The sequence below is a fragment of the Hakea prostrata genome, chromosome 11 (assembly GCF_041222555.1).
Source record: "Hakea prostrata isolate BN-2017 chromosome 11, UWA_Hpros_2, whole genome shotgun sequence".
In the NCBI taxonomy this organism is placed as follows: domain Eukaryota; kingdom Viridiplantae; phylum Streptophyta; class Magnoliopsida; order Proteales; family Proteaceae; genus Hakea; species Hakea prostrata.
This window is the reverse complement of record NC_142610.1, coordinates 22,260,004-22,323,912: the sequence shown is the minus strand read 5'-3', so window position 1 is coordinate 22,323,912 and position 63,909 is coordinate 22,260,004. Positions and strand designations below refer to the sequence as shown.

Here is a 63,909-nt window from a genome sequence, read left to right as displayed (position 1 = left end):
CAGATATTGCAACTGAAGACAATGAAGAAGGTCAGGTCACTACTGAAGGTTATGATGTGGTTCCCCAAGGTGAAATTTCAGATGCCCGAAAAGGAACTGAGCTTGAGAGTGAAGATGGAATGATGGTTGATGATGCAATGGGAGACCAAGAAGATCCAGAGCATGAAAACTATGATCAGAGGGATGAAGAATATGATTATGAGCCAACAGATGGTGGGGATGATGAAAATGTGGATGAAGAAGAATACTTGGATGATGAAGATGGGGATGATTTTGCAAAGAAGATTGGGGTGATGTTCTCTTGAGAGAAGGAGAGGCAGGAAAGGGTTTCGGGTGGGAAAGAGGTGAGGGGACTTTATTTTTAGTGTTTTAAGAGACTTTAGGATCTGAGTTTCAATTCGAAAAGAATAGAATGGCTCTTGGATGTGAGCCAATTTAGTATGCTGTTGTGGTTTTCTGCATAACAGTGTGGGAACCTTCTTGTATTAGTCATAGCTTCCTGCTTTGTATTTAACTTAAAACTAATTCAAATTTCTTTCTTATGAGTACTGGTGGCTCATGCAATTCCACCAAATAATTATTGTGTTTGTGTCCATTGATCATTTTGTTATTTACCTGATCTGTCAAACCACGTACACCAGATAGAGCTCTTAAAACAATTCCAGAACCAATCTTGTCGACAAAAGTTTTCCACAGCCCTTGTCAAGATTTACCAAAATACTCTATTAGACTGATTGTTGGAAGCTGTATCTAGGGGTGTAAATGAGATAATTGAAATCCGCACCTAAAATTGCATCCGCATTTGTTTAGCAGTATTTGAATTCATAATAATATGAATAGGATGCGGATATAGTATGCATTTTTTTACTGATTATTATATCTCTGATTAAATTATCCAATTAACTTATTTATTTAATTTTATTTATTTTTTTTACTTTTATAATTTTTTCACTTGCAATATGTGACTATTTTTTTCTTTTTCAATTTTCTATTAAGATAACTACTAAAGTAACTAATTCTTAAATTGAAAACTTTTATTTAATATATATTCATTTATAAGAATTTATTTAAGAAAATAAGTATTCGATTATCATTCGAATCTAACTGAGTCCGTCTAAAAATTGATAGAATATTATCTGAATCCATCCGAATATAATATTACCTCTATCCAATCCAATTGGATTGCAAATATAATATTGGCCCCCTCTACCTCATCGTTGTTGTCTCCAGCATCCCTCAAATGATGGGATTTGCTTAGGGCGATTGGTTTAAGCCCAACGTGAATTCGGTCAAGATTTGAGTTGTGTGCCTAATCTCTCTATAACTCATCATTTATTGTCAAACAATTAAACCATCTAAGGTTCAATTCGAACCAAGCATTTGATGTTTGGATTTGCTGTCCTGTAACGGCCAAGTTTGAAGTTCAATTTGGGACCAAAGGATGCGGAGAAAGAAAGTTGACTGGTTGACTAGTTGGCACAGTTTCCAATTCAAGTAAAATAAAGCAGTTGGATTCAGCTATTTTAGTGCGTACCATTGGACATATAGGCTAAAAATGGCAAGCAATAGTTTTTCTTGTTAGTTAGTCATTGTTTCTCTAGCTGATGTTACAATTATTTATAGTCATATATAGGGAAAAATTTTTCTAAAAAATAAAAAATAAAACAAAGAAGAAATTTTGAGTTTTTAGGATTTTTAAAATAAGAGATTATGTTTTGATATTAAAAAAACAATAATGCCCATTGTTTTCTTCCAAAAAGCATTTTTTTTTGGGTGACAAAATGGACAGTGATGTTCCACAGAATGAAAAAAATAAATATAATAAACAGACCATAATACATATGCATGTTTTGGGTTGTTTGTATTCTAAAAATGCAAAAGAAAACACAAGAAAGAAGAAATAGATACATTACCTTAGAACCCCTAGTAAATATTAATTTAATATTTATTAAAAAGTATATATTTCAAAACCAAAGAAGCTAGGCTATGAATTCTTTCTGTATGTCAAACCGAAGAAGCCTCATGTGATGCGATTTCCTCTTCTACACTTTTTGTTACATCAAAAATGAACTACACGGGCTTCAGCCCTGAGTCGGTGCTCTGGTCGAGCTTATAATTAGACCAATCGCTTGAGACAGATATGCTGGATTGTATGATGACTAGACAGGTGAGGCAAACTACAAAAATCCTCATAAATGGTAGACACTCAACTAGGCAAATCGGACCGGATCGATCACCCAATCCGAATCCGAATAGCAATCCGCCGAATCCGATCCGGCAAATTTAGGCATCCCCGCTTTCGTCGAACGCCGTCGTTTGTGTTTCGTTTCTTTTTATGTTCTTTTTGATTACGTATCAATCCGGTTATCACTATTTTAAAAAAAAATGTTAAATACTTTACTCCCGGATATTATCCGATCCGATGCATTATCCCCCCGGTTTTTGTGGTCGGTAAGCCGGATCGGGGATCACGATGAATGCAAATTCGGTTGATCCGTTTATTCTCACTCAACTACCCTTTCCATTTGACCCACCAATCAATGCTCAAATAAAAGTAGGGGTGTCAACAATGTGGTTTGGGGCAGTTTTGGTTTTAAGCTGAAAAACACCAAGCCCAAAAAAAATAGTCCATTTGCAAAATAATGGTTTTAGTTAGGTTTCAGTTTGGGTTGGCTAACAGTTTGTGCTAATGGTTTGGTTTATGGTTGGGGCGGTTTTGAGACTATTACCAACCCGTTATCAAACCATTATAGTCCATTTGTAAAATATTGTTATTTACTCTCAATAAAAGATTTTAAGCAAAAAATAGAGAGCATTTGAAGCAAAAGATATTTGTATGGCACTGAGTGTAAGTTAAACTTCAATATATTAGAGAATTGAAGCTCAAAATTGAACATATGGATGTTTCATAAATATGGATACTATTGAATATAAAATTGCATCTCTAAAACTATATCTTACTAAAAATCTAAGATCTCTAAATAAAATAAAAAAGAACTTATGGATTTAGTAGAACTAGTTCACTAAAAGTCTAAAACCTCTCCAAAGCTATATTTTAGTAGAACTAACGGGTAGCACACAAGCTGGCTCAAACCAGCTCAAATCGTTCGAGCTTTGCCCCTCTCAGCCAAAACACAACCCATTAAGATTTATTTTGGGCTATAACGAGCCAGTTCAGTCCAGTTTTAATGGCTTGGGTTGCAAATTGACACCCGAAATAAAACCCCCAATATCAGGATGGTGTTCTTATCTAACTGAACTTGTGGTTTTAGAGGTGACTCACAGATCCCAATGGTTAGCTTCCTTTGATGGTTTGCTATTTTGAATAGGGTTTCACTCAGTCTCACTCAAGGTTTAGCTTGGCTTACTGAAGGATTCAAATTGAGTCGTAAGACTTCCTCACTAACTTCATTCACTCAATGTTGCTCACTTAATTTGATCCACTTAGATGCTATATTCTATCTTCTAGTGGCAGCGTCGAAAAGATCACCCATCTCGAATTGACTGGCCTCGAGCCTAGACAGGGCTAGAAAAGGTTGGTTTTTAGAATTGCATGGACCTACTAGCGTGAAGACTATACTTTTCTCACGCCCCTCTCACATATTTAAAAGGAAACTCACTTTTGATTTACTTTATTAGTGCTCAAAGTGAATCTCTCTCCTAAATGTGTAGTGATAGTTTATAAGATCAATCCTCTATCTATGTAGATAAAAAATCAAATTTTGGTACAAGGACAAAAAAGCATTTTAATCCCTTTGAACCATACATTTTCGATTTCATAAACTATTCATTTCTTATTTACCAAAAAAACAACCTATTCATTTCTTACACCTATGATTTATTAGCATCGCTTCTCCCTCCAATCCATGAGAGGAGTGAAAAAGTTCAAGGACAACAAAAAAAGGTAAACAAATTTTTAAAAATAAAGGAAAAGAAAAGGCAACCACGTAAACTAATCAAATTGATCCTGGCCTCTGATTCCACCCATCCAAGCACTCCATCAAGGGTCCCACTAGCCTCCCATCACAAATTGCTGCATGGACGGCTTCGATCTGCTCTCCAGGGGATACCTTCCTAGTTCCGCTTAACAGTTCAGTCCCAAGCACTGACCTTATGAATTTATAAACCGGGTAAGACCGGCATTCCATTATCCGGTTCGGAATTGGTGCAGTTCCATTTTCGTATTTCGCACGTGCGATCTTGAGTTGTGGGCCCAACTGCTCCTTCAGCTCGCTCTCGAAAAGCTTTATCCGACCAAACACGCTCGCCTTAGGTGACACGTCAACTTCTGCCACATCATCTGAGCCCTCCAGCGAGTGTTCAACCAATACGCTCCGGAGTTTTTGCATGAGCGGGTAATCGGGTCTGCATGGATCATCTGCGTAAGAAAAGACCGGTTCGCTCTCCACCACCTGGAGCAGATCCTTCTCTGCGAACCTGCCCGGGAGCGGTTCACCTTTTGGTCCAGTACTCAACGTCTTCTTCGCTACCTGCACGGCATTGATTCATTTACTACCAAACCAAACTGACAAATGACAACGCTAGCAGGTCCAAAGCGGGTTCCGGTTTATGGTCCGACCAATTCTGTATCGGTTCCTCAAATCATGGTCCAGAATGTCAACCAGAACCAACCTGTAGGGATAAGGACGACGACCCAACGGAATCTGGTTGTCATTCAGCAGTTAATGGAAATGGGTATGAACTGCTATGTGGGCCCATTAATTATTGGGCTTTATAAACTGTAATAAAAGCCCATATTGCCGTCTTGAGCATGTTCATTACTAATTTAATCTAATTTTCGTGGGAGGACAGAAATTTACGTCCTCCCAATCCAATTTAGTCGACGTACCTGTCCGACAACTGCCTTAACGGTGTGAGTTAGATTCTCCTCCAGATGGCGTAAATCAATGGCTTGGCACAACGCGGCAAAATATGTTGCAGTCATGAGCTTAAGAATGTGAAGTGACTCGGCCGATTTGCGAGCTGAGATCAAACCCAGCGAGTTGACATCTTGATTGTGTTGCTCGGCACTCTGTACATGGGTTGTAACTGGGTTGGCAAGATATTGCAACTCAGAAGTATAAGAAGCCATGGCTATCTCTGCACCCTTAAAGCCATAGTCGAGGCTTGGGTTTGGTCCACCGCTCAGATTTGAAGGCAATCCTCCATTGTAGTAATCATTGACGAGTTCAGAGAATTGTGCGAACATCAGTTTTCCTATTGCTGCCACTGCGATTCTGAGGTTGTCCATGGAGACACCAATCGGGGTTCCTTGGAAGTTGCCGCCGTGGAGAGCTTTGTCGCGAGCAACATCGATTACTGGGTTGTCATTCACTGAGTTAATCTCGCGTTGGATCATGTGGGTTGACACTCTTATCACTTCTATCTGCAATCATAAATGAGAGAGGTTCTGTCAGGAAAACCATTACAGGTAATGGGCACGGGCAGACATCGTTAGAGTCTTAGAGATAAAGTTGAATTGAATGAAAGTAAATCACATACCTGAGGTCCCAACCACTGTGGAGATGTACGAAGAGCGTAGCGGTCTTGTTTCGGTTTCTGTAACGGGTTGAACTCATGAAGCTTCGTGGATTGTTTAATCAACTCACTACCTGCAAGTACGTATTCCATCACCGCCGCCGCTTCCATCTGTCCCGGGTGGTGCTTCAACCGATGGGTCAACGGATCCGTAAATTCCGGTTTCCCCTTCATTACTTCACAGAACATAGCCGACGTGATCTCTGCTGCAACAACCAGCACATTCGCATCGAAACATGCGATCGACCCGAGTGCCGCTCCGACTGAAGTCCCATTCACTATGGCAAGCCCTTCTTTGGGTTGCAATTCATACGGTTTATCCACCCCGACCCGAGATAGCGCCTCCGACCCTGATATCAATTCACCTGTAGGCGTACGCACGCGAGAGTTGGGTCGACCGGTGATTAAACCGGCAATGTAAGATAGTGGAACCAGATCACCAGAGGCTGTGATGGTGCCACGTAAGGGAAGAAGCGGTGTAAGACCAGAGTTGACAAGGTCTGTGATGGTGCTGAGTATGTCCCATCTGATGCCGGAGAAGCCTTGCAGAAGAGTGTTGGTTCGCACGAGCATGGCAGCACGTGCGATTTCACCAGGAAGTTCGTTTCCGTCACCGGCAATAACACCAGCATTCAAGAACCGGATCAGTTCTCTCTGCAGGTCGACCCCTTGGTTAGTACGGCGATGAGAAGTCGCACCGAACCCCGTCGTAACACCGTACGTGTCGGTTCCTTTACAAGACTGAGCCATAACCCAGTCGGAACTCTCATCGACACGTGACCTGGCGGAATCGGAGTCGAGTCGGACAGTCAGCTCCGATTGACGACGAGCCACGGCGACGACGTCCGCCACTTGGAGGTTCTGACCTTTGAGAACCACCGAGTCAGCATTCGCGAATCGGTGAACCATTTGCTTCACTTCTTCGTAATGTGAGCCTTGGAGTTTCTTGGCTGCCTTCCCCCAGTTCAAGGGATCTTCATCGTAGGTGCCGCAAGCAAGTTTGACGTGGCCGTTACCACCATTCTGGATAGGTAGTTCTGCACCTGCAACCATTTTGGCACGTACGGTAAGATATGAAAGTGAAGGTCGTGGGGGAAGAAGGAGAAGAGATGCCCGGAAGAGTGGGCGAGGCTTCTCTAATAGACGTGGTTGAGGGAGAGTGAGGGAGAGAGAGGATCTGAAGGGTTTAATATAGAGAGAGAGAGAGAGAGAGAGAGAGAGAAGCGAGAAACGAAGAACGGAAGGAGAGAAAGGATGACGTGGTTGAATCAGGGTGGTTGGTTCCACCTTCCCTCGTGATCTGGTCGTTGTTAGGAGTTCATAACAGAGAAGGAAGAAAAGGAGGTGACTGAGGTTTGGTTTGGTTTGTTTTGGTTTGGAAAAGAGGGGGGGAGTAGAGGAGGAGATTAGAGAATGAAAGATAGGTAAGGTGGTGAGTTAGGGTGTTCCCACGTGAGAGAGTGGTGGTTGTGGAAGCCATTGGTGTGGATTTCAACCGCCCTTCTATTCAATCATCCACTTGTTTCACCTACTCCGCTCTGGCACGTGCCAATCCATATTAATCGCTCGCTTCATCTTCTGGTTTCGGTCTTTGTTTCACCCGACGGCTGGCAATGTGATGTAAAGGACCGTTTGGAAGGTTGGATTTCTATCTAATTCACATGTGTCTTTAAACCTAACAATAAAAGACTTGTTGTCAATGTGGCTATCGTTTTGTTTAGAGTTTGTCTACGACGAGAGTGAATGTTATCCATAGGATTGTAATGGTAGGAACTAGGAAGACGACATTTCTTATTTAACAAATCCGGCGTGAGCTTCAGACCAATGGTGGGTGAATAGATTCCCTAAACACCTCTACCATCAGATTGTGGAGCACTTTAGGGTTTCATTTCTAACTTATTTTTGTTAGAACTTAGATGTAAGTCCCATTTCAACATGTAATAGAACGATGTGAGGGGAGTACATATCTCTACGCTGATGGATGGAGAATTTATACTTTAGATTGTGTCCCCTGCATCTCATATGGTCATATATGTACCTAGATGATAGAACCTAACGGAATGGATTATATGAAAAACCAACGTACTTTGTTCTCCTCTTCCATCTTCAGTGGCTTGATAACAGTAACGACCAAAAATACTGCAATGACGTCATCCCGAACCACACGTTCCACTGGTTCATCCAGATTTTGTGAAATTCCCTTACATCCTTCTTCCTCTCATGACCAATCTTGAGCCTTGATCAACACCACATATCACTACCAAGGTAATCACTACCGATACGCTACTATGAATTCCTTCCTTTTTGTCCAAAATCATCGATTTTGCTTGTGAGTCTAACCAGAACCGCAAATTCCTCATTGAGACCGACAATATTGTCCTCCGATTCACATCATTTGTAGCTCTACAATTTGTTACAATTAATCATTAGGATTGTGATATGTGACAATAGATCGGTTATCCAACTATTATAATTAAAACTCATATTAGAAACAGAAAGGGAAAAGAAAAAAAAAAAAAAAAACTCTACTACTACTGATATTCTCCTACAATTTCTCCTTTGTTTTCTCTGCTCTTTCCTCCTGTCATGAGAGAAAATTTTCACCATTACTGTCTCTTATACTATTGTCCCCAAAATCGTTGGCCTTCTAGGCAATGATGCAGACATTGAGACTTTAGAACTGGCTATTATGGTTTAGCACCTGATTCTCATGGATTACTTATTAGATATATCTTAAAAGACAATCATGATTTCCCGTCTTCCATTCTTCTTACATGGAGACACATATATAACCATATAAATGAGATATAACAAAACTACGAGGGTAGTATAGGTTCTGGACTAAAATATAACTACTCTCACTAGTGCATGTATATATTTACATCCAAGGGGACATTATTTACGTGCATACTACTGTGGTTAGATGCATGTATGCCTCATGTCAAGCCCATTTTTTACCAATTTTTTTTTTGAGATATAACAAGTATACTAAATGTCCAGACCTTCTAGAGTTGATTAGAGTTATTCTTTAGTTGCGACATCAAAAAATCGTCTGTATTTAGGCAAAGCATCTGTACATGTGTTCAACCGTTGGATGTCCTCTCTGTGATACTCGGGTTGGTTGCCAAGTATCATGAGCAGGGCAACCAATAGCTGGATGCACAAATGGATGCCCAGTCCGGACGTAGAGATCTGCATTAAGAACTGCTCTTAACAAAACCCCTTAGACCCGGTAATAGTACCTTAAAAAAAGGTCTATGTATAATTCCACAAGAATCTGCTTTTCAGAATTAACACGTTGATTCATCCTAGTAAAAGTATTCTACATGAATTAATACTTGATTATCTCTTCCCCCGCCCCTTTCCATTTATCCTTGAATTTTTATTTATTTATTTTATTTTATTTTTATGTCTGATGTTCATCCAGGCTAACTTGCACATACCTTGATTACATCTTCAAAGGGAGGTTTGTCGTTCGCAATGGTCGAACCCATGACCTCTCCACTGAGAAATACGGTTACCACTCTACCAACCCTACATTATTCAAAATAACACAAAAAACATGAAAATAATAGAATTAACAGAAGTGTAAGACAAGACTCTATATAGTTCCCCTGAAGACTAGGTTCCACTTTACAGATAAAGAAGAAATACAAATTAAATCTATAATTGATTTTACAATACTCTTGAGTAGGTGAAAATGTATCTATAGAAAAACAGGTGAAACAAGAAATCAACCAAAATACCCATACCTCAGAAACAATTTGGTGAGTGAAAATTGTCTATCCAATAACATTAATTTTGTTGAAAATATAACCTAACTCGTGTGCCAATGTAAGGGTCATTAAAGAACATCCGCATAAATCTAAGGATTTTCCGAAGGTTTTGTGTATCCATCACTCTTGATCAAAGGAAAAACATTTTAATTTAAAGCATAGCTCCTACATCACTGCATAAACTGGAGATGTCACGTATAAAAAGCGTCTCATACCATCCAAGAATTGCTCATTCTGTAATTATCCGTACCTTTTAGAAATGTTACAATGATCAACAATCCGATGGTATAGATCATGGATTCAATGATCATGTGGTATATGTAATTGTTCCCCTCCCCTAATATAAATCTATCCATGATTATCAAAAAAAATATAATAAAACTACCCATTAAAAGAAAATCCATTAAATTCCATTTTTATAGAAAATTTTTATACCCATTGGATGGGAATAACCAATCCTCGTGTGCCTCAATGCGAAAGAATGGGATTTCGCTTCCAAAATTACCCTTGTCCATCTCAGCAAACTGCGAACAAAACGCAATAATTCTGTCATTTCACAGGAACCCTCTCGAACTTCTGTTTTACGGACACTACTGCGACAAACCAGTGCGCTTAAATACCTCAATTGGTAACGAACTCAAAACTAACTGAAAATCCCACTTCTTCGTCTCCATCTGAATCTGCAACTCTCAAACTTCTCTAACCCTATCCAAGAACCTCAACAATGGAGAGCTCTCTACTTCGAGTGTCTCTTTCTCATGGCGGAATAGCTAATTCCCTTCCCTTCGTCCCTGCATTCCCTTCGTTTGCACCTTTCCAACAATGTTCTCCTTCGAACCTCAGCTTATCCATCCTGAAGCCACCTTCTTCTCGATCTAACGTTCGCGATCTTTCAATAAGGGTTTCATCGACTGCCAATCGTGTAAACGAGGAAATTCCTCTGATCCGGAAGATCAAGATTGCTGCTAAGACCGTTATCTTGATCAGCACAGTGACCGCTATCGCATTTTTGAGATTCCCTGGATTGCCTGGTACAGAAGAGACTCCGGTGACATTGACGGAGGAGAAGCAGGTTTCTGAAGAGGATGAATCCAACCTATTCCATTCTGATTCGATTGATCCCTCTACCTTTGCAAGAACGAAACCAATGGCCGTTCTGACATTCCGGAGATTCCCTGTATCGCTTGTCAGAGAAACTCCGGCGACATTGAAGAAGGAGAAGCAGACCAATGAACCTCATTCTGATTTTATTGATCGCTTGAAATCTTTCTTTGCAAGAAATCTCAACAGCAGTGGACCAAACACAGATGCTTTCAAGATGTTGGAACTATTGTCTGAGGCTGATCCGTCGGAAAATTTGCCACGCAAGTTCTTCATGGCGACTTTGCTGACTGACCTGAGAGAGCATGATAAAGCTCGAATGGCTTATGAAGAGATTTTGAGGATATTCCCTCTTAATTTTGAAACCTTGTTACAGAATTCTTTACTGTTGGATCAATGCGGTGGAGCAGAAACTGTGCTGAAACGACTCCGAGAAGGATTAACAGGTGCTGCAAACGAGCTGCAGAGTATAGAAGCGCGAGAATTCAGGTTAGTCACCGCTCAGATTCAGTTTCTTGAAAAGAATGTTGATGCGGCTTTGAAGAGTTACCAAGAACTGGCAAAGGAAGATCCAAAAGATTTCGGGCCTTACTTCTGCCTAGGTGTGATCTGCAATTTTCTTGGTAGACACAACGAGGCAAAAGAATATTATGTGAAGTGTCGTGAGCTTTTGCAGCTGCAGACTCCATCAGCAAACAGAGCATATGCAGCGAATTAAAATTGGGTTTCTGTTTTGCAGATTGTGATTTCTTGGTATTCTCTCGTCCCTAAAAAATTTGTTGTTTCTTTTAGTTCCAAAATTCTCAAGGAAATGCTGTCAAGTCTTGGGAACTTCATTCATAGTTAGAACTTAAGAGGGAGGAAAAAGAAAGTAAACCACTATAAAAGGCTCTGTGGCACTACTGGTTCTCCAAGTTAAACAATTGAAATCCTACAATATTGTAGGAGTCTAAAGTGGATACGTAATACAAGAACTCCATCTTTTGATCTCCAGCTTCTTTGTGTGGACATTTTTTCTGTCTCAAACTATATTCTTGTGCTTTTCATCTCCATTCTCATCAATGAATAACGGTTCTGGTTCTTTTGATTTGCCATTAACGTCTTTTAGCAGGTTAATCAAATACACATTGAACTCCTCTAAGAACTGAACACCAGAGTTTACATATATATTTCTATCTTGGACTTATGTCAGTTTTCTTCATATGAAGAAATTGCTAATGAATAACTCTAGCAATACACTTCTGAAGTTCTTCTTTCTGTTAAGCCAGAAGTGAATGCTTTGGGGTGGGAATATGGGCACACCTTTGCTTGGTCCAACGCATGTGGAAAACAAGCTTTGAAGTATGAAAATGAATTTCAAAGAGACAAAACTTTCAACTTTTGATGCACACACACACAGATTATGGTTGGGTGGACTATGGTTTTTGGGTAATTTATAGTGGACTTTACGATGGTTCTGAATCCCCCATTTGATTTTTCAACTTAGATGATCAAGTTCTACTCATGTAATAATCATGCTATATGATCATGATAGCATGATTATTGACTTATCACCTTGTGATGGTGGCTTTGGTCTAAGTAATCATATTTTATCCGGTACATATGTTCAGTTTGCTCATCTCTCTCCCTTATTATAAAAGTAGGATACTTCCACAGGGATGGAGTAATTTCGTCTTCAACATTGGATTTTTAAAACTACATTTTTCATTTCTGTTTACCAAAATAATTAGTATTCAAGTCAAATATGCTGTAATAAATTTATTATACAATGTACTAAGAACCTTTTTTATAAGAGACGACACCATACTTTAATTTGCTACACAATATCTGAAGAACTCACATATAATAAAATCAAACTATTGTGAGTTGAAAATTTTCCTCCCGTGTGAATAGAGGATTACATTTTGTCAGAATACACCTTGCGAAAATGTTGCATTCTTACCCATATAACATGAACTAATGCTCTGAGATTTAACTTCAAATGCGTAGTATTATGTTGCCAAACGGTCAAGATTTTGATCTCAACCACCGGCAGCAGGTGTCACGCATAAAATACAAAACATTCAAGTTTTACCCCCTCTTTCTCTTCTCTTTTTTTTTTAAGAACTGTCTCCCTCCTTCTGGCTTTGACAAGAAAATGACTCTGATTCACTTCTAAGTCACACATATCATATGAAATCCAGTCTGTAATTCTAACAATCTAAAATATAAAACAAAAAACGAAAGAAAAAAAAAATCCACCATGCGAAAAAGCGAGATCTTATTCTTGCCTGTTAAGTCATGTACTCCTTGCCCTCATGTATGAAAAATACTTAAAAGTATACAAGCAAAGTTACTAAACAAACTGAAATACTTTGGTCATTTCACAGAAATTCCTTCTCTTTTAGTCTTTTACAAGGCACTTCAAAAGCAAAACAAAATGCTTAGCGCTTAACTGCTTACCAAACCAGAGGCTTCCCCCTCTTCTCCACCTAAACCTGCAACAGTCAAACTTCTCAAACTTTGCCCAACTATTGGCTATGGATATTTCTCTAACCAGAGCTTCTCTTGCCCATGGCGGAAAATCCCATTCTCTTCCTTTCCCTCTGTTTTCAACTTCCCAACAATGCCCTCCTTCGAATCTCAGCTTATCCATCCTAAAACCAATTTCTCTACTCAAGATTAGAAGTTTTGCAATGAGGGCTTCATCAAGTGTCAACCCTGTAACCGAGCAGACTCTTCTAATCCAGAAGATGAAGAACGCTGCTAAAACTGTTATCCTGGCCACCACAGTCGCCGCTTTGACATTCGGGAGATTCTCTGGATTTCCTGCCAGAGCAGATGCTCCGGAGACATTGACGGAGAAGAAAGAGGTGTTTGAAGAGGAAGAAATCGATGAATCTGATTCTGATTATGTTGATGCCTTAAAAGCTATCTTGCAAACGAAGCTCGATGACGGAGAAAACGAGGAAGCTTTAAAGGTATTGAAGCTATTGGCTGAGGCTCAACCCTCGGAGGTGGAATGGAAGTTGTTAATGGCGAGTTTGATGAGTGCGATGGGGGAGAAAGATCAAGCTCGGAAGGTTTATGAAGAGATTTTGACGACAGAACCTTCAAGCTTCGAAGCCTTGTTCGAGAACGCTTTGCTCATGGACAACTGTGGAGAAGGGGAAGCTGCGCTGAAACGATTGGAAGAAGCATCGACCCATGCCGTGGAGGAGCAGAAGAGTGAGCAATCACGCGATGCAAGGTTAATTATGGCTCAGATTCAGTTTCTTCAGATGAATGTTGATGAGGCTCTGAAGATTTGCCAACAATTGGCAATGGAAGACCCAAAAGATTTCAGGCCTTGCTTCTGTCAAGGTTTGATTTTCAGTCTTCTTGATAGAAAAACAGAGGCAAGAGAACAGTTTGTGAAGTACTATGAGCTTTCGCAGAAGCAGTTCGAGGTGGAAGAGTACCTGCGGATCCCATTAACAATCAGGAAGCTCCTTGTGGCAGATTCAGAGACATGAAATTCAGGGTATTCTATTTTCCTGTTAAGACTTTTGAGGGATATTAAATAATTATGTATGATTGAGATTTCCTTGTATATCTCTGAAAAAATTCGCTTAAAAGCTTTTCCCAGTCTTTTTTCCTTTTGGGTTCTCAAACTTTCAATGTAGTTTCTACACCCCAAAAAATAATTTCAATGTAGTTCTGTTCAAATCTCAGTTCGGTTTCTCCATGTAAATCAACAGACTTTGTACTGTAAGCAGGCTTTCATTTTAGACCCCCTTTGTGGTTCTCCTTCTGTTCTTCACTGGTTCCAAGATATAAGAAACGGCAAGTAAAACCAGAATTCTATCTTCCAATCTCCTGTTCCCTTGTATGATTCTTTAGTCTCAACCTGAAACATATGCTTCTGCTCTTGATCTCCATCTTGGTTACTGTAAGATTTTCTCTTAATGACTTAACTAACCATTAAAAGTGCAGACTTAAAATCTTAAACCCAACAACAAATTTTTTCTTTTCTTTTGTGTTTCTGATTTTTGGATAAACAGAGATCCATTAAAGAGTTTGAGAATATGTCTTCAGAGCAATAGACATGGCCGCAACACTATTGCATTCCCCAGGTACTTGGGCAAACTGACACCCAAGAAAATAAGCTGATATGTGGAGTACATCCTAAATAACCAGTTCAAGTGGAATACCAGTAAATCTCATGTGGGTCTCCACCCGGAAATAGAAAAATTTCCCAGATGGGGTGGACAAGTTCCTTAAGTCTAGCACACGTTACAATACTCTGCAACTAGCACTTGATATTTGCATTAAAAATTTTAAGCTGTGGTTGGAACCCTTCTTGGGATCTATGCAGTAGATGAGTTGCAACTTCCCTTCGAAAAAATATTGGACTCACATGCATGCATTGTTCTATTGGTGCATTTGTATTTTTGTTAGATATTCTTCCAGCATTTACTGATAATTTGATTTCTGTGGTTCGCAAAACAACATAAAACGAAAATCACTACAAGATAGACTAATCTGAAAGAGTCACTATCTTCAGATGGTAGCAGAAATAAGGGAAAAGAGTAGCCTCAGAGAAAAGCAAAAAGGGTTAGTCAACCTCATAGATCATACAAGAAACAATAATCTATCAACTCCTGTGGCTGTAGATTTGAGTTCCATGTTTGGCAATTAACTTGATGACATAAATCAAGAGATCAAAACAAGATGGATGAGAAAGGATTATACTGAAGTTAAATTTTACAGATATGAACCCAATTAGTTCAAACAGTAGGTCCTGATAATTCATCAATCAGGTTTCTTCAAGTTCACGCAGTTGTCAACAGCTTGATTAAATAATTCCTGAACCTGCTTCAACTCTTGCTCTGCTATGAACACCACCAAACATAAAAGTTACGTTATTGATCTCCTATTTTGATGAAGAGAAGCATATATGGAACCTAAAGGGTGGTACTGGGTGCAAGTGGATACTCTACTCTACCCTTTGCTACCACAATACATGGAATAGTTCAAAAGAACACATATATTATGAATTTCCTCAAAGAAATAGCTGATTTCTCAACTTGGGTATCAATCAGAACTCATTGAGATGATTTCCTATCACATCTCAGATGGAGGCAAATGCTAATATTGCTAGCAGAGAGTGCACATTAAGTCAGTGATTACTGTCCATCACACTCATGGTCCACATCAATTGAGAATTGAGCATAAAAGAAATTCTTATCAGGGAACATTACAATACATTCGTAGTAGTATAAAAGATGACAGCCAGTTCGAGTTTATTTAAAAATGATCATTTGGGATGAAAATAATTAAGTGAATCCTCCAAGAAGAGATAAAATTCACCTGCTGCCTCCAGTTGCCTTTGGAGCTCCTGTCCCACTGCTTCATTTTCAGCCTAGAAAATAAATTAAATAAAAAAAGAATTAAAACCAGGGACATAGTATCATTGCAAACAGAATAATACCTTGGCGCCTCTATACATACCTCAAGCTCTGCAATCCGTTTCAGCTGTGCTTCTTCATCTCCCTCTGACACTGGAAGTGCATTAACCAATTGATCAAACTGAAACAAAAGAACTAATCATTACCTTAGTAAATTATTGCAAAAATCAGTATCACAATAAAGATGTACAAACCCTGCATAGGGAATTAGAATACATTTTTAGTATTGCTGATGGTGTGTAACCTTCCCTAATAAATAGTCAAAGATTGGTGATTATCCAGATAAATGAGATGGTTCAATAGACTCTGTACCACAATCAAAGAATAGGGCTTGATTACACTATTGCCCTAATGGTAAACACTGCTAAGAGAACTTTAGGGTCAAGAGATAGATGTTTGTCCTCTTGTCAGGAAAATCTTTCATATTTTCAGATGTGGTAAATTTCATTACTGTGAGAAGATTAATGTGACTAGCCAAATTGGAAGTACATGGTAAATATAGCTTTATGACAAAATTTAAAGGATAAGCAACATTATCATTTCAAAAGAGAAATTTCATTTTAAAATTTAAAAATATTCCAGTTGTTCAAAATTCATCTGGATGAATATCAATAAGATTCAATGCAATCAAATACAAATCCAACTTCAGTCTTTCAAGATGATAAAAGGAAACATTTCTAGCAAAATCAGAAGCAAAGAAGCTTAACTAAACCCTGAACGTTAGTATCTAATGAAAGGTCAATTGACATCAGGTGTGAAGGTTCCCTCGTCTAGAAAAATCACAAACTGACATAGTAGAATAGTATCTTAACCTTCAAATCTCTTCTTGCCAGCATCTTTTTCTTCTTGTTCTTCTTCTTCTTCTTTTTTCTTTTCATGTTGGGGGGGGGGGGGGGGTTGGGAAGAAGGTGGAACATCAAGCTGTCCCACAAAATCTGACAGACGATGAATTTGTGATGCATTTTTCAAGCAGCTGGAAGAAAGCACAACGAGTTCATGATTAACATCTCCTTCCCCCCCACCCCATAATTAAAAATAAAAAAATTTAAAAACAACAAAACAAAGGAGAAAAATAATCTCTTTCATAAAGAGCACCCCAGTGCACAAGACTTCCAATTACTGCAGGCTCTGGTAAGGGCAAATGTAAACAGCCTAAACCCTGTTTCATGGAGAGGCTATTTCCATGTTTTGAACCCAGAGCTTGATGATTGCAATAGCACAACAACCATTCCTTTAGTTTCCATTCTGCAATAGATAACTATAATGTCACTAATTTCCAATGTCAACATTTCTCCTTAGCTTCAGATAAATTATTCACCTGCTTAGCGGCCTTAACTAGGGCAGCACTCATGAGCTTGGTTTGCTCTGGAATATTCACAGTGTCGTCTGAGGGATTGGCAGCAGGTGGTTCTGGATAATTTGGTGAAAGACGGACTGGAGGGGCATCTCTTTGCAGTGTCCCAAAGGAATTAAAAGCAAGAGAGGCAATTGTATTGACTTGATCCTGTAGCTGAGATATGATGTCCATCTTGCAATTGGATTTGAAATTCCAAATGAATTATTCTGATCAATTCAAAGATTAAATATCCATCTATAGTTTCATATCTGAAGGAGAAACGAAAAGTGTATACTTTAAGTAGAAGACTAGAAGTGTCTAAAGGAAACTCAACATTGTAGCTCTATGGATATTACACACACAGAGACACACATACACACACAACAAAAAAATAATAAATAAAAGAAGGAAAAGGGAACAAAATTTCCGTCTACCTTTTCTTCTCGACACATCAATTAAAATATTTTCTTGGCAAAAAAGGAAGCAGCTTGGCTGAGTTACCTCAGCCCTCATTATCAGCCATATGGAATATCAGGTAGGGCAACCCAAACCACTGACAGGAGAAGGAGACTATTTGTTAGGACCCAACTTTTACGTTCTAACTCAATTGGATTTTCAGCTCTACAAAAATTTTCACAAGATTTTTGATGGTCTGGAATCATCTGATGATGATTTGTGGCTTTTAGCCAATTTTCTCCACCTGAACACGTGGAAGAGCACTTGGCCCCAAACTGACACACGAGCAGGGATGGGTGGGACTTGCCTACCTGCCACATGCCATAATAATGCCCAAGTTGCCTACAATTTCTCAAAAAATTATTTTCCTTTCTGTTGTATATCTATTTTGAGCTAAAATCTTCAAGGCAATTCCTTATTCAATTAAGAAAGAAGCTTATTACTAAAATGAACTCAACAAAGCTCCCACTCGAAGATCATGGAAGGAGCTGGGTACAACAACAAATACACATACCTATATTAAAAAAATGGAAACATGTTCCTTTTTGTGTCTAGGAGTGTCTGTAGGGAGAAGGGGGATTTTTTTTTTTTTTTTTGGGGGGGGGGGGGGGTGTGTGAAGAGGGGGTGTCTGGAGATGTGGTCATCGACTATCTAGGTGAAAAGGAAAAAGTATAATTTTGAATGAGAACACAATGTATTCAATGGAATAAGGTAAAGCCAACAAAAATTTATAAAAAATTATGTATCCAACGAACAAATATCTTGACTCAGTTTAAGAAGTTAGAAGGGGAGAAAACCCAGCCTTAACATCAAAACGTTGAGTTGCTAAAAGTGAAAACTCATCAATCCCTAAGGACAATTGCATTGATTTGAAGCAAACAAATGATTTGAAAAGCCTATGGCAACCCATGAATAAAAATGCAGCAACAAGAAAACCAACCATGGCATTTAACATATAAGAGTAATAAACTTTCTACAAAGAATGAGTATCCTTGTTATGGATTCTCACAAACTATATCTATAAGGATGTTTGAGAATCTCGCTGAAAGTTAAAATGGATTTGTTATGCAGACACAGAACAGCAAGGAAACAATAGACACTATACAACTGCTCTGACATCCTGAAAACAAAATTCACCAACCATGAAAGCCAACAGCTAGCTTCCACAGACATCGTACTTAACCTTCTTTGTATTTTTCTGGAGTCCACAATATCAGCACCATCACAAAAGATTCTATCACTTTTATCCACACTACTAGTTGCAATACCCTAAAGAAACCACTACAGGGAGCTCTAAATCCAAGAAAAGATGAGCAAGAAATCCCCGAAATCCTTGAAATGCTTCCATTTCATTCTACCTAATACCCAAATTACAATTTGTGTTTTCTTTTAATAGAAATGAGAAAGTGAGACTAAGAATTAGGTGGAAAGAGCTACACTTTATTAGAGACTTATTACTAAGAATTGAGGAAGTTAGACTATATCAAACCATTGTAACTTATCATTCATCAACAGGTGAGAAACACAAAAAAAAAAACCTTGAAGAGTTGCAGAAACATACCTATGCTAAAGATGCTGCGAAAGCTGAAAGCTTCCTCTCCTTCTCCGGCGACAGCTTCAGCCTTTTTCACTCGTCTTTCAGTCTTGATTTCTCGAAGCTTCTTCTGACTTCTCACGTTCGACTGTTTGAGTCTTAATTAACCCTTGTTTTGGACCACGGTTAGACCAGTTCTGGTTTGCAGTATGGGGTAAAGTTAAACCGGTTTATTGTTTTCGGATAAAGCTAAACTGGTTATTGAGAATTGGTTAAAACGGCGGCTTTTGGTCTCTCATTTCGGTTCGATCAATGCAAGAGCCATGATCAATTACGCATCTGAACTTCTAAGTTGCATCAAAGCGAAATCTTTAAGACAAATCCAGCAAACTCACGCTCAAATCTTAATCGCCTCTTTATTTTCTGATACCCATCTTGCCAATCTTACAGTCGAGGCTTATTTCAAATGTGGGGAACCCAGTATTGCATTTAGTGTGTTTGATCAAATTCCTAAAAGGGATGCTTGCTCTTGGTCTCCGGCAATTGCTTTTTGTTCGCAGAACAATAAACCTGAAGAAGCTCTTCATTTTTTTCGTTTGATGAATCAAGAAGGGTGCGATCCCAATCGGTCTTCTCTAATTTCATGTTTGAACGCTTGTGGAAATTTGTCAAAATGGGCTGAAGGCAAACAAATCCATACTCAAGTACTGAAGAAGATGCCTCCATCTGATGTGATTGTTGGAAATGTTCTTATTGATTTTTATTCTAAGTGTGGGAAGTTGAGTGAAGCAGCACAGGCGTTTGATGAAATTCCTATTAAAGATTCGGTATCGTGGAATTCGTTGCTTTCTGGTTACTCACGAAATGGTTGGAGTGGTGAAGCCTGGAAATTATTTTCAATAATGAATGAACAAGGCATGGAGTTCAGTCATCAAACATTTTCAATTGCTGCAAAAGTCTGTGGAGAGTTGGAAGACATAAAGCAAGGAGAGCAATTCCATTGTCTGGTTCTAAAAACTGGGTTTGAATCTCATGTAGTTGTTTCCAGTGCACTATTAGATATGTATGTGAAGCTTGGTTATATCTCATGGGCGCGTAAGGTATTCAATGCAATGGCTGAAACTAATGTTGTCTCATGGACTTCAATTATCAGTGGATATGTTCATATTGATGAAGGAGAGGAATCACTCAGATTATTTAAGCAACAAATCCATGTGGGAGTCCTACCTGATGCACATTCTATCTCAAGCATTCTAGCTGCATGTGCAAACATTCCAGCGCTTGAGTTTGGGAAACTAGTTCATGCTTGTATTGTGAAGTTGGGATATGAATTCCAGATTTTTGCAGGAAATTCTCTGGTGGCAATGTATTCAAGATGTGGGTGCTTGTTTGATGCTCAAAAAACACTCAATTCAATGAGTCTAAAAAATGTCATTACTTGGACATCAATTATAGCTGGATATGCACAACATGGGAAAGCAACTGAGGCATTAGAAATGTTTGATAGAATGAAAGAGGCGGGTGTGGAACCAAATTCAATCACCTTTGTTGCAGTCTTGTCAGCATGTAGCCGAGCAGGCCTTGTTGAAGAGGGTAGATGGCATTTCCAGTCAATGGGAACTGAATATGGGCTCGAAGCTAAGGAAGAGCATTATGCATGCATGGTTGACCTTCTTGCACGAGCTGGCCTTGTACATGAGGCTGAGGAATTTATGAGACAAATGCCTTTTAAGCCTAGTGCTAGCACATTGGGTGCACTTCTGAATGGATGCAAGGCTAACAGAGAATTAGAGTTGGGGCTGAAATGTGCAGAGGAGCTCTTCATATTGGAGCCTAAGTCAGCTTCTAATCATATTGTTTTGGCTAACATGTATGCTGCTAATGGTAGATGGGAGGAGATGAGGCGAATAAGATCACTCATGAAGGAGAAGGGTTTGAGGAAAGAGAGTGGTTATAGTTGGATTGAGATTGGAAAGGATGTGAGTGTTTTTGGAGTGGCTGATAACTTGCACCCAGAAAACCATCTTATTTATTCTATGCTTCATCTTCTATCATTGGAGATGTTTGATGTAAGGGAACTTGACTGTTTACTAATATAAATACATGTTTGGATACGAAAATGTACTTGGAAAAGCCATAGGGTTACAACATACTTGAATTGAGTTTCATGAGCAGCTGATGATTTTTCAGTCTTAGCATTTGTTTTTCTTGACAAGAACTTCATGTAGATATGTGGTTATACCTTGACCAAAGCCATTACCAAACCGGGCAAAGCTCATATTCTATCCCCACAAACAGATTGGAAGCTACTGTTGCCTAGTGCTCTTATGTCACTAATTTACTTTCGACAGAATATTAATTTGATTGAGTTTACCATAATTGTGGCAAAGTTGAAGGCAGTGCTTTGGTAGAGCTGATCAGAACACCTTGACCGTGAAATTTATTATAGGACTTACTAAGACTTTAGGCCTCTAACAAGAGGTTACGTCCCATTGTGCTAGAAGCACACCCACCCATGCATCAAGTGATTTAGCTAGAAAACTATTGTGATTATTATTATTTTGGGTCCTCCTCTCTAATAAGTAAAAAAGGATGTTTTTTTATAGTAATCATAGCTCATAGATAGGCTTCCAACTTTGGATCTTTTTCTTGGTGGAGTCCTCTCGTGTATTCAATGATTAAGATAAATCCAATGAGTATCCTTAGATTTGAACATTATATGTGGTTGAATTCTATAACTCATTCAATACATAATCAACAAGTGATACTGAGACTTATTAGACTCAAATCGAAACTTATCCACTACCAACCTTATTGGCTTATTACATACGGTTAGAGCAAACACCAAGGAACTACAATGAGAAACAAAAACAAACATAGATATTTTATATAGTTCACACTGTGGTGTACTATGTCAACAGACGAATAAGAATAATTTTTATTAGGTAAGAAGAAAATTACAAAATTACAGTGGAGGTGCTTCACTCAATTGCCAAAATAACATTACAAAACTTTTAATTGAAACCCTATGACAAAAATTCAAATCTTACAATGACCATATAAGAGAACATAGGCTACATATTTATAAAATTTAAATCGAGTAATCTGGTTGACTTGTTGGTCAAGTAATTATGTACTTCCGCACCTCATCCAAAATTGAGATCAATTATAGGCTCCAAGCTTTTTGTTTCCATCGTAGATCTCACACATTGGATAATTCAAATCGTTCATTAGTATATATCAATCCGAATTCATCTTCGAAGTCAAAGTACAAGAACTCATAATCAAATATTATCAATTCTCCTTGACCATTGAAACTTGGGGCATAAACATCAGTGGACAAGCTGGCCATCGACCACTTAATGGCCATAAATATATTTCAGTCACCCTAAAACTATTTCACTAAATTGTTTGAAATCCAGTGATACCACATTGAGAAGGTCAACAAAATTTATTAGTGGAAATATTATTTGCCATTATGGGTTCCATGAGAGTTAAGTCTCTGATAAAGGTCTCATGTCAGAGGCTAGACAGAAGTGTTGTGTTACCAATGTAATATTAGGAGAACATAAATCCTAGCACCACAGATTATCATAAAAAGGAGGGGGAAATTCACAGATTAAGTGAGTAATGAGACCACCTACTAATAATGTTAAGAGAATTTTAAAGAAAATTTTCTTCTTCTTTTGAGTGAGAAATTTTAGAGAAGATAGTAGAAAGAAATATTTCTTTTTTTGAAAAAAAATATTGAATGGCCTGACAATTTATTTGATGCCATATACCCCATTTTAACCCCAGTTGGACCACAACCCATAAGGCCATAATGTGACCTAATGACATTATGTTATGTACTATGAATATTCACAGTCATTCTATGGGTCTCAATGTAAATAATAAAGAAAATTTAAATTTCTTAAATACCTAGCTAAGAAATAAAAGTCACAACATCAAACAAAAATGTCCCTGCAATCCTTACTGGTAGTCAATCAAATGGAATCTAAGAAAGTATTTTTAATATATAAAAACTCAAAATGATATTTATGAACCCATTAGGTACTGAATGATTCTATTTCATTGATTGCTAGTAAGGATTGCAAGAATGTAAACCAGTTTAAATACAAAATATTAAGGTTGTAAGAATTAATAGAGAATGAGCATATTCATACAGATAAAAATTAAGTTTCACTCTTATTATGGAGTATGCCGGCAATGGTGTGATCTTCATGCAATACTTTGTCAAATATGTAGTCTTCACTTATGCCTCAAATTCGTGATTTGATCGACCTTGAACTCTAATATCGGATACTTAGAACTCTAAATTTCGTGATGATATATATAAATACAGATTTCCAAATCAATGTAGAATTTTTTTTTTAGCAGAATAACATTTGTTTCCAGTGCCAAATCCTATATGATCCCCTCTCTCTCTGTGTGAGTGTCTGTCCACACATAAAAACCCTAGGAAGCCTGAAAATAACCTCAACCACAAATGGTGACCAATTAAGGATTGTTTAAGGAGAAATCAAGGGAGATTTACTCAATCCCTATCTAAATACTCATCTAATATATGTTGTAAACCTATCTAAAACCAAGTCACATCTCTCCTGTAAGTTCTGAGGAGGAGTAAAACCTTTGACTAGACAGATACTAGGGTTTCTTATTAGCTATAACTCATTATGTTTAGGTAAGTTCAAGGTCGAACAGACAACGAAATAGAGGTGAATCTGCGAAAGACTACAAACTTGACAAAGCTAGCAGGGAGATCACTCACCGGAGATCAACTAGAAGAGCTTGGAGAAGACCCAGTTACAGATAAGAACCCTGAGAAAGGAGTTGGAAACAAGATTGTGAGATGTTCTGATAAACTTCTTGAGAGATGAGATCAGATGAGAACTAGAGACAAATATATAAATACAGTGGAATTTCCTGGGGGAGAGAAAAGAAACAAAACTGATCAGTTGGAATCAGTGCAGGGACAGCTAATCAGTTAGTAAGTGGGAGAGACTCTCGTGGGAGTTGTGTGAATCTGCTGCTCCTTCTCAGGAGTTAGAAGAGCTTTGACTAATTGGTGGTAAAATTTTGAAGGTTTGCCTTGCCTTGCCTTGCATGTGAGAATACCTTATAACAACCTCTTTCCACTTAACTCTTTCACTTTTTCAGTTAATCTTCACCTCACAATGAGGAATCACAAGATGGTTTGTTTGGTGGGACAGATTAGGTATTAAGGGTTGGCAATGGAAGATCTAAATCTAAGGCAGCCAGGTCAAAGGGCAATCAAGAATTTTTTTGTATTACTCACCAACCCACCAGTAATTGAGTGTATAAATCCTCTCCACCCATCTGTGAGTCTTTTCATCCTTCCACCTTGACACATGAGCCTCCTCGTATACCATTGGCAGGCTTGTGTCAAACCCATTGTGAGAGTAGGAGAATGGGCGGACAGCTCGCCTGGATGGAGAAGATTTGGACTCTAGGCTCCCAGTAACATCTGCAAAAAATTTCAATCATTGGCATTTCAGTTTGGGCCGGGGAATGTGTGTGCTCTCATACTTTTCCACCATATAATAGCAGTGAGATCTACTTTTAAATGCTGATAGAATAAATGAGACGTGGATCCCTCATGTGATCCCCAAGTGGGTCCTTTGTAATATGTGATGCAGAGTTGTAAAGGAAGCACAAACCTCTACTCTAACGAGTAAAGGATTTGGACTCTAGGGTATGTAACGTATACTAGTGCATCCTATATCATTTTATAGGAGGAAGCTAGAGATATATACATGAAGGTGCGTAGTTAGATAAGGAACTACATCCCAATTAATAGTTTTCTTATGCGTAGATTTCTAATTAAGATATAGACAAATTGATATCTTTTTTGTGATTAATGGGTGAGGGTAATTGAAACCCATTTGAAACAAGAAAAAATCACTATTACTCAAGGAATATGCAGACATTGAAATAAGGATGCACTAATAGAGGCATCTCCTTCAGATTTGCAGATCATTAATCAAAACTGTGAAAGCTAGGCTAGCTTTCAGGGTTGAAGTCAAGGTTTTAAAGAGCTAGGCTCAACCCAACCATGTTCAAGTCATACTAATTACCTTTATTTGTGTAGTTGATATTCATCTTATCCCTTGCAATTCCCCTTTTCTAAGCTAATTTTCTAACATTTTTATTTACTTCATATCTGATATCCAGTGATCAAATTGATATAAAACTGAAAACCTGAACTCCTAACTCTATTTTCTCTTGAATCTGATCATTTCTCTGAACATTTATTAATATGGTTTCACTCAATATAAGTTTCCACTTCAGAGATTGAATCTGGTCAATGACTAGGCACTTCTTTTCCCCTAAAACTGCTTAGATCTGCCTGACTTGATTTTTGATAATCTACTCAACTCCTTATTCAATTTAATCCATATATCCTTTTCAGTAATTTGATGTTAATTCTGGTCTAGTCCTTCAACCGTGTTGGATTTGCAGACCCACCTTGCCAGTGTCAAGAGATTAATATATCCCATTAAGCCTACTAGTTTTCCTGTTGTAGCTAGACCTGTAAATGGATAGTCGTCTGCCTCTGAATTTGCATTCATCTTCGTTTAAGGGTGGCTGTATCGGGAATTTTTCTTACCAGAAAATATACGTATATGTCTGCTAAACAACTAGATTCAGATATGATAATATCCGGATAGAGTAAAGTATTCAACATTTTTTTCTTTGAAAATTGATGATAATCGGATTTGGAAATGGTAATCAGTAACGGATAACCGGAGATAAAAAACTATCAGGTTAAAGTAAAGTATTAAATACTTTTCTCTAAAAAATTATTGATAATCAAATTCAGAACCGGTATTCGATTATCACAAATGATTTAAATTGTAAATCAGAAATAAAAAATTAAAATAAAAAATGATCATCATCAATAAATAACCAAATAGTTTATCAGATAGATGCCTTCTATAAATTCTGTCGGATTCAGATAACAATTTTGCTAATCGGATCGAACGGAATCCAATCCGTTTACGGATCCAGTTGTTGGTATTCGTTGGAGGGGGTTAACAATACAATAAACTGTAGAAAAATTATATATTTTTCTTCTAGTGCCTTAGGTTTAATCCATTTCATAAACTTGGCCAACAATTTTAGCATTTCGATTCAACCACTAAGGAGTAAGGACAACAGATAGGAGAGAGACGCGACAGACAGAAAGGGAATGGAAGAGGCAACCGGAGTAGTGAAGCACCTGTTGTTGGCCAAGTTTAAGCCCGACATCCCACCTGAAAGGATTGTCGAACTCATCAATGATTATGCAAATCTTGTCAATCTCATTGAACCCATGAAGGCTTTCCAATGGTATCACCTCTCTCTTCTCTCTCTCTCTCTCTCTCTCTCTCTCTCTCTCTTTTTTGACTCTGTTTGTGTTATTGTCAATATGAAAAATATGGTTCGATCTTTCTTTTCTTTAAACCCTAAGCCCCAAATTCTTGCACAGCCAAATGATTCCTACCCAAGTTTATCAGAGCCCTAATTCAATCTGGGTTGGGATCAATCAAATCGAAAACCCATCAATAGTTTGAAGCTAAGCTTCATAAACTGGAACAGCAAGTGCTTTCCATGGAAGGTTAGGTACATGGATCTACCCATATGTTGATGAAATAGACCTTCAATTTTCATAACCTTCTAAGAATATTTGTTGGTTTTCACGGTAAGTTTCAGAACAATTCAATTAGCAGATGGTTATGAACACACTCAAATTAGGAACTTCAGTTATTACTAACGATTACCACCCCATGACAGTACCTCTGCTATTTTCCGAATCGATTGTACACTGGATGAACTGCAGTTTTAACATATATGTGAATATTTGTTTGATTTCAGAATAATAAGCAAGCTTGCTTCATTCCCTGATCCTAGCATCTGGTTTTGTGTCTTCTGAATCATCCTGTACATTTAACTGTATGTAAGCTGTGATATCTATGTTCTTATACATTTAACATAAGACTTATGTGTCTCTCCAAAAAAAGTAAAAACATAGACTTATGTGTTACTTTAGTTTCTAGGTTATACATTTACTCTCTCTCTCTCTCTCTCTCTCTCTCTCTCTCTCTCTCTCTCTCTCTCTCTCATCAATTTAAATTTATCTTAAATCCAAAGAATAGGGAAGTCTCAAGGTTCTTCAAATTCTGTGTTGCTTAACATGTTGTTCATGATCTTCTAAACTGATTTGTACTTGAACTATTTGTACTTCAAGGCGTTTGTTTCTTAGGACTTGGATATTTCTTCATTGCACAATTTTGAAAGAAAAGAGAACCAGTTTTTCCTATGATAAATTGGTGTAGATTGAAAGGCATTTCCTTGATTTGAAGCTAAAAGGATGATGAGGTCCAAGGATCTATTAACACAAAGTAAGTTATTTTTGAGATATGGCAAAGAATTAAACAGGTAGACGATCTAGAAGGTATCAATCTATCAGCCAATAAATATGATATTCTTAATATGAACACAAAGGTGGGAAAGAAATTATATATGAGATAGCTAAAGTAAAGAAAGGATGTCTAGAGATGTTGACCATGAGAATGTATTAATAATGAAGATGTCCACCATATGATGGTTGATGAAGTGACTAGTTTTGATGGTGATGAAGAGATAACTTCAAAGTGATCATTTTAGATATTTGGGCTCCATTGTGAACAGGGTAATATAAGCAATGCTATTGCCCGAAAAGCCGAAATGGAGTGCAACTGAAGTGAAGAGATACCTCAAGTGTTGTGCTTTTTAGGACTACCATATGATTGTTTATGATAGGTGATGCTGCCATTAGGAAGTGCAGGTAAACTAAGTGTGGACAAGTTGAGGATGTTTAGATGGATGTACGACAAGACTAGAAAAGATGAAACAAGGAATACTTATACTTGAATTCAAGTGGCAATTGCCCTGGGAATGCATCAATATGAAGGAGTGATTGATTAAGATTGACGGATCAAACAGTCCTAAATTAACCCTTGAGAAAGTTCTACCAGATCCCTTTTTACGTGGGTTTTTGCTCATTTATGTTGGTGTTGTCGTGCTGTTTTCTTTTTTTTAATGCTTTTCTAACCTTCCATCATTGTCAGAATCCATGTAGCTGACTCCATTTAGTTGGAAAAAAACCATAATCTTGTTGAAAACTGTATCAAGTTTATGTAGCATCATTTGCTTCAGAATCTCGTTGTTTTTACCATAATGTGTATACCTAAAAGGTCAATTTGAAACGTCACACATTTAGGTCAGTAATATATCATTAATGAGATAATTATTTACACTGCGATGAAGTTCTTGGAAATTCTGACTCTCCTTGGGGTTCTTTTATAAAACAGGGGAACAGATGTGAGTGCAGAGAACATGCATCAGGGATTCACCCATGTGTTTGAGTCCACTTTCGAAAGCGTCGAAGGTGTTGCTGAGTATGTTGCACACCCTGCTCATGTTGAATATGCAAATGTGTTGCTGGCTACATTGGACAAAGTCATCGTTGTTGACTACAAACCCACATTTGCCAAATCCTAAATCATCGATTCCTTTGTTATTACAGTGAGAACAAACATGAGAGTTATCATCTTGGATCCTCTGGATTGCTGTTTCTGGGCATGATATCTTGTGTTCTGTCACTTGAATAAGTGTTCTCATTTCAAAGGGCTGTTCAGAGTCCATCGTCCTGAATTCCTGGTCATGTAATGGATTTGGAGTAGAAATTGTATCCTCCAGATTACAGGTTCTTGGATTGTATACTGGAGCTTTGGTTTTTTTGTTATTGTATGGTTTCATTCTCATTTTGGAAGATATAAACTGAAAATTATCAAAAGTAACAATTTTTTTCTTGCCCAATATCAAAACTAACATATCAATACAGAAATTCAACCTAACATAGACCCAACATTACCTTGGATTTACACAAAGACGAAAGCATAGACCCAACGTTTATTTCCAAGTACAACATGAAAATCTTAATCAGTACCAACTCACAACATGCCTAAAATCCTATCTTCTAATCTCTAAGCTTCTGAGAAAAGCAACCCAGAGCTAAAAATCTATCTCTGATATCTACATAATTCATTTACGCAGAAGATTAACTCCCAATGCAATAGAGCAACCAGCAAGCCCTAGCAACCCCACGGCATAGAATCCCCTGTTCAGGTCCAGAAAGCCAGAGAGAGAAACAAAAATCATGAGGAAGAAGCAAACCCATATGGAGACAATTGAAAATTGAATTTTTTTTAGAGTCTGGTGATTCATATTTCAAAAACTCACCCTCTCAAACGTTTACCCGGATCCCCAGAAGAGTACCCACTGAAGTAGAAGTATCGACCAATGGTGTAAACAAGGCCAAGCCCTGCTGCAACTGCAGGGTACTGAAGCCCTCCAATAAGAAGCAACACAAAAAACACAGGCATGTTCTCCAGTGAGTTCTGGTGTCCTCTCTGTAATTTTACAAGCAAGGCCAAATCATTTAATCAACAAAACCCATTAAATGAAATCGAAAACCCACACAAAAGAAATGTACTTTCAAGGCAAAAATGGATCTCTTGATATAGAAATCGAACCTGAACACAGTTGAAGAGATCGGCATCCTTGTTAGATGATTCAGCGTACAGAGCTGGATAAGGAACGTTATACCTGTAAACATCATCAAAGGTTAAAAGGGTTTTGAAATTCTCCTTTTGAATTTTGAGAAGAAAGAAGAATTTGATTACCTCTTTCGGGCTCTGCCGACTTGGATAGCCATCCAAACATTGAAGAAGCTATACAGAACGAGCACTAGGACGACATAACCATACTCCTTGGGCAACAAATCAACCACAGAAGCCATTCTTCTCTGATCTGAAGTCGTAAAACTCTTTGTCGAAATCGATTCTTACTCTAATTCTCTGAATCTTTAGGCCCTTTTATCAAGTCTTAGGAGAAGACAATTGACAAATCGTGGATAGCAAGTTAGAAAATTTTCTTGTTTATGTCGATTTTATCCAGAAGTTTCTTTGTTAATCGATTTTCAATTCTTATATATTTAATTAACCTTTCAACGTTCAAGGGGCGTAGGTAGCTCGCGTGGGACCGGCGGTTCTTGTCTGTATTCTCCTTTTCTTTAAGCCTTTAAGATACGTATCGGCCGACACATTGGTATACCCGATACATACCGGATCCACAGATGAAAACACACCTAACCCTTTTTCTCCTATTAAAGAAACTTTACAAGGCTTGAGAAATGAAATTCTTATGTTGTTTAAACACTAAATAGGAAATAAGCCATTAACAGAAGCTGGAGATGCTGAAAACAGAAGGGTTAAAAGACATTTTAGACAGATCAATTTACATAATGTATCACTAAGAAGACATTATAAGGAACACTATACATCCAAAAACAACTGTTCTATCAAAGTGATATTTACAAAAGAAAGCATACAATTACTTGTTTCTTTTGTTGCCCTTCTTCCCCCCCTTCTTCCCCTTCTTGGGCTTGGAATTTCTCTTGCCCTTGTCATTCTTTTCATCTACCTTGCAGCTTTGTTTATGTGTTGAGGCATCACCATCCTCTACTACCTCTCCAAGTGTATCTGAGTTGCTTTCCAGGAACAGGGAATCCAAGAAATTCTTGAGTCGAGGTCTCCTTTCACCCATCTTTCTAAAAAGTTCTCCAATTGTTGAAGTGGAATTCTTAAGCTCTTCATCACTGTTGTGAAGGGGGGGGGGGGGGTTGAGGGGGTTATTGGAAATATATTCAATCAAAGGAAATGCAGATTTCAAAGCCTCAGCAACCAAATAAACTGAGAAACAAGACTAAATGATAACATTAATATAGCACCATTGGAAATAAAATCCTGCCTTTTCTACTTAGTTAATTTTCTGTTTCTGATGGGGCTGTATGAAGCAGAATAATAAGTGGCTTTCACTTCAATGTATAAATTCACTTGAATGGGTTTCACATGCAGACCCTAACATAACAAATATAGAGAACAAAGATTTTTGGACAATTTACCAAACAAACTACTACAGACTCTCGATTGAAAACTTGTGAGATTGATCCTTGAACCCTTTGGAGATAACTAACAAAATTCAATAGTCATTCAGACGTATGGAATTATCTAGCCCAAAAAGTAAAAAGAAAAAAGCATAGTACAGAAAAGGTGAATGCAATTATGTAGCTAAAACAAGATCAGATGCAACCACAGTAGGTGTTTCTTGAGTGTGTCAACCACTTGAAAGGGTTTCAGGTGCAGACCAGAATGAAACAAATGTACAAAACAACGATTTTAGGCTAATGAACCACGCAAACTACTAGAGAGTCCAGACTTGACTAACAATTTGTGAAAGGGATTAGTGAATACTTTTAGAGGTAAACCACCAATTCCAATGGAGATTCAACTTAACAGAATAGTAAGGAAAGATTCCTGCAGTGACATGGTGTAAAGCAAGATTGCCCCCCCCCCCCAACACACACACACAAAGGGAGAGATTGAAACAAACCATGCATTTAGAGCAGAGGAGAGCTTATTCAATTCACTGAGCATGTATTTTGCTTCATCAAACAATTCTAAATCTTCATTCGGAAAGTTATTCATCTGCTCCAATTTGCTCACAGCAAACTCCATAATGCAAATAGATTCCTTCACCGATACCTAGGAAAAGATAAGAAGAAAAAAAAATAACAAATAAATAAATAAATAAATAAATAAATAAATAAATAAATATATATATATATATATATATATATATATATATATATATATATATATATATATATGCATGTTTAATCAATTAGACAAATAACAAGGACACATTTAAACATCTTACCTCGATCTGTGGGATTTTAGAATCCAAACTCTTAGCATTTCCATAATCTTCAATAGTTTTCCAAAAATGACCATAGATGATTTGCAGATTATTTTTGTCTGCATTTTCTCCTTCAGTGACTGGATCCACCTTTCCACCAGATTCAGTTGCAGAATAAAGTGTAACATTGTTCCCCTCCTCTATAGTCACATCTAACCTGAGCTGAGAGGGAGGTTCAGCAATATCCACTTGATCAGATCTCCCCAAGGAAAGATCTTGATTACATGAAATCATACTTTCCGATCCAACAAGACAAACCTGACTTTCAACGTTTTCAGAACTCTTGGGGAATAGAACCTTCAGCAAATCCATTCTGCATTGGATAGCACTCATGTTTACAACTAGAGCATCTGAACATAAATTTTCAGGACAATTACTTCCTGAAATCACTACAAGGGGATTCTCAATAGTTTTAAGTGCTTTGGCTAGCAAATCCAACAAATCACACTTCCGCCTTCCCTGAACAATCCCATAAAATGCATGAGGTAGTTGCCAGATAATATCCTTCCTACTTAGAAGATTATAAAGCAAAGGTTTATGCCTCCCACTGTTAAGACAAACTAAACTAAGAACCACAATCAATCTTAATAGAAAAACTGGATAATAGTACTTGCTGATGAGGTTGGACTTCTTAAGCCATTCAGATGTCCCATAGTTGTCAAAAAGAAGTTGCCTGATTTGTCCAGCAATAAAATCATATGGATCTTCCAATGCATGAACATCAATAGGCTGGACAATGTTTGACTTAGCATTCCACTCTCGGCAAGAAAGTGACTCAATAATAGAAGATTTTGTGGTGTAAAAATATCCTTGGCAAGAAGATGCCCAATACAACTGGCGCTCAAGGAGATATGTATAACAATGAGGTGACATATAGTCAGGTTCCTTTTTCCAGTTCACTGTGAAAGCATCTTTAAGAGCCTGCTGAAGCTTGTGAACTACAGAGATCTGTGCAAATCCTGACCCCTTTTTTTCTTTCAACTCTTCAATGAATGCTCCCCAAGGTTCCCTCAAACAAAATCGGCTTGTAATCAACTGATAAAGTTCAACCGTTAGATCTCCAGACACAAAGATCAACATCACTACTCTCCCAATTTGCCCATACGTTGGCGTACTCTTCGGATTGATGTTATAAATTATAACATCTTTAAGTAACTCTCTAAACAGAGAGGTTTCCCTCCAGGCAATCATATTCTCTGTCATTAATTGCCTCCAGTCTTGGGGAAATAAAATATCAAGGAAACGCTTTCTACATGATGTAAGGAACTTCTGAAGTTCCCATAAACGATGTTTTCGTTCCAGCAAGTTTGACTCAATTAAAAATTGAGAAACTTCATACATATGTAGGACAATCTTCCCTTGGCAAAATAATGGACAAGACTTGCGCGTTCCAAAATTATAAAGGGCCTCTAGTCTGTCTAACACTTTAATACCAACAATGGATACTTCAGAACACCAGTGACTGGTAGCCGCAGAGACAAACTGCTTAAGATTGAGACCGACCAAGTTACCATTTCTCCAAAGTGCTCTTTCATCAATATCTTTGACCCAATATGCATTTGAGTTGAGCAAAAGGTAGTGCATATCATGATTGACTTCATGCTTCCGCACACCCAAATAATCCAAACAAAGTTGTCCATGACCAATAAATTCATTTTTACAGAGGGATCCAATAGACTGGAGGTGATGAAATATGCTTACGACCATGCCCTTCCAAAAGTTCCAAAAGTAAATGAGTGTTTCAATAGAGACCTGGTTCCTGCAAATGGAGTTATAGACATGATTCATTGGATCCAAGAAGACATTTTGTTCCCACTCATATTTATCGAGATCTGAACGAAAATGAAAATCAAGAATTCTACGAGCACAGAAATATTCACCAAACAAACTTCTAAATTCATGGGAAGCACTTAAGTCTTCTCCCATTCCTGATAAGCCTCCCTCTTGGTTTAATAATATTTTGGCTTCCATGCTGATCATCCTATAGAAGAACTCTGATTTATTCCTTGCAATCAACTTAGCTCTCGTCAACAGTGTTTCCTTCTCACGAAAATGATTTGGTGGCCAGCCTTTGCTTCCAGAACCCCAAAGAGAGGTTCCAACAACATAAAAGAGAAACAACCTTGATGCATCTTCAAAACATCCAGCCTTCCCAAACATATCAGCCTCAACAAGAATATCACCTTTCAGTTTTGCAATGTTAGCTGCCTCAAAAAAGTTCCCATATTCTTCCTCTAACAGCATAAGCTCACTGAGATAATCCCTTGATCTCAAGAAAATGCGAATAGAATCGATGGAGTGAAATTCTCTCACAAACTTCATCATACTATTTGTATCTTTAAGGTCATGATAGTGACTTGCACAGCTTTCAAGGAAAGTTTGTTTGACTTCATCCAATCCTTGAATTTTTGTAACCATATCAATCGCAGGATTTAAATTTTCTTTCCAGCATTCAATGAAGTGCAGTCCCATGTCAAATAGTTTTCCCTTGGTGCAAGCATCTAAGCACTTCGAGAAATTGTTTCCCCTATCATATACATCAGCAGCAAGATTCCAGCATTTTGCCAAGAAAAAACAATCACCAGCATTTTCAAGCCCTGATTCCCCACATTTCTCCATATAAATCATACCTGCATCAGGAGGAAGCTACAAAATAAGTACTATAAGTCTGTAACTAGGCTAATAAAGGTTTCCTACCAAGCAACCATAGGAACAACAGAAGTAGCTTGGAGATAAAATAAGGTGCAACAGTAATATCCAACAATACAAAGGGCAATTTTGTAAGCAATCATTTTGATGCCCCCTCTTGATAGTCCTTTATTGTCTCTAATAAAGTTCTATACACTTCCTTTTATACAAGGGGAACAATTAAATACATATAAATGATATAAGGAGGTATACACTCATCCTCACAGGAAGCTAGCAGTGGCTACCATAGGCCAACTGCATTCCTTGAATCAAATGCTGCCTTTTACATAATCAGAATCTAGTAACATTTCCCTTCCTGATAATGTTGCTGATTTGAATTTACCTACTGTTGTACATAGAGGGAAAAAGACTCATACAAAAGAATGAAATACATAGGTCTTATCTCCCATCATGGAGCACCTTCTTCTCCTTCTCTCACTATTTTAAGGTAACATCGATTCTCATTATCTTCGTATATTTCTTCTTCTCCCTCTACTTGTGCTCATGTATACTGTCTTCCCCATCCCTATATTTTAGATTCATTCAACTTTCCTATTTTAGGGAGTAGGCTTTTACTAACATGTTCTGATGACTCCTTTGTATTTTAAATCTCTAGATTTTTATATTTTATTTTATTTTATTTTTTAGAGACTTGCTACCCTGTTTTTATTACCCAGCTAAGCACCTATCATTTTCAAAATAGAAAAAGAAAATGCATAACATCTGGTATCATTCTGCCCAAGTTCCCCATTCCAGTACTACTGATGCCATTTTAAGTTGTTGCTAGTTGCCACACTAATATTCAGTCTTAGTCTCTGATGTCAACATAAATAATGCTGCCAACCGTTATTCTCATCTCCTCCCTAAGATTTATACAATTCGGCATAACCTACACAACCAGCCCTTGTAGGAAACCTAGTCCCTACATAATACCCTACATCACTTTGTCTCAGCATTCTAAAAAATAAACCAAGGAACTTGATGCCTAGCATTCTCCAGGAGATCTTGTGCAGTGTCATGCATATCATCAAATATAATCCTAAGGCTCCATTTGTTTGATGAACAAAAGAGGGTGGGATAGTTGTGAGAGTAGTTTCCGCATGTTATATGTTGGATTGACAAGAAAAGGAACGGGTGAAAATTATACAAGAAGAAAACTTTTAGGGGGTGAGCTTTGATGGAAGGCAAAAGAAATAGAAGTGGGGTAGGCAAGTGATGTAGGTTCATTGGAATGAGGGGCAATAAACCAAGGATCCTTGATGAGTAGCAGGCAAGTTAGGAATTACAGGCTGATTTGGGGTTTAGGGAATTTTCTTCTTCTTCTTTTTTTGGGATGGGGGGGGGGGGGGGGGTGTACTATGTTCATTTAGGGTTTATAGGCTTAGGGTTGTTGAAACACAAGTCTGAAGTTTGTTGTTTTGAGTTTCAGATTTAAGTTCCAAAGGTGCTAGGGTTTGGAAAATTTAAGGTTTAAAATTCTAGGGTTTCTAGATGGTAGCTAGGGCTGGAGTTGGGGTAGTATGCTAGATGAAGAGGAGGGATGGTGACTCTTGAAGGGGAGGGGATTCTGTGGTGGTAACTGCTGGGTGTGGAATTTCAGGGTGTTACGTAAGAAGGCATATAATGAAGCTGCCACAGGAATTCCTGCACTTGATCTCTGCTGTTACTCTCCTTCAATAATTTATTCATCAAAATTGATTTGTTACAAGCAACAGGCTGTCTATTTATAGCCTTTCATGAAGCACTCTGTTAGGACCCTAGGGATGAGGCCTTGTGGAAAACCGGCTTACCAAGTGGGGGTTTGCCAAGGTACATCAGCCCACATTTCAGCTTGTAAGGCTCCAATGTGGGACTAACCATAACATTACCCCACTCTTCCAAGACGACGTCCTCGTCAGCCCACTCTAGGCAGCTCCGCTCCGGCGGTAGGGTTTTTCCCCACTCCGGGCAGCCCTTCCCCTAGGTCCCCCTCCCGAATAAGCCATCCGGCAGGTTGGACCAATGATACGACTTCGGTTCCACACCACCTGGAAAACCGGTTTACCAAGTGGGCCAAGGTATATCAGCCCACATTTCAGCTTGTAAGGCTCCAATGTGGGACTAACCGTAACATTACCCCACTCTTCCAAGACGACGTCCTCATTGGCCCATCCCTAGGGTAACCCTAACTAACCCTCATTCCACAAGGCCTCATCCCTAGGGTCCTAACACATTCCTACTAGGATTTAACATCAAAAGGAAAAAAAATTAAAAGGTCTTCTATTTTAAATATAACTCCTAACTAAATAGGACTGCTATTCAACATAGACTGACTCAAATAATGAACCAAAGATAGAATTCTCAGTGTTAGACAAATTAATATACCCTTTCCTCTCACAGTTACTAATTAGCTTATAAACGTATCTAAGCTGGTTAACGGGGAGACATGTAGTATACTGATTTATGTCAAGGGTGCTCTGGGGAAAGAAACTTCCACACCAATACTTTTGTTAATTTGATGCTGGTTGATAACACTGAAGGTGATTAGCTGTTGAAGCAATTGTAGCTTTGTCAGGACTTTGGAGTAACCTTTCTTTTCATAAAGGAGTAAAAATCAAACAATGGCAGAGACTAACTCAGTGATTAAATTGAATATAGAGCAATGAATCATATGAAGTCCTTGGTTCAAGAGCTTGGTCATCTATGCAGCAAACCAACGGATATGTTCTGTGATAACCATACAGGTGTACATATTGCTAGTAATTATTTTAAAATAATAATAAGAAGAAGAAGAAGAAGAAGAAAAAGACAAGCATATTGGAGTAGACTGTTATTTTGTTACCCCTTGTTTAGAAATGCATTTTCCCAAGGGTGTTCCAAGCCGGCAAGAGGTGATACTTTAGATTGAAGGAGAGAGTTACACAGTCGACTTTATGGATTTGACTGTGTCAAGTTAAGGGCATTACAGTATAATCTTTATTTGTTACCCCATAAAGAATTTTTAAGTAGGTTGTGTATGTACAAAGCAGGCCTGGGGTGAAACATTAGATTGAGGGAAAGAGTCGCGTGGGTTGGAGCGTGTGTACAATGGTCTTTTTATTTAAGGACATCAATGTCAAAATCTTTGTTATAATCCAGTCTTTAGTTGGTAATTGCTTCTTTGGTTATCACATGAAGATCCACCATTACCACCTGATTTGAGAATTCTGCTCCGTCTTAAAGGGTGGGCCGTGTTCTCTTGCCTTCTCTCATCGTCGTTTCTTCTCCTAAACCTCTCTTTTCTTCTCTCTTTCTTATGTTAAGGTAAATGGTTCAGGTTCCTTACTGTTTCAGGAACAATATGAAAACTCAATGCAACCCATACCTGCTCTTTCAAATTCATGCAACTCAATAAAACATGAGGCAGCAGACTCAGCTCTACCAATTTCTTCATAAATCTCTGCAGCTTTTAGAAGAGCAACATTCCGCATTTCGGAATTAGAGCCATGCATGCAGTCAGCAGCAGCTCGAAGACCCGCTGCTTTAGCCCATTTTTCCCTGTAAGTGTCTCCTGCTCTTTCAAAGCACATGGTAGCCATCTCATAATTGTGCTCATTAAATAGCTGTGGAGGAAAACAATTTGTATAAATGGTAAAGGTAAGATGATCAAAAGTACCCTCTGATGTTATCAAGCTAACTATAATCAGTGCAATATGTGAACTAATAAACAAAGTATATTGCAAAATAATTGATTCATTAATATAATTAATATTAGAACTCCTGGAAGTGTGGAGAAAAATGAAGATTGGGACCATTGTCATTCATTCCTGCTTACTTTTTTTTTTTTTTAAATCTTTTTCCCCCTAATACATTTTTCTTTCCGAAAGAAATTTATCAAATGAGAAAATGTATGAACAAAATATTTTTAAACATTGTGCCACTACATACCTTGATGCCACGTAAACTCCACTCCTCTTTGCTGCTTGCAACTTGCATTGCCTGTGCAAGTGTAGCGTCAAGTTTTTTTACCTGAACTAGGCACAACTTTTTCCAGTAATCAAACATAGGCCTAGATAATGCCTCTGTGTTCTCACAGATCCACAATCGTTGCCTCGTACGAGTTATTGCCACATATAACTGCTTCAGTTCAGAGCAAAGAACATTATGTTTTGCCTCATTGAACTTCGGAAATGACGTTGATTGACAGTCATCAGCTATACCCTGCTCTTTCATATACCCATAGAGAACTCTCCATTGATTTTTCAAAGGGGATGTGCCAAAAAAGTTGTATAGCAGTACATCCTGGGGTGGCAGAAAATAACGACTTGAGTTATGAAATTATAAATAATTTTTCTCATTGAACAATTAACTTTAGTAAATTGACCCCCAAAAAAATTACTTTAGTAAATACTCATGGATCTCAGCTATAACTGTTATACGGCCACATTTATACAGTTTAATGCTCAAGGATATATGATAACATATTCCAGTTAAACACTCATGGCATTTTTAAATAACCAAGACACTGAAATGCATTTCCGAAAGATGGACATTGAAAAGTAACTCACCTGAAACTCAAGTCCTTTGCACTCAAGTATTGTTAAAACAAGAGCTTGTTTTCCAATATGGTCACAAACTAACTTCTTTGCAGAATCATCACGTACCAATATGACCTGCTCAGCTCCAAAGCCAATCGTAGTTCCGGCAATTGATGCAGTATTCCCAAAAATTGTTAGAATTGAATTTTCATCATTTCCAGATTCAAGCAAAACAGGAGCTTCTCCATATATAATACTTCTCTCGGGGCTTAAAGGATCAATAGACTGAGGAAAGAAACGATATAAAAGGTCAATCACACTCTGTGCAAGTTTGATCACACCTGCATGGGTTCGGAAATTCTGGTTTAAATGGAAAATCTCTGAGACACGCTGTTGGCTACTTGTATTCCCTCTCACAGTGGTGTCAGTCGTTGATTTTGAAAGGAATTCTTTGAAGAAGAGTGATCTTATCTCTTGGAATCTGAAATCAATTCCCCTGGCAATAGTTTGGGCAGTATCGCCAGCAAAAACAAAGCCATCAGAAGCATTTTTGCAAATATATTTGAACAGGGAAATCTGCCTCATGGTGAGATCTTGAACCTCATCTATATAGACCAAGTCCATTTCATCACCTTTATAGCTTCCATTTCTCAATCGACGATGAAGGTCAATAACTAAATCCGCCAAGTCAAACTCACCATTCGTAAGCTTCTTCTTCTCATAATCAAGAAAGATACCATAAATTATCTCTCTCCTTTCTCCACTTAAGTTGGAAGCCCGGCCTTCAGAGAGGGCAACATAATCCTCAAGGCTGAGTTTACCATTTTGTGCCCTGCCTGCACACATTCCACCTTTTATATGGGACATTATCTCAGTAAATACAATGGAAGAATCCAACTTCTTTGTTAACTGGCTATTAAAATGTGGCCAGTAAAATGAATCAAACCTATCATAATTAACCTCCTTTGTTCTTATGAAGGCCTGCAATGCAACTGAATTAAAAGTTCCAGACGTGCCAAGAGAAAATTTATTTCCTTCTCGAAATCTATCAAAAAATGAGTTTTCCATGCTTGCATCAAGCATTGTAAGAAACTTCTGAAATGGTAAAACAAGAGGGTAGGAAGTAGGTGGAACGTTACAGAAAGAGTCAGGAATATCAATCGAAACATTTATGTCATCAATATCATGCATTTCAATTGGTTGAGTTTCTTTTGAAAACCTTCCTCCAGAAATAAAGCTGCATGACAGAGTAGATCATTTATCAGAGAATAAAAAACACACAGCATGCATACCATTTCCCTCTACGAAAAGACAGGATCTATGTTAAAAACATTATAAATTAGTTGATAACATCATAATTAAATGAATGAGAGATTCGGTTGCATGCTAAATTGATTATGGGCATTTTAGCTAAGGAAAAATGGATAGCTGAAAACTAGTCCAACTAAACATAACTACTTTATTTGTGATCACAGGCATATTTGTATTAAAATAGAATTGAATAACTAAAACAGTACTCTTGCAGCTGGCCCATTTGAATAGAACAAGGCTCTCCTGAGTTTATCTGAATCTACTATTTAAAATTTGTATCCACCACTTTTAAGGACCCGCTATTTCATCAGAACACTTCATTTGTTCATAGTTAAACTGATTAGCTGTATACAATATCGAACAAGAATTATTTCGGCACTTCATACTCCATGCTTATTCAGAAAATTGAGAGAAAGAAAGTAAGAAACTACAAGCTTCGATCATCTCATGGAATATCTTCTACTATTAAGTGTTAAAGATGCCAAGAATTTATTATATATAGACTAAAACTAATGAAACATGTTAAATAGGAAGAGAATGCAATTAATATACAGATGGGGAAGAAAACTTGAAGCATGCACCTAGTAAAACAAATAGAGACACCTTCCAGGCCAGTACCGTAAAACAAATAGAAACCTCATGTCTTCCAGACAATGAAGAGATTCAAACAAAGGAATCAAAGGTAGGCCAGCATGCTTAGTCACTGGTTACTCTAATAAAGGATGACAAAAGATATAACATGAAAAATATGATGAAGAAAGGGATATTCTACTTGTAAACATGAAATGCAGGACATAATATACAACTTCTTTTGCATCCCCTATCATTTAAATATATATATATATATATATATATATATATATATATATAAAGGATGGAGAAACATATATTGTATGGAAGCGGGAAAATTTAATACAGCTTAAGAACATTATTCACACTGATGAAAATTTAGGAACGGCAAACCCCATCCCAACCCATACTACTTTAGGATCACCATCCCATTCCCCTAGCCTAAATGTTTACAACAACAACAACAAATAGACCTTGTCCCAACTAAATGGGGTCGACTACATGGTATTCTTGCCTTCCAATCAGTTCTGTTTGAGGCCATGTTAGATACAAGGCCTAAACTATGCATATCCTTTCTCATCACTTCTTTTAAGGTTATCTAAGGTTTGCCCCTAGCTCTTCTAGTTCCTTCAATCTGGATTATATCACTTCTCCGTACAAGGGCATTTATAGGTCTCCGTTGAATGTGGTCGTGCCACCTTAAACAACTTTCTCAAAGCTTATCACTTATGGAAGCAACTCCCAGACCAACTCTAAATGATCATTCTTTATCTTATCCTTCTTAGTTTTGCCACTCATCCATTTTAGCATCCTCATTTCTGTCATGCTGAGTTCATCTATATGATTCTTTTTAATAGCCCAATATTCTGCACCGTAGATCATAGCTGGTTGAACGATAGTCCTATAAAATTTTCCTTTAAGCTTTAATGGAATACATCGATCACACAAGACCCCGGATGCACCTCTCCACTTCATCCACCCTATTTTAATTCTTTGGGAAACATCATCCTCTATATCAACTCTTTTATTTATGACTGAACCAACAATCACCCTGAAGAATCTCTTTATTGTCAAGTTCACTCTGAGAACCCTAAATGTTTAGACCCTAAAATTCTGGAATTAAGTCTGAAAATTGATATGAAAGGTTTCAGATTTAATTTTCTCAAAACCATATAACCCAAAACCATCAGCCAACCCAAACCTTCATCCCTTCAACCCTAAAACACCCTAGAACCCTATAAACCCTAGTCAGAGTGTTTAGAAGGCAAATCCTAGAAACTGCAGGGTGTTTCAGCCCTTAATACAGCTGCTATCCACCTCTAAAATGCCCTAGAAGACCTAAAAGGAGGGCGCTTAAAACCCTAATTCAGTGCTGAATTCACCCTAACAAACCTGAAGACTGTCCCTCTTGGGGGTTGCATCAGATAGTGCCACTTGTACTGCACTGGCATGCAGTTTGTCCTGGCTTGCACATGCTCGGTAAATACATAAAGTTATGAAATAAAGGTTGAAGATGTACCTTTTCAAATCAGAAATTTGCTTCTTGACAGCAGAACATAACTTGGGGCTAACAGTGACAAAAAGCTGACGCAAGCCAGTCCCAAAAGCTACTTCAGCACCCTTCATGAACTCATCTTTACCAGTATGTAACTTCAGTTCACACTGTCCTTCTGAGGAAAGGTATTGATGTTGCTCCTTTTGAATCAACTTCATGGTCAAAACAGTTGTTTTCCCGGTTCCAGACCTTCCCAGGATGAACGTGGTACTAGGGAAAAGAATAATCTCTCGTTCCTGATCTGTAACTTCAAACGGTAGATCAAGTTCTCTACCATCATGTCCAGAGAGAAGATGGCCCACAATGCCCGATGATAATGAGTAGAATTTCATCAGAAGCAAACTCTCGCTCACCCTTGAGTTTTCAACATAGCTTCCACCATCAATTTCAACATTATTTGAAATCTTCTGAAGTTCTGTACTGTATACATCTCTATTCCGAACAATGTTATCAGTGCTTGGCCAGCTCATGGGCACTTCTAAGCTCCTAAATCCAGCAAAGTAACAAGTAGAAAGGTTTAGAAATACATAAAGGGTGCTTTGAAACTCCCATTAATTAAAAGGAATGTTTCAATAAAAATAAGATCAGAATGTGTGGAATTAAGAAGTAGCTACTAGGAAATGATTATATATTAGATCAGTTGCAAATCATCCAAAAAAAGAATAAATAAATACTGTTTGCCAATGAGATGTACTAAACATGGAATGAATGAATAGAAGCAAAAATATAAAAAGTTTGCCAGCATATGAAAATATATGAAACATCAAAATACAGAAACTAACATACCCATTCATGCATTTTATCTTACAGCGGTTGACAAAATCTTCTGTTAATGCAGAAAAGATGTTATCCAAACGCCTGACCAGTTTTGGGATCTCCTCTAAAGGTAAAATATCCCAAACCTTCAAAACTTGCAAGAAGTTTTCATATTTCATAATGTCAACAGAACAGATAATATACAAATTTTCAACCTTGAACTGTTTCACAAGCTGTATGGAGCTTTCACAAATGGGGTCTACTTTTACTTTTTTGGGACGCCATCCACAAGAAAGTCTCAATAGTAAGTTAATCACTGATTTCTTTTTTTGCGTTGATTTCAGTTCCCCAAAGGATTTCCTGAAATTTTCACTGAAAAGAACCTGCAAAAATTGGAGAAGCATTAAAAGAAATTAATTAAAACAATCACAAGTATCAGATGAAATTTCAAATTTGAAGTCACAACATTGAAGAATAATTAAGTGAGAGGAAGTGAATTTTATATAACTAGTTTACCTTCCACCTTGCGTTTTGGAAAAGAGCTGATTCCCCATTCAGTAAATCATCCAGCTGGTCAAGTTCTTGCTTGACCTGCAATATTGCTTTAGCCAAATCCTTACAATCATCAGCATTAAAAAGGCACAGACGCTTTTGTGCATCACGTAGTAGTTCAGACCAGATAGAACCACTGTTGATCAGAGTTTTTTCATTTCCTAAAATCCAAAGGCAATGCCTGGCAAAAAATGAAAACAACAAAATAAATAACTTATGATACAAAAGAATAGGTTTACCATCTTTGACCTATATGTAATAGTATTACGAATATTTAAGCATATAAAGGACATACCTGGCCCTTGTCAAAGCAACATTCACTCGCTGCTGATTGGACAAGAACCCAATTGACCCACTATTATTGGACCTTACAGTAGAGATTATTATGATGTCTTCTTCTCCTCCTTGGAAGCCATCAATGGAATTCACTTTCACCTCAAAGTTGTGCTTTCCATTTATCTCTCCAAGTTTATCTTGAATTTCAGCAACTTGAGCATTGTATGGAGAGACGACACCAATTGTAAGCTTCTCTCTTGAGGGATCCCATGCTGGAAAGTTAAAATGCAATACTCAGAAGTTTCAGGGAAAAAGGCTTAACCAATAACCGCAGAGCTTTTTTAGTACTACATTTTGAGCTAACGGAAGTATTGGAAAGTAATTATTTAACAAATGAAGCAGTGCAGTAAATTGCTACTTAGACATGCATATACATAAAGATAAGCATAGTTCTTCCAAAGCATATCATATTAGATATAATGTCGGTCTAATTACACATTCTAATCACGCCTTTCTTTCACGAAATGACGGGCTATTTCTAAATTCTCTGTCCTGTAATGCTGAATTGGATTGTGAGAAATACTAATTGCAGAATTGCTTTCACAGCACAACATCTTGGGAGAAGTCGAGCTAAATAGGATATACAGAAGATCCATGAGCCTTACAACACACATATAACTTGTTTCAATACACACAATCCAGTCACCATGATTTGAAATATAGCAAAAATTCAGCGAAGTTTTGCAAGATTTCTGATGTTTCGAGGTCTACCATAGGGAACATACCTGCGAACCACAATTTACTGATTGACTGGAATTTTGATGAGATTTCATAAAAAATTAGGTACTTTGGTCCAGAATCTCGATATTTCAGAAATTTGGGTAAAAATCTCAGGAATTTTGGAGAACAAAACACCTATTTAGGGAACTATATTTGCAAATGATCATTTAAATGTGCTAATGTAGCCTAAATAGGGTTCCAATAAATGTGAATTTATACTTCAAGTATGTTTAGATGTGTGAAAATACATTCAAATTGACCGCATATACAAAAACAAGAGTGCAACAAGAAGACCATTGTGGGTTGTTCTTTTAACCAAACTAACCATGGGTATGTGTTTATAGGCCCTCAAATAGTTTGTCAAAAAATAACCAGACCAATCAAACTCACCAAAACATAACACTGAAACCTAGCAGAATTTGTACCATGTTTTGGCAAGATTTCGGTAGTCCTGAGGGTGGCCGAAACCTCGAGACAGAACGAAATCTTCAACCTTGCCTGTCATGACATAGATATTTCAAAATTGATACCACATTTTGATGTGTGGTGTTTTTTGTGTATGTTGCAACTAACCAAACACACAAGCAAACACAAAGAGTATGCAAAAGATATATCATTCTACTTACAGAGAGCTGATAGCCTCCTTTATTCACTGGATCCTTATATTTTCTAGTTCAATATGGACGAAAGCATTTTCAACATCAGGTTGTAGTATATTGATACTTTGATAGCTCATGAAAAAATAAATCAGACAATATTAAGTTTTACCACAGGCGCAAAGGTCACCCAATACATATGTTTAACTCCTTTGCAACATATCTTGCCCCCATACCAATCCACTGTTTAGCATCTTTGCTTTACAATGTACAAAATGTGCAACCCACAGGTCCTCTACAAAATGAATGGCAAGGAGATCCCAACTACCACCGTCTTTCAAGTGCTTGCATCCCTCTTACATAACCAATTTCCTTTTTGAGTCTACCATTATGTCCCACCATTCCAGTTTACACAAATGTATTACATGATATAAAATTAATATCAAACATACCCTAAAAGTTTCAGATTAAGATACTTTATAGAACTTCAGTTATTATTTTTACAAGAACTGAGTTTGGAATGTGATTCCAGTCCATTAGTCTGATTTGTGGTATTTTACGACCCTATCAAATAAGGTCAGAAATGTCTCAGATTTCGTGGAGAACTTTGTCAACAAGTCATCCACAACCACAAAAAGTTTCAAATCTTAAATCCATGTGAATTTGAAACTACATTCATTCTCCCTTGATTCAACATAATCAGGTTTAAACCAGAAAAAGGTTAGACCTAACAAGGATATTATAGATTCTCTTTGTCAATTTCAAAGGTTAAAATAATAAAAAAGACAAGAATTCATCCCATAATCCCTCCTATGGTCATATAAAGTCATCCCTTCGGTCACCATGTAAACCCTTTAAATTTCCATCATAGAGTGTTGTGACCTTGTGGTTCAATTATCTTTCCAAGAGGTTTGGAAGAAATCACCAATTAATGTTTGCCCAGTTTGACAAAAGCAACACACAACTAAGTCCAGTTTTACAAGATTTGAAGTAATAAAATCAAAGGAAAAGAATCACACACTTACTAGTTACTAGGTTGGGCAATGACTTTTCTCAATCACAGGCTCCCTTCTTCTCTTTCTTCCTTTCTATTCTATTTACTTCTTTGTCTCTCGGGTTTCCTTCCCTTTTTATTTATGCAACTCTGGCTGCTCTCCCCCTCCTTTTATAACTACATTTTTTAAAAAACCTTTTTGGACACAATCTCTCTATGTCCTGTTTCTTCTTGCACCTCCCTCCCTGCCCTCTCTCTCACTCTCTCACTTTCCTTTCCCTTGAATTCTCCCCATATTCTACTTTTTTCTTTTATCTTATACAGACTCTCTCTCCACCACTCTTTCCAATTTCTTCTCTAACTATTTCTAATCAAATTTTGATTTTTAAGAAAAGCACTTAATATACAATTAACATAAACTAAATGAAATCAAAAGGGTGAATTGATACTGCCTCCTCTCAGACACATGATTACCGTTGGACTCTTATCAAACAAAAAATAGAAAAAATAAAATAATTTAGAAAGCATAATAAAGAAAATTGAAGCACAGTTAAAAGGGGGACAAGGTATTGGTAACAAAATGACATCTCCAAATGACCCAAAAATTAGGGAAGTAAGTATATGGTAAAAATTTCCATATATCAAGACAATCACATTTCAAATCCAAAGTTGGATACCCAAAACTATGCTGGATTCAAGACACGGTTACTTGGATGAAATATCTGCAAGTTATTGTATTATATTAGGACAACCAAAATCCAAGTCAGTTACAAATTCAGATACTGAGGTACCATTTTGAAATCTCTCCACCTAAATCTCTATCAAAAACCCTACAAAAAAGAACATACCTTTAAAAAGTTTCCGCAACACTTTTACAACAATAGCCACCTCCACCAGATTTTTTCGACTATGTCCGATGTCATCCAATACCTCTCTTCCATCACAGATATTTATGAATGAGTAAGGACCATACATGGGTCCAGGAAGATAGTGCCTCTCATAACTTCTATCCTGAACATTTGGTGCATCCAAAATCTGGTTGCAGTAGAACTTTGAATTTGGAAATTTACTCACTTCGGGATGCATCCTATACTGCATATTAAGAAGGTGCTTTGGATGCTCAAGTAAAGTCAATCTCTCAAATAGACTCCTTCCAAAACCAGCTTCACTAGACACCTACAAAAAATAAAGGCAAGCTCAACAAAATTTTAATTTGTTACAATGTAAAGAACATAAGTGCCTCACCAGAAGGTTCTCCAAGAAGAGGGGAAAGAAAATTGTGGCTCACAACAATTTACAAATGAAATATGTGCATGTACAATGGGAAGGAATTGGATGTGGATGAGGGAAAGAAGAGTTTAAGTTCACCTTGCTCTTAACCATTGCAGGAAGCTGACACTCATCACCAATGAGAATAGCATGCTGGACACCTGGAAGTTGTAAAGGTATTGCTGATTCACATTCCTTTAACTGAGCAGCTTCATCAATTACTAAACAATTAAGAGGCTCAATTTCTACGGAGTACAACACACATGAACTTGATGCCGTGCAGAACATTAAAGAAGCAGATTGAAAACATAGTTCTCTTATAGAACCTTTGTTCATAGATTGTGGCAGATTAAGTTTCAAGAGAGAATCTTGCAAAGATCTTAGAGTACAGAGGCATTGGTGTCTGATCTTCGACAAAATGGATGACTTGGAACAATTAGACCATTGATGTTCAAATTTAACCTGAAGTTCTGTTGTAATCCCATCTTTTTCTGAATGTAAAAAGAGTTCTTTAAGCTCTTTCTCAACAACATCATCTTGAAACAACAAATTTTCAAAGAACTCCAGCAAAGAAAGCAAAGAAGTAAAATGTTGGAAAATATATGGCAAGATGAAATGCTTGGGTAGATGGATGGACATAGCCCTGATACATTCTTGTAGTGGTTGTGCAACTGCCTTGTATCGTTTCCTTGTGAAATCAAGAAATGACAGCACATCTTTGCTAGTTTTGACATCCTCGCAAGTTTCATGGACCTGGCTTAGTTCATTTTCCATGTAAATATTGTATTGTGGAACACAATGTTCAAGAAAATCTATCATGGACGTAAATTGGTGCTTCCATCCAGTTAGTCTTGCAAAGCATTCAGCAAGCCTATCCACTCGATAATCTAGATATATTTCTTCGAGGTCATAATCCACTTCCAAACGATCCCTATTGCCAAACAACAGCACATCCCCCAAGGAACAAAATGTGGCATTCACTCCATCTCCATGTTCAGTTCCTCTGAAACTTCTAACTAGCATAATTACACGTGAGGCCAACTCCTTAACTGCAACATTTGTCGGAGCACATGCCACAGTTCTGCAATTCATTCGCAAGGCAGTCCAAAGCAATGCACTGACTGTTTTTGTCTTTCCTGTTCCTGGTGGACCCCAGATGAGCTCAACAGAAGACTTATGATTGCACTGCATTGCTGACATTGAGCGTATTATGGCGTCGGTTTGGGACTCATTCAACTCGGGTAGCATCCAATGTACATACCTTTCATCCCAAGAAGAGCATACGTTGCAGAAATTCTCAGCCTAGAGTACGAAATAAAACAACCAAGGAATCATCAAATCACAGTATATACACAGAACTCATAGTTTAAACAATAATATTGATTACTAATCAAAATAATCCCCTATCGAACTATATGTTATTTCTCCATTATCTATCCAAAAAAAATTTTTAAGGGCATCTCCTAGGCACTCAGGTGTGGCAGACAGCTTTGGGTAGTTGGTGTTGCCCTTGCATGACCAAAGGGCCCTTCAAAACCTTGAGTTGCCTAGATTCCATGACTACAGTGATAGGGAAATATTTTAAATTGTAGCAGGATGATAGTAAGAACTATAACACAAAATGTGCATAAATTGAATTTATCAAGAAACAATTTAAGAAACATAGTTTACTGAATCACCCTTGGCATAAGGAGGTGGTTCCTAAACTTAAACACGGTGTCCTTCAGCTACATTTTGAACAGCGGAAAACTACCATGATCACCAATACTTACCTTTAAGATAAAGGTGTACCTTAAGCATCACTCAGTAACTAACTCTTTCAACTTTTTCACAATATTCACATATCTTTCCCAACTGTTAGGGAAATCCAATCAACGTTTATTTAGACCCTAATAGTGCAATTTTTAAGACTAATATGACCAATTATGTGATCTTCATATTCATGTCATCCACTGAAGATCCATATGATGTTATCCACACCTCCTGCACAACAATAAATAGGTGGATACAGAACCTAGATTCAAGTGAACCTTGAGTTCTTCACAACAGCCAAGAGTTTGTGTCAATATATGCCTTAATGCTATTAACTATGTCCAAGTATTGAATAGACGACTTCAAAACATCATACCTTAAGATTGTCACCAAAAATATTCTCGATGATCTTCAAGTTACCTATCCCTTTCAAAGCAGTCCAAATTCTACTGTTTGTTGTTAGATTCATGAGGAAAACTGCAAAAAGTGAATTCTGCATCCCCTGTTCGACTTCAATAGCTGTAGAAGCCTTAACTTTTAAATAAATATCTGAGTCCTCTTCAGAATGTTCACTGTCAAGAGAATTACTGACTGCAGAATTAGTGACTGCAGCAAAAGTCCAAGACCTCCCATAACGTTGTAGATCAGAAACTGTTTCAGGTATTATATCTGAAAAAACTAAAATATCCCCACGCTTAGCTTTGTATGCTTCTTTGCCACCTGATATCAACTTGTTCTTCCATGAGTCAACATTGATCTCATATAAGAGTGAACCATGAGGTTTGGACTCTACAAGAGAGGTCACTTCTGCACGTGGAGCCTCTGAAATTACCTCCATGCTCGCACTTAATGCAGCACGTGTTTCCTCTAATAAAGGGAACATAAAAGACTCTAGATAATGCTCAACTGACAGAAAGGTTTCTGGAATCTTTTCCACCTGCAATGAACATTACAAAATGTCTAAGTTCAGAAAACAGAGCAAACAAAGATCTTAGACATAATGCAAAGTGAAAAGCCACAATCAATTAATTCCATAAGTAAACTAATGAAGATACTTCCATGAAAAAGAGCCTCCCATACCCTTTATTACTATAACTTAATGAACATACTTCCATGAAAGAGACAGCCTCCGATACCATTTATTACTGACATTGGTATAGCAACATCTTCATGACATCATGTCATCATTCATTCTATGGATACCAATCTCCTCAACATTCTTCCAATTTTGAAACTCAATAAAATCACTCAGTTGATGAATGTCTATGTGAAATAAATGGCAGCCAGATTCTCCAAGCTGGGAGAAATTTTTACAATTTTGTTGTCTTTTAGTATCCAATATTTCCAATCATTTTACTACTAATTAAACTCTTATCAGCATTACAAGTGGGAGAAATGAATGATTTACATGCATTTGAGAGTCAACAATTTTAACTTGTTCACTTATAATTCCTCTAAATAAGCAATACTTTATCACTGTTCCCCATCATATGAATGAAATCAACAAGTAACAATCCAGTTAGAACAACTCTCTAACACAAATTATTATACAATCACCATAAAATAAAACTAAATGAGAGAATGATTTAGCTAAAAAGCCAAAGGGCTTCCTGGGTCATTCTACTCACTGACTGATGAGTTTGAGTTAATAATCTTCTCCTTGTAATGGTCCCATCTAGCGTTTGCTTCCAATGAACCAACCTATTATGCAAACTTCATAGCTCATAAACTATACATTTGATCATACTTAACATACAGAGAAAGAAAAGAAAAAAAATGTGATGCATCTCCCAACCAACGTAACCCACCTCCCCCAACAAAAAAAAGAACAAAAAACAACAACTGGTCTGGAAACTGCAAGCCCAAGGTAAGGAAGGGATTAAGGAAGGTGAAAAATGGTACCAAAGGTACAAGGGAACGAAACGACAAGAAACTGATACACCGAACCGGTTCAATGTTGTAACGGTCTTCTAATTTTATGCTACGTGGGCTAATCTCAAAAGCCCACGTTTTGTGGGCTTGCGATTATGGACCTGATTTCAACTCCTGCATTCATTTTAGGCAGTTGACAAGCCATTGACTCGACGCAAAGCTTACTTGATACGCTTCACGGCTTCAGTTTCGGGCATGAAAGATTTGAAAGATCAGACAAGAAAATGGAAAGATTAGACAAGAAAATCCAAAATTGTCATTGGAACTGTAAAGAAGAGGAAGAAGGTGAAAGTGGCAAACTTGATTTATAAAGAGCTCCTCGTTCATGATATCTTCCAATTTCCATGAGAGCACCAAATCGATCAAGCTTGTATCAGTCAGCTTTCCCTTCTTCTTAGCCGAAACCTTCTCCATCTTCGCTAATCTCTCACTCTCCATCTTCACTAATCTCTCAGTTCTTGCTTCACTCTGCACTAAACAAAGATAAACTTAAGAACCCAGAAGTGAGAACTCACTTTCAGTCTCACCTTTAGAGTACAAAATAAGTGTCAAATGAAAGAGGGAGAGAAAAAAATGGTTTCCTTGCCACACAAGGAAGTAAAAGGAGAAGAAAAAACAAGAAAAGGAATGCTTATCCTTAGTACAAATCAAAAGCAAACATACCAAAAGAAATCTCTAAAAGTTATTCGCGTCTAATCGCCATTGTCTCCCCTTAATCTACTTTTTATCTCTTTTGATCACCCAAAAGAAAAGCTGATTCAAAAAGCACAAAGGAATAAGAAAACCCTAACGTGGAGGAAATTGAAACAGAAGAAAGAAGAGAAACCTAGGGTCTTCAGAGCTTTTTGACTTATGATAAACTGGAGAAATGGGCCTTGGGGTTCAGAGTACGGATGTGAAAGAGATCCCTTCATCGAGCTGTGTTGGCCTGGTTAATAACAGTGCATTAGGTGGTCAGGGTCCCATCGATCGATGTAAATTAGCAGGTGAACAATTGTTGATGGTTCCAAGAAGAATTAACGACTGAAATTCTGATAAACTATCAAAAGAAATTTGTTTCATCGTTTGCGCTCTTCCCATGTAATTGCATTAACCGTCACTTCTCCACTTTCCCATGATTTGTGGGCTCGATTTGCTTTGGCCATCATTTTGCTTCATTTACTTGTAGTCCATAGACACCACATTTTATTTTCTGGAAGTTATGATTTCCTTTCCTCAAAAGAGAAATTATGGGATTTGAAATTTCAAGAACTGTTACCTTTTGATTAGACGCTTCATCTTTAAATAAGGATTTTTTTGTTAGATTTTAAGTTAACAAGGATATAAATATAGATAAATAGTAGTAGATATGAGAAGACATTATTTATAATTTATCTCTATTATAAATTATGATAAAAAAAAATTATAGATTGTATGTTTAATAGGGCTTAAATTTTAGGTTGCACGCTTTAGTGTCTCACAAATTACACACTTTCAAAATTATGCAAACTCCTAATATTTAGTCTAAGATTATGTTAACTCGTGTAAAATGTTTATATTACTTTCATTAAAGTCAGATGATATAAATGTCATTTTAAAACATTTTTCATACCCAACCTTTAGATGGGTGAAGGGATTATTCGAAAACTGCCCAACTTCACCCATCTTCTACTTATACCCCTCGCGGAAACCACCACCCCTACTAGAAAATCGCTCTGCCCCCATCCCCAACCTGAAAGTATCTCTCTCTGCAAATGCCTTGATTTTGATTTTCAATCTCCTCCTTTAGCTAGCCTCTTCTAGCCAAAGCTGTCTTTAGTCTCTGCAAATATAAAAAATTCTCTTGATTTCTCTCAAGTTGTTGATATCGACGCCTTTGCTTCTTCTAATGCCACTTTCTTGTTTTTCCCTCACGTCTTTGAGTTCTCTATCTTTGTTGGTCCTCAATTCTTTGAGGCCAACCAATTTGGTACTTCCGCTAATTTCTTTTTGTGTTTTATTTATTTACTATCATCTTGGATAGTCTCCGACAACCTTCTTCTGATGCTTATCCAACTGTTGAAAAAACTCACCTCAGACACATCAGATTTGTGGATGGAGAGAGAGAGAGAGAGAGAGAGAGAGAGAGAGAGAGAGAGAGAGAGAGAGAGAGAGAGAGAGAGAGAGAGAGAGAGAGAGAGTGAGTGAGTGATTTCTAGCAAGGGAAAGTCGTCCCCAGTAAGGGGAGGGATTGGGTGGTTTTCGGTGACATTAGTGGGTAATTCTGGCAAGATGTAAGGATTTTCTTCCTTCACCCACCTATGAGTTAGATATGAGAGGATTTAAATAAGAATAGTTATGTCATTTGACTATAATGAAAGTAATGTAGTTTGCAAAATAGATCACAATATGGCTGTCACAAAAACATACAAATAATGATATATAGGGTGCATTGTGTACTACAAATGCTGACTCCTTACCTACTACGTACTAAATTCTCTCTCCTTTGAATTCCACGCATGTAACACTAGGTTCCCCTAAATATAGTATTATCATCATACAAATAGTAATACATTTGCCTAAAATAAACCATCGTCATAGATAACATTATATTCCCCTAAAATATTGCATATATGACAAGCATGCAATAATAAATTCCGTAAATATGGCTTATACAAATTCCCCTTAAATACGCATGGTACATATTGTCTTCAAGACGTAAAGTCCATACCAATTGATAAGAATTTAGGTTTTCTCCTTAGTTCAATGATGGAGCGTTGTTGTAGTTTTAGATGGAGAGCGAAGCCGCAATCAATCAATGAAAGGATGTATCACTGAATAAGCATTTTAGGTCAGGGTGCACTACTTGTAATCTATACACCACAAATAATTTTATGGAAGTCATGATTTCCTTTCCTCAAAAGAGAAATGACAGCATAGTTGAACTTTCAAGTATATATTGTTACCTTTTTATTAGAAGCCTCATCCATAAATGAGGATGTTTTGTTTGATTTAAATAATTAAGGACATAAGTATTACTAGCTATAAAAATACACTCCTTGACTTACCTCTATTACAAATGCACACCCAAGTCAAAAATTGCTTGGTGAACCACCCAAATGTTATATAAGATTAATAGGCAGCCACTCAACCAAGCCACTCCTAGTGGGTGAACTTTGGCTTGTCTTTTCCACTTCATAAGACACTCAATCAAGATATATTTCACTAACCAAACTAAGCCAAATTTTGAGGCTAAGCTCTCTCTGCAACAACGTGAGAAATGACACTATAACAAACAATGATAAATACTTTCTGAAGCTTGAAGATATAGGCCACAATGGGATGCAAATGAGATCCCTTTATGCTAAACTACCTTATCTGGTTGAGAGCTGGTTCAACCTAATTTTGACAAGTTTTACCAAATGTTTGAATTCTATAGATAGAGTTTTATGAGATCTATCAGTAATTTTGTGCACAAATCTGAAAACTAATTAATCATCATGTTCTTTTTTTTTTGTTAAAATTAATTACGATGCCATATATGAGATATATTACTTGTCTTTTGTCTAATATTTTTTCTACACTCATAAATGACAACACGTGCATATGCATGTAGAACTTTACCAGTTCCCTTAAAATATAGTATTGTCATGCACATAAAAATACATTCCCGTAAAATAACACAATGTCATTACATAACAATACTTACCCCTAAAATGTAGCATTAAGTGCACCTAATAATAAGCTTCTCTAAAATATATATCATTATGAAAATTCCCCTAAAAATATATTCATGATACGTCTTGTCCTCAAGATGTACCAATTCTAGGAATTGGAATCCTTATGGTTCGAATTCCTCTAGATTGCTATAGATGATGAAAGCCCAAACCAATTGATAAGAATTTAGGTTTACTCCTGATATATGAGTCTAATGGTTGAGTGTTGATTGTAGTTTTAGATGAGGAGAGTGAAGCCATTGATGAAAGCCTGTACCACTTTTTTTTTTTTTTTTTTTTTTGGTAATAAAAAAGAGGGGATGCAGTAGCGGCGACCTAGTGTCCCCCGCTACGCAATGTTGGGACTTTTTATCGAGTGCGATCTATGCAACAAAAACTTGTACCACTTGATTAGCATTTTAGGGTTTCTCTTGATAAATAATCACGTGAATCGAGTTTTAAGAATGCAAATACTTATAATATACAAGTACATTTATCCTTTTCACTTTCCCTAATACAACTGATCTACAAAAACATCGATAATCCCTAGAAGAGAAACGATAAAGATCTTTAAAGACACAAAGAAGACATAAGCTCTTTCTCTGAAATGAGAAATTATAGGAGCCAAAGTTAATTTAAGCCTCCTTACCTTTTCATCAGATGCGTCGTCTATAATTATCTGTGGATGCAGTCATAGATAACTACTATACAACTTAGTCTAGGAACCATTTGTCCAAAAACCATCCATACCCACTTATCTCTGATATCAAATTTGGTTACTGTATCCATGATACTTGTTCTAATACTTTGCAGTTATACCTTGTTTTGTATGACAGAAATATCAGGCATGAAAACCAAAGACTCATTAAAGGCAGAGTTGGCTGTAAAATCCTAATTAAGCATTCTAAATTATTGCAGAAACCATATCATTATTTCTTATTCAGTTAAGAAACCCAAAAAATAAAAAATAAAAAACTGGCCTCTCCAAATTGGTTTGGGCCTCTTTCTATTTATTTTAGGTACAAGTTTGTATATGGTGGATTTGTTTTTTTTCTTTGCGTTGGGAAGGGGACGGAGGGGGTGTATTACATATATTATTAGGGAGAAATTGAACCCATAATCTTTTCACTAAGAGATGCTAGTCATTGCCAACTAAGCCAACTTTTGATGGTTTTCTTTTAGGTTACTAGTTGAAAATGCTATCCAATCGTCACAAAAGAGGTGGAAAAGATACACAAAGAACCACCAAAGGTTGGTTCAATTTTCAACGGTCAACATATCTTATTGAATACCTCATGGGTCTGAGTCTCCCTGATGTAGTTTATGTAATAGTCCCCCTCAAAAAAAAATTGTATACATAAAACCTCAAGGAACAAAAGAATACCACGAAGGCATACTAGGAAGAATCAACCTCACTAGCTAGAAGGCTCACAGGGGGAACTCCTTAGGATTTGATTGAATATAATCTGAGAACTGAAATATTCCATCTATTAGAAAATAATGTTTGTTCACATCTCCACAATCATTCAACTGAATATAAAAGAAACTGAAGAGGAGATGAGAATAACAAGAAAAAGCCAACGATAACAGTAATAAAAACCATGATTTATTTCTTCCCAACTTCAGAAACACTATTATTTTCAGTAACCTCACACATGATAGATATGATTGGAGAACAGAACTGCTACAAATATCATGAGAGATGTTTGTTCACATTCTTACAATCATACCACATAATATGCAGGAAACTGAAGAAAACCATACAGAACAACACCGCAAAGCATCCCTCAGAAATTCATATCACCTTCATGAGTAGAGATATCATCTAATGTTTTACTGAGTTGGCTGATCTGTCCCAGAACGAGGGGGAACTGACAGGAACTCATTACAGATATGGGTATCAGCAACTTCTCCTTCCTGATCGTCAAGGATCACAGCTTCAGTATTAGTAGAATCAGTTAGCTCGGCTTCAGCAAGATTGCTCAGATTGGATCCAGGAGAACCCAGACTTGGTGTCAGATCAACATCAGGATTTTCCACCGCATAAGCTGCACGAACGGGGACCCCAGCACCAGTTCGACCTGATCCCATAGCTGTCGATGTCACTGTGGTGCCCTGCCTGTTAAGAACACCAGAATTGTTCTGGGTTTCTCTTTCTCTGTGAGCAGTTGGTGGAGAAGTTCCCAGGCCCAATGTCAGATCAATGTAGTTGTATGCCCTCCCCAGCATTGCTTCCCTCAGCATTTCATTACCTTCATGGGGAGAGATATGAATCGATGTTCTCACTGTAGTTGTCACGCTGTCAACATACCAGACATGCGCAAGAGGAGCATTAGTAAAATTCAATGGTGGGTCTGGCGGATATCTGACGCAGTTAGGGTTCCTGTGAACACGACAAGAGATCGATAGGCTGCTGCCCCGGTGTCCTCCATCCATGGTAACCTGCGAAAAGATTAAACACAGAAAAGGAGTTTATCGATCTTGTGGAAAAACCCTATAGAACAAAACACATCTTCTAACTGTGAAAAACCCTAGAGAACAAAACCAAAAAAACTAAAAGAAAAGAAAAGGAGAGATTGCTTGTGTCATCTTCTACAGGGAAGTCAATTAAGCCACTCTCAGAGGCCATTTCTTTGAAGCTGGCCGATCCATTATAAGGAAACCAAAAGTAATTCGAACCCTAAAGGCCGATAGTGAAGTATACCCTAGCCCCATCAAGGTTCAGAAGTGTACCTTTTGCATGATCATCCGCACAGAGATCAACCACCCAAAGAAAACAGACAAAATTAAAATCAACATGATCAAACAATTGAGAGATGAACATAAAAGTTACAGAGATCAGAGGTTCATATCTCCATTTGTGGATTAAACACAATCCCATAACGATTTCACCACTGCAATACAAGAAAAACGATAGCCATGCAAAAAAAGCGGAAACCTTCACAAAGAAAAAGCATGCCAACAGTAAGAAGGAAAATGTGATCAGAATTACTTTGGAAGCTAGTAAAATAAGCTGTAGAATGAGAGAGACCCCAGATCCTGATATACACTCTGAGCCGCTCGATCAGAGTTTTCTTGAAACGGACACTAGACTGGAGCTGGAACAGACCATCCATGTAAAGAAGACATATAACATTGAATATGTGGCATCTACGGATTTGAAGTGAGGGTTTGAGTAACCCTACACGCTTGATCACCAAAAGAAAAACCTCCTTGTAATCCGTGAAATCTCTTTTCCCCCAAAGAGAATAAAACATCCCGTCCAGTAATTTGTCTCCAAGCGTAGGCCTTGCAGGGGGAGTTTCATTAGCCGTTCCATGAACGTTCCTCCAGTGGATTTACCAAAAACCAATGGGCAATAATAATAAGGTGAAGGACTTCAGAGCGTGGAGGATAATGTCGCAAATATACAAGCCTTTGATGGCCATCGACCATGGTAAGTGCAAAATTTTCTCTTGTGATGCGCTAGGAAAGTATCTCAGCACAAGTGAGAATTACAAAAATAATGTTAAAACAACCATAAAAGAGATTTTGCATTATGAAATATAATAATTTTTTTTAGCTTTTACATTTGTTTTTCTGTAACAATGCGTACTTTTTCAATCTACACTTCAACGTATGGTTGGAGAGCCTACCACCAATGCAACACAAACCATGGAGTTTCTTCTTTGACAGCAAGTAAGCCATTGCTATTGAATCTATCTCCACCCAATTCCAAACGCACAATTCCTTTCCAATTTCCAAGCCTCTTATCACTGCTTCCATCTTCACTTCAGAGTTAATCCTCTTGCCAAAGAAAAACCCCAAAATTCCAATAATAAATTTGCATTTTCATCTCTGAGAACACCACCTGGTCTAACATATATTAGTCCAATTAAACATCCATCCATATTTAGTTTCACCCACCCAGTCGGGGAACACCATCAAAACATTTGAAGCTCTTTTATATGGCTTAGAGTGGGCTTACACTCTGAAATTTAGTTGTATTTTTGTTACAATAGCAACGCATCCATGGTGTGTTCTTCAAAGATGGAGAGGTCTTGAGGCATTCTTGAACTCAACCTAGTGGAAAATCTTTCACTGCTATAGAGAAACGAAAACTGCAGCTGATTTTTGACTGATTTGCAACAAGACTAGAAGTTTCTAATACTATTTCACCTTGGTCAACCATGATTAAGAGTGAATTAGAATGGGATGCATTTGGACGTCTTCAATATCGTTTTAAATAATGAATGAGCACATGTTTAAATCTTGAGGTTCCTGTGAAATTGGGTATATTCGGTGCAATTATTATGTGAGATTGAGTGTTTGAGGTTCCTCTCAACTTATGTATTATCGTATGACTGTACTTCTTCTTCTCTTGTGCCTTAATACAAATGACATTTTAGCAAAAAATGGGAATGGAAGTCAAAGAGGTGGTTGTTTGTTTGTTTGTTTTTTTTTTTTATTTTTTTAATTTATTTTAATATCTTGTGATTGATATTAGTGGTTCAAGTTTGCTTTTCTCTAGATTATGAACTTTTTCGATTCAATGGCATATGATAGCATGAATCAACATGTTTTGATTCAGTAGTTCAATCCATGATTTATCATTCATGGACGTTGATGAAATCTTTCCATTAGCGACATTTAGGACATGATAACCTTGAATACCTTGGAGAATGTGGAATCCTACGCAAATCACTAAAGACCATCTGCCTAGCTGAATACTCCTTGATAACCTACAACAAAGTAGTGCCATGTAGAATACGTGTTCTTTACCTGTTGTAAGGAATAAATATCATAAAATGAAAGGAAGATACAGGGCAAATCAAAATAATTTTTTTAATTTTTATTTTTGATGTTTTCATGCAAGTTCTTTAGATTTTGTAGTTTTGACGTGCATGGATGTACGTGTCTCTCTTTCTCTCTCATTGATGCATGCACAAATACACACATTTTTTTCTTTTAAAAAATCCTTCCAAAATAAATATACTTTTTAATTAAAAGATTAATTGTCTATTTTCCTTTTACCTTTTAATTTTGTCTATAACTCTCCTTATCAAGAATAATGTCCTTTTATTTACAGTTACAAATTCGGAACTTCTCTTTCTTCCCATTTCACATACAAAGATAAGGATTTTCTTCCAGACACTCTTTGACAACATATAGATTGTTAAGGATAATTATGGTTTTTCTCATGCAAAGGATAATTTAGGTATTTCTCACGCAACCCTTTGGCTAGGGTTGCTCTAGCAGTCATCACTCCTCATGGAGGGTATTTTTGGAAGCTCTTCTAAAGACTTGGCCGACCCAACCACTTCAGGCTTCCATGACAAGACTTAGACTCCATCTCAAACTCTTCTTCAGAAGATTACATTATCTCAACTTGAATCATACTCAGAATTGTACTCAAGCACACAAGAGACAGTGAATGTAAAACCCTAACATCCATCTTGTGTAAATAGAACTCTAGAGTGTAAGGTCCTAGACTAATGGTAAACAAGGACTTTTGTACATTTATATGTAATCTATATCACAACAATCTCAAGGGAGCACATTAACATTCCCGTGGACGTAGATTGTTCTGATCAATCGAACCATGTAAACCTTGTCTCACACATTCTCTTTGAAATGTCTCTCATCTCCTACCTCTCAACCCTAATTTCGATGGCTTCTAACATAAATATTAGGGAACTAGTTCCTCTCTTCCCTTGATGTGCACATTTTTAAAGCTCTCCCTCTTTATTTCCTCAATGCACAAGGTAAGAAGCCTCCCTTTCTATCCCCTGGTGTCCGAAATCTTTCTTTCTATTCTATGATCCATTTCAATTTACCAACAAATGCAGAAAACTCAATTAGTAGAACAATATCTGAGTAGTGTATCCAGAACATTTTTCCTAAGATCCTCCTTGATAGAAATAGGAAAAACCAGAACTAATCAAGAAACTCCTTATTTGACTGTTTGTTTAGCAAGGTAAACAACCATCAAATTTGATTCTCTGAAATAATGAGAGACCTTCCAGCTTACCACAATAAGAAAGAATTTCACCAAGAGCAGAAAACTATGATGCAGTATGGGTTCTAATATTTGAGCTTATGCAGTTCTACCACAAGAAGATTTCCCTTCGAAATTCAAATCTTTAAATGTGGCTAGTTGATATGCACATAAAGAGGTTGAGTCAACTGATATCATATATCAAACACAAGATGTCACAAGAGCCACAAAAGGTGCAAATCGAAATCATCTTAAGATGCTACTGTGAATTAAACTACTACGTCTGTATCATTACTGAAAGGTGTATGAACCAAAGCAACATGGGTATCAACAACATAAGAAACTATAGTGTTTCACTGAGCTGGCTGATCTGTCCCAGAATGAGGGGGAACAGACAGGAACTCAATAGCAGTCCGGGTATCAACAACTTCTCCTTCTTCATTGCCAACAATCACAGCTTCAGTACTAGTCGAGTCAGTTAGCTCAGCTTCAGCAAGATTATTCAGATTGAATCCAGGAGAACCCAGCCCTAGTGTCAGATCAACATTAGGGTTCTCCACTGCATAAGCTGCACGAACAGAGACCCCAGCACCAGTTCGACCTGATTCGATAGCTATCGATATCACTGTGGGGCCCTGGCTGTTAAGAACACCAGAATTGTTCTGGTTCTGTCTTTCTCTGTGAGCAGTTGGTGGAGAAGTTCCCAGACTCAATGTCAGATCGATATGGTTGTTTGCCCTCCCCAGCATTGTTTCGCCAAGCATTTCACCACCTTCATGGGGAGAGATATGGATCGGTGTTCTCACCGTTGTTGTTATCACGCTGTCAACAAAACAGGCGTTCATGAAAGGAGCATCATTAGTAAAGTCCAATGGTAGACAATGCAGATATCTGGTGCAATTAGGGTCTCTGCAAGAAGGACAAAGTCTGCGCCGGTAGGAAAAAACTGGGTATCCTCCATCCATGGTAGCGTGCTAAAAAACTAAACACAGAAAAGAAGGTATTAGCAAATGTTTTCTGAGAACCCAATCGTGTGAACACATCTTCTAACTGTGAGAAACCCTAGAGGGAAAGTTTTAAAAGAATCAAGAGGGATTGCTTATGCCATCTTCTTATGGGGAAGTCAATTAAACCACTCTCAAAGGCCATTTATGTGAAGCTAGCCGATCTTTTCTAAGGAAACCAAAAGTATTCAAACCCTAGAGGCAGATAGTGCAGTATAGCCTATCCCCCATCAAGGTTTGAAATTGCACCCTTGGCTTGAACATCGAGAGATCAATCAATAAAAAAAAGCAGAGAACAGTATAGTTAACATGATCAAACAAATGAGAGATGATGAACATAGAAGTTACAAAAATTAAGGTTGATATCTCTATTTATTTATTGAATAAAAACACATCTTCTAACTGTGAAAAACCCTAGAGAACAAAATAAAAAATTAAAAGGAGAGATTGGTTGGGCCATCTTCTTAGGGAAGTCAATTAGAACACTCTTATAGCCTTGTCTGTGAAGCTAGCCGATACTTCTTAAGGTAACCAAAAGTATTCAAAAGTACTCTAGAGGCCAATAGTGCAGTTTACCCTAACCCCGTTGGGGTTTGGAATTGCACCTTTGGCATGAGCATCTGCAGAGAGATCAATCACTAGAAGAAAGCAGAGAAAATTATAGTTAACATGATCAAACAATGGAGAGATGATCGTAACAGTTACAAAGATCAAAATGTCATTTATATTAAAGCGAAAAAGAATTACAGCAACTGAACAAAACCATGTCTCCATTTGTGGACTAAACTTAAGCCCAGAACGATTTCACCACTGCAATACAAGAAAAACAACAGCCATGCAGAAAAAAACGAAAGCTTTAGAAAGAAAAAGCATACGAACCCAGAGACGACGAAGGAAATTGAAATCAGAATTACTTTGCAAGAAAGTAAAATAAGCTGTAGAATGAGAGGGACCCCAGATGTTTATAAAGACTTTGAGATGCTAAGAGTCTTCTTTGGACCTTGCACAGACCGTCCATGGGAAGAAGACAAACAACATTGTATTCGTGGCATCTGCGATTTGTAAGGAGGGATTTGAGTAACCCTACCCGGCTTCATCACCAAAGACAAGCCTTTTTGGAATCCGTGAAATCTTTATTCCACGAAGGAGAAGAAAGCAATCCACTAATAATTTGCCTCCAACTGTAAGCCATATAGTTTTTTTTTTTTGAACAGCAAATCGGGGAGAGTTTCATTAAGCCTTTTCATGAATATTCCTTAAGATTACAAAAGAAAAGAAACGTTACTCAAGTGAACTTAGCGAAAAAATTAAGGCGCCTTGAATAATAGGTGAAAATTTCCAGAACAGTGGAGGATAATATGGTAAATATACAGAGGTAGCCTTTGATGGCCATTGATCATGGTAAATGCAAATTTTTTTCTTACAATTCGCTAGAAAAAATAGACACCATTGCATGAGTATAATAATTTTTTTTCCGATACAAGCATGGGTGTAAAAGTTAGCCATACATCAAAGAAAAAGAAAAGAAGCTGAGTAGCTTTTGAAAAAAAAAAAAGGGGGGAAAAGGCAAAAAATGAGAAGAAGTTATAAAGATAAATAATGTCAAAATAACTACGAAAGATAATTTTGCTTTATTAAATATATTATTTTTTAAGGGAGAATATTGAAAATTACTGGAGCAAAGTTACATAG

General features: G+C 37.4%; 6 protein-coding genes and 2 pseudogenes across 7 annotated transcripts in view; 4 read left to right on the top strand and 4 right to left on the bottom strand.

Annotated features, from left to right (window-relative positions):
* LOC149000919 (zinc finger CCCH domain-containing protein 32-like) overlaps positions 1-605 on the top strand; it is an 8,014-nt gene extending 7,409 nt beyond the window's left edge. The window contains exon 3 of the mRNA XM_089140578.1: positions 1-605. This exon is cut by the window's left edge and continues 1,732 nt beyond it. Within this exon, the coding sequence (XP_088996704.1) occupies positions 1-305 (305 nt within the window). The 3' untranslated portion in view covers positions 306-605.
* A 3,212-nt stretch (positions 606-3,817) lies between these two features.
* Positions 3,818-6,722, bottom strand: LOC149000918 (phenylalanine ammonia-lyase-like). Its single transcript, XM_089140579.1, has 3 exons — positions 5,503-6,722; positions 4,850-5,386; positions 3,818-4,490 (listed from the first exon to the last, which is right to left on the bottom strand). The coding sequence occupies exons 1-3, from the start codon at positions 6,589-6,591 to the stop codon at positions 3,957-3,959; spliced, it is 2,160 nt and encodes a 719-aa protein (XP_088996705.1). The 5' UTR covers positions 6,592-6,722; the 3' UTR covers positions 3,818-3,956.
* A 6,069-nt stretch (positions 6,723-12,791) lies between these two features.
* LOC149000917 (protein SLOW GREEN 1, chloroplastic pseudogene) lies at positions 12,792-14,182 on the top strand (annotated as a pseudogene).
* A 19-nt stretch (positions 14,183-14,201) lies between these two features.
* LOC149000916 (mediator of RNA polymerase II transcription subunit 21-like) lies at positions 14,202-19,290 on the bottom strand. 2 transcript variants are annotated; one of them, XM_089140575.1, is made up of 5 exons: positions 19,199-19,290; positions 17,163-17,372; positions 15,888-15,965; positions 15,747-15,798; positions 14,202-15,268 (listed from the first exon to the last, which is right to left on the bottom strand). In XM_089140575.1, the coding sequence occupies exons 2-5, from the start codon at positions 17,370-17,372 to the stop codon at positions 15,189-15,191; spliced, it is 420 nt and encodes a 139-aa protein (XP_088996701.1). In that variant the 5' UTR covers positions 19,199-19,290; the 3' UTR covers positions 14,202-15,188. The 2 variants fall into 2 exon arrangements, with proteins under 2 accessions (XP_088996701.1, XP_088996703.1); XM_089140577.1 differs by lacking the exon at positions 19,199-19,290 and having other exon boundaries at positions 14,202-15,265; positions 17,163-18,120.
* A 597-nt stretch (positions 19,291-19,887) lies between these two features.
* LOC149000915 (pentatricopeptide repeat-containing protein At5g04780, mitochondrial pseudogene) lies at positions 19,888-21,270 on the top strand (annotated as a pseudogene).
* A 4,873-nt stretch (positions 21,271-26,143) lies between these two features.
* On the top strand, positions 26,144-29,170 carry LOC149000914 (stress-response A/B barrel domain-containing protein HS1-like). Its single transcript, XM_089140716.1, has 2 exons — positions 26,144-26,524; positions 28,528-29,170. Exons 1-2 carry the CDS (start codon positions 26,385-26,387, stop codon positions 28,715-28,717), a joined length of 330 nt encoding a protein of 109 aa, XP_088996842.1. The 5' UTR covers positions 26,144-26,384; the 3' UTR covers positions 28,718-29,170.
* Positions 29,004-30,176, bottom strand: LOC149000913 (uncharacterized). Its single transcript, XM_089140715.1, has 4 exons — positions 29,902-30,176; positions 29,752-29,824; positions 29,459-29,628; positions 29,004-29,336 (listed from the first exon to the last, which is right to left on the bottom strand). Exons 1-4 carry the CDS (start codon positions 30,015-30,017, stop codon positions 29,261-29,263), a joined length of 435 nt encoding a protein of 144 aa, XP_088996841.1. The 5' UTR covers positions 30,018-30,176; the 3' UTR covers positions 29,004-29,260.
* Positions 30,177-30,471: 295 nt separating this feature from the next.
* On the bottom strand, positions 30,472-52,353 carry LOC149000912 (uncharacterized). Its single transcript, XM_089139832.1, has 15 exons — positions 52,226-52,353; positions 51,863-52,030; positions 50,007-50,567; positions 47,978-49,180; positions 47,458-47,785; positions 44,259-44,511; positions 43,928-44,144; positions 43,442-43,794; positions 42,620-43,141; positions 39,250-40,456; positions 38,630-38,983; positions 38,067-38,304; positions 31,997-34,665; positions 31,670-31,821; positions 30,472-30,875 (listed from the first exon to the last, which is right to left on the bottom strand). The coding sequence occupies exons 2-15, from the start codon at positions 51,998-52,000 to the stop codon at positions 30,611-30,613; spliced, it is 8,460 nt and encodes a 2,819-aa protein (XP_088995958.1). The 5' UTR covers positions 52,001-52,030; positions 52,226-52,353; the 3' UTR covers positions 30,472-30,610.
* Between the last annotated feature and the right edge of the window lie 11,556 nt (positions 52,354-63,909).

Coding starts and splice junctions, on each gene's coding strand:
- LOC149000914 (XM_089140716.1), top strand. CDS start 26,385: ATGGAAGAGGCAACCGGAGTAGTGAAGCACCTGTTGTTGGCCAAGTTT. Junction 26,525..28,527: donor CCCATGAAGGCTTTCCAATG/GTATCACCTCTC, acceptor TTTATAAAACAG/GGGAACAGATGTGAGTGCAG.
- LOC149000916 (XM_089140575.1), bottom strand. CDS start 17,372: ATGGACATCATATCTCAGCTACAGGATCAAGTCAATACAATTGCCTCT. Junction 15,799..15,887: donor AACGGATTGCAGAGCTTGAG/GTATGTATAGAG, acceptor TTTATTTTCTAG/GCTGAAAATGAAGCAGTGGG. Junction 15,269..15,746: donor AAGGCAACTGGAGGCAGCAG/GTGAATTTTATC, acceptor TGGTGTTCATAG/CAGAGCAAGAGTTGAAGCAG.
- LOC149000912 (XM_089139832.1), bottom strand. CDS start 52,000: ATGGAGAGTGAGAGATTAGCGAAGATGGAGAAGGTTTCGGCTAAGAAG. Junction 40,457..42,619: donor CAAATTTCTGATTTGAAAAG/GTACATCTTCAA, acceptor TCTGTCATGCAG/CTTTATTTCTGGAGGAAGGT. Junction 38,984..39,249: donor GCAAAGGACTTGAGTTTCAG/GTGAGTTACTTT, acceptor CTGCCACCCCAG/GATGTACTGCTATACAACTT.
- LOC149000918 (XM_089140579.1), bottom strand. CDS start 6,591: ATGGTTGCAGGTGCAGAACTACCTATCCAGAATGGTGGTAACGGCCAC. Junction 5,387..5,502: donor CACAGTGGTTGGGACCTCAG/GTATGTGATTTA, acceptor TTATGATTGCAG/ATAGAAGTGATAAGAGTGTC. Junction 4,491..4,849: donor TTAAGGCAGTTGTCGGACAG/GTACGTCGACTA, acceptor AATGCCGTGCAG/GTAGCGAAGAAGACGTTGAG.
- LOC149000913 (XM_089140715.1), bottom strand. CDS start 30,017: ATGGCTTCTGTGGTTGATTTGTTGCCCAAGGAGTATGGTTATGTCGTC. Junction 29,825..29,901: donor GTCGGCAGAGCCCGAAAGAG/GTAATCAAATTC, acceptor TGATGTTTACAG/GTATAACGTTCCTTATCCAG. Junction 29,629..29,751: donor ATCTCTTCAACTGTGTTCAG/GTTCGATTTCTA, acceptor GTAAAATTACAG/AGAGGACACCAGAACTCACT.